The following is a 72089-nucleotide window of genomic DNA, read 5'->3' on the forward strand; positions in this document are numbered from 1 at the left end:
AGCACATCCTCTGTTAGTCCCCCATGTTCCATTGTTACCTATAAGGAGACGTGAAGGGATCAAATTTACCTATAAATATCTCTTCATACTATGATCTCTTTAAAAAAAAAATCAATGGCAGGGCATAGTGGCGCTTACCTTCAAACCTAGCGCTTGGGAAGTAGAACCAGGCAGATCTCTGTGAGCTCAAGGCTAGCCTGGTCTACATATTGAGTTCCAGGTCAGCCAGTGCTACATAGAGAGACACTGACAACAAACAAAAATAAGCAAAAAAACAGAATCCCACCCACCCCCAAAATAGAACAACAACAACAACAAAGTCAATGTATTTATTTTTCAACAAACAGCGGCAGGAGAATCTCACGGTTTCTCTATTGAAAGCCTGCTCTCCTCCTCATTATTCAGAGTTAATGGGAAACTATTCTTTTTCATCCTAGTTAGTTTGACACACACTATATTGCCCTCCATTTACACTTTGTAGTGCATTGCACTTTGTTTCCTAAAAGATACATTTTAAAAAATTCTATGAAAATTCCATACATGTATACAGTGCATGTTGATCATGTCCATCCCTTATTCTTTTAGTTCAACTCTCCTAGGTTTTGCCCTGAATTTTTTTTTTTTGGTAATGCACTGATTTCAATTTACATTTTACCTCATTTTTCCCAATTTAAAAAACATTGTTTTGAAATTAAAATACAATCACACCTTGGCGTGATTCTGTCCTGCGTGTCTGTTCTGAGGATCAGTAGGCAGTTCCCTCTGTCCGACTTCTCTCACACCCAAGTGGGTACCTCCACCTCATGGAAGACTCGATGGACATGGACATGAGTCCTCTCAGGCCTCAGAACTACCTTTTCGGTTGTGAACTAAAAGCTGACAAGGATTATCACTTTAAGATGGATAATGATGAGAATGAGCACTAGTTATCACTAAGAACGGCTAATTTAGGGCCAGGCAAAGACAAATTGCATGTCATAGAGGCAGAAGCAATGAAATATGAAGGCAGTCCAATTAAAGTAACACTGACAACTTTGAAAATGTCTGTACAACCAACAGTTTCTCTTGGGGGCTGAAATTACACCACTTGTGGTCTTAAGGTTGACGTGTGGTTCGGGGCCTGTGCACATTAGTGGACAGCACCTAGTAGCTGTAGAGGAAGATGCAGAGTCAGAAGATGAAGATGAGGAGGATGTAAAACTCTTAAGCATGTCTGGAAAATGATCTGCTCCTGGAGGTGGTAACAAGGTTCTGCAGAAAAAAGTAAAACTTAACGAGGATGAGAGGATGATGAAGATGATGATTATTTTGATGATGAGGAAGCTGAAGAAAAAGTTCCAGTGCAGAAATCTGTATGAGATACCCCAACCAAAACTGCACAAAAATCAAACCAAAATGGAAAAGACTTAAAATCATCAACACCAAGATCAAAGGGTCAAGAGTCTTTCAAAAAACAGGAAAAAACTCCCAAAACACCAAAAGGACCTAGTTCTATAGAAGACATTAAGGCAAAAATGCAAGCAAGTATAGAACAAGGTGGTTCTCTTCACAAAGTGGAAGCCAAGTTCATTAATTATGTGAAGAATTGCTATTCAAGATCTCTGGCAGTGGAGGAGTCTCTTTAAGAAAATGGTTTAAATAGTTTGAAATAATTCTGTCTTACTTAATTTCTGTAACAGTTGATATATCTCACTGTCCTTTTTATAATGCAAAGTGAGAACTTTACCTACTGTGTTTGATAAATGTTGTCCAGGTTCCACTGCCAAGAATGTGTTGTCTAAAATGCCTGTTTAGTTTTCAAGGATGGAACTCCACCCTTTACTTGGTTTTAAGTATGTATGGAATGTTATAATAGGACATAGTAATAGTGGTGGTCAGATGTGGAAATGGTAGGGAGACAAATATACATGTAAAATAAACTCAGTATTTTTTGGCTTTTCGAGACAGGGTTCCTCTGTGTAGCTTTGCACCTTTTCCTGGAACTCACTTGGTAGCCCAGGCTGACCTCGAACTCACAGAGATCCGCCTGGCTCTGCCTCCCGAGTGCTGGGATTAAAGGCATGCGCCACCACCGCCCAGCTAAACTCAGTATTTTAATGAAGTAAAAAAATATAATCACATTATGTAGCTGGAAGTTTTCTGTGTCCCACCTGGTCTGCAGTCACTCAGACCTGAGTAAACACACAGAGGCTTATTTTAATTAAAACTGCTCAGCCATTAGCTCAGGCCTACCACTGACTAGCTTTTACATTTAAACTCAGTCCATTTCTGTTAATCTATATGTTGCCATGTGTTCCATGGCTTTACCTGTGTGCCATTACATGCTACTCCCAGGATGGCAGCCTGTCATCTCCTGACTCAGCCTTCCTCTTAACAGAATTCTCCTTGTCTACTTATCTGGCCTGTACTTTCTGCCTGGCTACTGGCCAATCAGCATTTTTATTAAACCAGTGTACAAAAGCATTATCCCACAGCAACATTATTTCCTTCTTCCCTTTCCTTCCTTCAGCCCTTCCCATATTCCCTCTGCCATTCCTTCTCAAATTCATGCCCTTCTTTTCATTAATTATTATTGGTACATTTATATGAATAAATATACAAATACAACTTGTTCATCATGTTTAGTGTTGTTACTCATGTGTATGTGATTACAGGGTTGAGTAATTGGCATGGGTGGAGCCCCATGAAATTTTCTCTTTCCAAGTTAGCATGTCTATTGGTGTTGTACTTGTTCAGGTCTGTTTTTGGTCAGCCACACTGTTGAGGTATCATAGCTATAGCTTCTCTGTCATTTCTAGGAGACACAATCTCACAGCAGATTTCCTAGTCTTCTGACTTCCAATCCTTCCACCTCTTCTTCTGAGATGTTTTCTGAGCCTTTGGTGCAGGAGTTGTGTTCAAGGAATCAACTAGGAGTCCTACCTAGCTGTCACACCTATGATACATAACGGTGACAAGGATCAGAAAATAGCCCTAAGAGTGCAATAGGGGCATTGATGTGGACTAGAATACTCCGTAGATATCTGTCTGCACATAGTCATAGAATAGAATGATTAGAACTTGGAACAGATGAGTTTTGAGAAATCTTAACTTGCTTTGGGCTGTAACAGTTCTAGCAAAATTTTTGAGTCTATCTTTTGATTGTGACATCATGAAGACACACAAGGATAGTCAGGAAGGTAAATTGCAGCTCACTTTGATCAAATCAATTCCAGTGCTTTTGGTTTCAGTGAAAAAATGTTCAAGAACTAAAGTTAATACACTAAAGTTCTGTGAAATTCATATTTTAGTGTCTATAAATAAAGTCTTATTGGCACACAAACACAAAATTAGATTTAAGTAATTGAAACTGTATTGTGTTTTGGCACACACCTTCAATTTTAGCACTTGGTAGCAAGTACAAGAGGGTTGCTGTGTTTGACAATACCCTGGGATACATAGTGAGTATCAGGCTAGCCTGGGCAATGGAGTGAGATCCTCTGTCAAAAAATAAAACCAAAGGGGAAAAATGAATGCTAGAGACTTTAACAGAATCTATTCAAAAGATTTCAGCAAGATTTACTTACAACTTCAGTGGTTTAGGCATGATTCCAAACACTGAAAATGCAAAGAAGAATTAGACCTATCAGCTTGATTTTTTTTGTGTCTTAATATATCAGAATAACAAAAAAAAAGGCAGCATAGAAACTAGAGTTTATTTATGCTAGAAACGTTTAAGGTGGCAACAGGCAGAAGTTACTTCTCTATTCCATCAGAAGGTCCAAGTCTTTTCCTGAGTCTCCTCATGGCTGACTTCATCTCCTGGTTCCTCAGAGTGTAGATCAAGGGGTTGAGTAGAGGGGAGATGACTGTGAATGTGACAGAGATGGCTTTATCTGTGGGGAGGGCAGTGAATGGCCGGGCATAGACATAGATGCAGGGTACAAAGTGCAGGGTGATTACAGTGATGTGGGAGGTGCAGGTGGAGATGGCTTTCTTCCTGCCCTCTCCTGACTGAGACCTCAGCAACAATAATATGACCATGTATGATACCAGGAGCAAGAAAAACCACAATGTGGTGAGCATCCCATTATTGGAAATCATCAGCAGCTCCAGTACAAAGACGTCTGTGCAGGCAAGTTTGATGACCTGGGGGACATCACAGTAGAAAGTGTCAAGAACATTAGGTCCACAGAATGGAAGAGGGAGCAAGAGAGAAATCTGCACGATGGAGTGGACAAAGCCTCCCATCCAGGAGGCCACTATTAAGCCAATGCAACGGCTCCTGCTCATGATGGTCACATAGTGCAGGGGTTTAGAGATGGCCACATATCGATCTAGAGCCATCACTGACAGGGAAAACACATCCACTCCTCCAATAAGGTGGAAGAAGAACATCTGAGCGAGGCAGCCATTGAAAGAGATGGTCTTTCTGTCTGAGAGAAGGTCCACCAGAACCTTGGGGGCAGTGATGGAGGAAAAGCAGATGTCGGCAATAGACAAATTCCTGAGCAAGAAATACATGGGGGTGTGAAGGCGAGACTCACAGGTCACGGTGACCATGATGAGAAGGTTCCCCAGCAGAGTTGTCACATACACCAGGAGAAGGAAAAGAAACAGCACCACGCTCACTTCTTGATTCTGGGTCAGGCCAAGGAAGATAAGTTCTTTGACTCTGGTGTAGTTTTCCATCTCCATTAAATCACTGCCTCTCTGGGCTGCTTTTTTCAAGCCTTGGGTTGTTTACCTTGTCTTCCCAAACTCCTAGGATACAATTCAGAAGCTCCTCTTTACAAATATTGCACCTGAAATAGATTGTTGTTCACATTCTAAATATTGCAGTTAATTTGATAATCAAATTACCACATAGAAAATCATTCAATATTTTTTTCCATTGACAGTAACAATACATTAAGTATTGAGAGAAAAAATACATTAAGTAGTGACACTTAGATATTTATAACAGAAAAAATTTTACCAATGTTCATTTTAATGCTTTTGATATCAAACTTCCAACAGTCTAAGTAAACCTTTTTTTCTCCTCAGTTTGCTTTAATGAAAACTTTGTAATTCTCTTTATCAGTTATGCTACTTGAGGATCAAAGATTCTGGCTTTCCTCAGAAAAAGTGGAAGGATCACTTTCAAGTTAACTTTCCCAATCTGTTATCATTATTATTATTATTATTAGTTTTATTCTACATTGTACAGGGAGAGTCTTGGGTACCAACATATGGAGATTCTGGAATTCTTCTGAAAGATCATTGGTTTTTACTAAAGGCAGGGTTTATGTGCTTAGTGACAGGCAGTGCTGAGCCCTCTGTGGTGAGGAACTGGAGCAATAGTTTCACCTCTTTCTTATTCTGTCACTAACTAAAGGAATTATGGGATTCTGATTGTGAACTATAAGCTGTCAACAGTATTAGTTTGAAAAATCAGGGAAGAGGAGGAAACTGTATGTGTGTATGCATGTTTGTGGTGTGTGTGTGTGTGTGTTTGGTGTGTTTGTATGCATGTGTACGTGGGGAGGTAGAGGGAGGAAATTCATGTGAGATGCTACAGGACTAAAAAAAGGATGAAGCTTCCTGGGTCTGAACACAGGTTCCCAATTTTAGCCTCTGTCAAAAGCATAGCAATCAACTAGAAACCCACTCCCCGTCCTCTGTTTCTGCTTTTTCTCTCTGGTTGGCATCATCAGCAGATCCATTGGCAGGTTTTGGGAAAAAGCAGTTTGGGACTCATGATGACCGTGAGGGTTATTAATCTCAGGCCTAAGTTGTCTGGAGAATGGTTCTGCACATTCTTGAAGAGGCAGAATTTACTGAGTGCCAGTAGACGAAGAAGAGATGCAGAGACCACAACACTGCACCAGTTGTGCGTCGGGACTCAGCTTTAGATGTAGTTACATCTAGCTCCAAAGCCGTTCTATTTATTGCAACAATCACTCTTTAAGCACTCAGGAAGTTGGAGCTACTTCTTCATCTCAATTTTAGTGTAAAGATACTAGAAAAACATTTTCTGACTGGCTATTTCATTGAAAAGTCACAAAGTTTCCAGATAAACTTGGATACATCATAGACCACTCCACTTTCTCACACATCTGTAGCACTCCAAGGCTGCAGCCAAAACTTACATTCAAAGAATAGAGCCAGACTCCCCCAAATTAGTTTGGATTGTATTCCTGACACCGAGTTTGTTAGGAATTTCAAAAGTATACACTTAATCCATGTGTCCTTCAGTCTTTTTTTCACACATGTTTTTTGGTCCTTTCAGGACAGTTGGGACTGGACTTATGCTAGTTATATTGCACACAAGTGCAGCCGAGGTCTTATTCTGGAGTAATGTTCAGTCTGATGGAAATACAAATATTAAGTGCATCAACAGCCATGGGGACCAACCAATGATGTCCCAGTGTTATGGAAACACAGCAGGGCTCTATTTGGGGATGTTATAGGAAGCTTTAAACTAACAGTGGAGACAAAAACCGCATCACTGTGTGGGTGAATTCCAGTAACCGAGGCAGAGAAATAATACCCGTAGCTGGTGAAATGAGACAGCCACACAGAGGACACAGGGAAATGCAGCGCAGCAGACTGGTGGGGGAGTATGGAGTGAAAGGAGACTTTTGTTAGTGACATCATTCCTTGCCCCATTATACCATCAATAAGTGTCTCATTATTGAATCCCTCAGTTCTCAGACATTGCCACCTCCATGAATGATTGATCTAAGCATACTGCCTACGGTGTATACATTTAGTGAAAGGAGGGTTGTAGAAGCAGGAGGAGACAGGAACAGAATGGAGACACATTGTTCTCCCTTTCCTCCAATTCAACATATTAATCTTTACATTTTGTGTTACAAGGTCATTTGAAAAAATCTGAAGGACCACATTTATCAGAAAACTTTTTGCGTTGATTTTAACATGTAGCAACCATACACTACACAATCAAAAAGCTTTCAATACTTGCCTAGTGACTTGTCTCAGACGCAGGCTAACCTCTGAATTCTTCTTAACACAAAGTCCCCTTCCAGTACTTGACACCTACCTTTGCTGTTTGTCCATAAGACGACTGTCTTTGGTCTGAAACAGTTAATATCCCTGGAAAATATTTAAAGTTAAATTAGTTAAATGCAAGCAATGACAACATCTCTGTTTCAATATGCATATAATCCTGGCCAGCAACTAAATATCTTTATCTATTTCCTTTACCTTAAAACTTCAGATAAAATGATATTATATTAGGTCCAGTGTACAGCTACTGCTAACATTAGTCTTTGAAAGATGTGTTTCTGAAGGTAAAGCCCTTGGCATGATTGGATATCTCAGTGTCCTTACTTTGTTTCCCTTGACAGCAAACTCAGGGAGTTACATCTTCAGGGCCCTTTCACTGTGTTCCTGTCTTATATTGGAATCCTCAGCCTCAGGCTTAATGTAAGCCTGGCAAAGGGAATATCACTGGACAGGAAAGCAGAAGTAACTGACTGTAGCTTTGATCCTGCAATTTCAATGGGAGTCATTAAAATGTTATCAAAAACGCAGGTACACATATCCACACATATTGACATATGTTGGCTGGTGTCCAAATGCTCTAGAAGCAATTTACAAAATCTGCTTGACTTATATCTTTAACATTTTACTCCGGGCCCCTGTGTAATGTTCTGGTCCCTTAGTCTCAGGCTTATTATGAGAGCTAAGCAGACTTGGGCAAGCAAGTAGAAATCAACTGGCTAGCTCCACCACAATGGTGGAGTTTCAGTGGGATTATTAACTTGTTGTCACCCATGTGTAAACACTCATGTGTAAACAGAGACCAGTATGGAAAAAAGCAATGCTTTTAATTCAGGCTAACAAGACAGAAATTGAATGCCCTTATTCTAAAGCTTAAGCAGTTTTGTTAAAACATGCCAGTTCTTGTGTCTAAAATATTTTGAGGGTCACTCTTTATGTCTTTAGAAGTATGAAATATTGCATATTTGAATGTTGATACTTCTTTTTTTAAAATTTCTTTTTATGTACACTGGTGTTTTGCTTACATGCACATCTGTGTGAGGATATCAGACCCCCTGGAACTAAAGTTACAGATGAGCTACATAAGCTTCCACATGTGTGCTGGGAATTGAACCTGGGTCTTCTGGAAGAGCACCGAGTGCTCTTAACCACTGAGCCATCTCTCCACCCACTAACTACCTACATTTTTTCATAGATAAAGTCACGAAGTTCAAATAACAGAACTGGAACTCAAGCAGTTTCATACCACTTTGTTTCCTCATCAAGCAGAGAATAATATGGCTCTTGAGCCTGGATGTCCTCCCCTTCTGGACACCATTGAGGATACTTAGGAAGGCAAACCTGTCAACTCTTTCCCATCATTATGCCATATAAAACCATCTACTCTGGAGAGAGCTAGGTAAGAGCTAAGTTTGTGAGTGGTAATACAGACAGAACTTTCACATAATAGCACTTTGTATTAATGTACTGCTCCACAGAACTGGATGGTAAGATACCCTGGAACACAGTTGAAATGTGAATCTTTGGTTGTTGTTCTTTCGAAGGCTGTGAAGTATGCTTCCCCTCAGTGATCCAAGGGTAAGTGAATCCGTAGTCCTACTTTTCCTGTCTCTGTTATCATGTGGCAACTTAAAAGAAAAGCAGCAGATACGAAGGGAAAAGGACCAATACAGGGTAGAGATAACTGTGACCTTGCACAAAAGCATATTTTAGATAATTACTATTCTCGCAAAGTATGGAAGCTGTCTATTTACTTGTCTTATTGTTGTGCCAAAATCCCTCACAAAGGCAACTTAAAGAAAGAAGGGTTTGTTTTGGCTTAGACCTGCAAGGCACAGTCCATCCTGGGGAAGTCATGGCAACAAACAGTGTGGAGAAAATTGGGGCCTGGACAGCAGCTCAGCAGACAAGAGCACTGGCTCTTCTTCTAGGACCTGTGTTTGATCCCCAGAACCCACGTGGAGGCTCACAACCGTTTGTGACTTCAGTCTCTGGGGATCCAGTGCCCTCTTCTTGCCTCTGTAGGCACTGCACATTCAGAGGATGCCCAGACATAACAGAGAGGCAAACACTCATATATATTAAATAAACAAATACACAAACAAACAAAAAAAAATAGGATAATTTCTGGGCTAGAGAGATGGTTCAGTGTTTAAGAGCACTTAAAATCTTCTGGAGGATTTGAGTTCACTTCCTAGCACCCACATTAGATGGTTCACAGTCACCAGAAACTCAAGCTCCATGAGGATCTGACGTCTCTGGTCTATGCAGGCACTGCACTTATGGCCACACACAAATACACATAATTCAAAGCAATGAATATAAAATTCAAAGAACCTTTATTTAGAGTATAATGTGTTTTTGCCTTAGGTGAATAAAGATTAACTTTTAATACATATAACTGATAAATGAGAATATTGGTGTTCCATTGTCTTGGATATCTTATCCATTTCTTATGATGATTATAGCTCTTCTGATTTTATATTATCATATTACCTTTTAAAAAATAATTTGTTTATGTTTATTTTATGTGCATTGGTGTTTTGCCTGCATGCATGTCTGTGTGAGGATGCCAGATTTCCTGGAAATGGAGTTACAGGCAATTGTGAACTGCCATGTGGATGCTGGGAATTGAACCCTCGTCATCTAGAAGAGTAGCCTGTGCTCTTAACTGCTGAGCCATTCTCCAGCCTCATCATATTGTCTTTTTAAATTTAAATTTTATTTTACTTTATTTACTTGAGACCGGGTCTGATAATGTAGCCCTGGCTATCATGGAATATGCTATGTAATTAAGCAGGCCTGGAACTCATAGAGATCTGACTGCCTCTCCTTCCAGAGTACTGTGATTAAAGATGTGCATCATTGTGTCTGGCTTTCTTTCTTTTTTTTAAAATTAGGAATAATATTTGACAATTTAATAATATACATGTTGTATTATGATTATGATCATCCATTCCCTCTTATCTCCCTCCCACCCCAGTCAACACCACCATAAAGTCCATTTCTCATGTTTATGTCTTTTTGTTTTGTGATCTACTGAGTTTAACCCGGGTCATTTGCATGATCATGGGTGTCAACTATCTATTAGAGCCTGTGGACTCACCAAGGGTGCACATAAACAAAGACAACGACTTCCTCTCCTTCCACCATCCATAAGAGCTAATAGTTTCCCAGGGAGGGGTAATGTTCCGTGACCCCCATCTCACCCAACCCAGTTTATGATTGGCTGTTGACAGGCCCAATCATGCTCTAGACCAGTGCAAGTAGCAGCACTTGCTGCCACTTATGATTGAAATTGGGTGATACCTAGAAGGCAGCATCTTGCAGCCTTTCTTCCCATCATTGGCTTTTGCCTTCTTTCTGCTCCCTCCCTCTTTTGTCATACTCCCTTACCTTAAAGGGTGGGATAAATGACCCATTTAGGGCTGAGACCTCAACTTCCACTTATTCTCAGCACCTTGAGAAGTTGTGTCTCTCTGCATTCACTGCTATTCACTGTAAAGAGACGCTTCTCTGATCATGGTTAGAGTAGCATTTGTCTGTGGATAGAAACATAAATATCTAGAAGGGAGTTCAACAACATGTCAAATTAGCAAAACTACCCCTTAACAAATTAACAAAAACACCCTGCAAAAGAAAACAAATAAACAAACAAATCTCCCCATGGAACCTGCTGTGTGTCACGGTGTCATACAGTCTACCCTTTTGTCCAGGTAGCTTTACTTGCAAATGGTCATTGCAATGAGCCATTGGCCTGGTTCAAGACCTCTGGCTTCTGCTACACTATTCATAGTGGACCCTCTCTGGGACTCCTCTCAGGTATCCTGTCGTTGCTCTGGGTCATAGAGATCCTACAGCTTTGCTTTTGCAGGACTGGCCCCTTCATGAGCTCCAGCAGTTCTTAGATGGGGTAGATGCTGGGGTGGGCCAGCTTAAGGTCCTGGGGTGGTGGCTGAGTTGGGCAGCCTGTTTGTTTTCCTGTGCCTGTTCCACCATGGCCAGCTCTCCCGCTTTGGCCATGCATAGGTTGTTTTGCTTTGTGGTATCTCATGAGTGTCTATGACTCTCTTCATTTCTCATACTTATCTCTCTGTTTCTCAGATTGTACAATTCATGTTTTCTCTCAAAATATTGATTGATTTATTATAGTGGCATACAGCAAGTACTAAGTAATTGTTAACTGAAGCAAAGCTCAGAAAGCCCGATCACCAGCTACGTCTCTAGGATGATTTCACAGAGGCCTTCACCTCTGTTTTAGGACCTTGCTTCATTGAACTTTCGAATTTTATACTCATATCTATTTGATTCTTTAGAGTCAGCATTATTCCACCTTGAAATCATGCCCATCTCCTCAATGAGCTTCAGCCACTTTCTCAAGCTTGTACAATGGAGAAGAGGTGATGTTACATCTTTGTCTGGGTGATCCTGTGGCATTCTCCCTGACCAGCTCTGGGCCAGTTAAAAAGCTGCCTGAATATCTTTCATCAAATAAACCAAGGCAATAAAGTACGATCACTGTGGCTCCAGCATGGTTGGGCTTCTCAGGGATTAAATGTGGGTATGCCTGTCAAATTTCAATAAACTTACTTTCAAGTTTCTTGATTTTTCTTCTGCCTGCTTAACTGTGCAATTGAATCCTCACAGGGAACATCTCATTTCAGTCTTTGGATTCCGTTTTGATATGTTTTGTATTTGTATAATTCATCAGTTGTGAAAAGTTCTCAGCTATTATCTCCTAAAACAATATTTCTTCAATTGTTTTCCTCAGAAACTCTCATTATGCTTAGCATTTATGGTATTCATTCAGTTTCTTCTCCATGCTTATGAATCACCTTTCTGTGTATTCTTCTCGCTCTGTCTATGTGTGACCCCCTCCCAGTCTTCATTCATTATTCTTTTCATTTCTGGATGTTTTGTTTTCTTTTTTATTGTGTCTACCTTTGCTTTCAGTGATATATTGGTTCATATTTGCCCTAGTTAGTTTTCTGTTGCTGTGATAAAAACACTCCGACCAAAAGCAATGTGGAGTAAAGGGTTTATTTGGTGTCCATGTCTCAATCACAGTCCACTGGGAGGAAAGTCAGGGCAGGAACTCAAGGTAGGAACCTGGAGACAAGAACTGAAGTAGAGACCACGGAGGGTTGCTGGTTACTGGCTTGTTCTTCATGGTTTGATCAGTTTGTCTTTTTAAGCAACTCTGGACCATCTGCTCAGTTGTGCAAGGCCACAGTGGGCTGGGTCCTCCCCCATCAATCATTAAGAATATGCTCCACAAGCCTGCATGGGACCGAACTAGGTCCTCTGCATGTGGGACACAGTTGTGTAGCTTGGTTGTTTGAGGGGCCCCTGGCAATGGGATCAGGATCTATTCTGGGTGCATGAGCTGGCTTTTTGGAGCCCATTCCCTGTGGTGGACATCTTGCTCAGCCTTGATGCAGGGGGAGGAGCTTGGTCCAGCCTCAACTGAATGTATCAGGCTTTGTTGACTCCCCATGGGAGGCCTTATCTTTTTGGAGGAGTGGATGGGGTGTGGATGGAGTGGTGGGCAGGAGAGGGGGATGAAGGTGGGAGGAGAGATGGGAGGGGGAACTCTGGATGGTATGTAAAATGGAAAAATAATAAAAAAAAGAATATGCTCCACAGACTTACCTACAGGCCAGTCTTATGCAAGCACTTTCTCAATCAAGGTTCCCTCTTTCCAGATGACCCTAGCTTGTGTCAATCTGATACAAAGTAACTGAAACTGTATTTTACAAAAAAGTCCTTTAATTTTTTCTCTAAACATTTGTTTACACTATTTAATTCATTACTCTAGTGCTTAAAGTTTTTGGTAATAAAATTTATTCTGCCCTGAATAATTGGAGCAGTATTTGATATTAGTTAATGTGAATCCATGTTCAGTTTTTATATATACTCTTTTATCTGATGGGAGTACTCTCAGCATCTTCCTGTGGAGATAATAACATGTTTGCTTTTCAGCTGCTCCCCATGGGCAAACAATGCAATGTCAATAGATGCAATGTACATATTTCTAAATATAAGAGATACTAATTTCCAAAGCCTGCTTCTGATAAGTTAAATAAGGGAATGTGATCTTGTATTATTAGCAGTTATGATAATCACTATCATTAGCTATTAGATACATTTCACTGAATTCTTCACCCCAGTCTTCCCAGATATAATGATACAGAAGGAAGGAGGAAATGCATTTTGCTCTTCGGTACATGATTATATATACTAAGTTGAGGCATCCAGGGCTTTCTGTAGGTACTAACAATACAGGCTGATTGGAACTTGGAATGTTTCTACAAACACTACTTGATTGCATTGTAGTTATACTGTTGTGTGCATGGATTCTAACAATGTTCTTTTGAGTCTAATTGTTGATTTAGACACATGAAACCTGGGCCACAAATGTGAAGTCACAGCACTTTCTGATGCAGCCATTTCTATTTCCTTTGCCTTCCATGAGTACGTGCCTGTTCAAGAAATCAAGTCAAGCTGGACAGTGGTGGCACACGCCTTTAGTCCTAGCACTTGGGAGGCAGAGGCAGGTGGATCCCTGAATTCTTGAGTTTGAGGCCAGCCTAGTCTACAGAGAGAGTTCCCGGTCAACCAGCGCTACACAGAGAAACCCTGTCTCAAAGAAGAACAAAACAAAACAAAACAAAACAAAACAAAACAAAACAAAACAAAACAAAACAAAACAAAACAAGAACAACAAAAAGAAAGAAATCAAGTCAAGTCAATTTTAAACATGAAAATCTAGCTGGGTATAGTGGTTCACAACTCTAATTCCAGCATTTAGGAGATTGAGGCAGGAAGGTTTCTGGGTATTTGAAGCTAGCTGGCCTACATAATGAGTTCTAGAGCAGACAGGACTGCAGAATGAAACTTGTCTCAGAAAACACAACAAAAATCAAAGCAAAACCCAAAATATGGTACAGTGTCCATGTCTCTGTTTTTCCATATTTCACAGATTCCATTGAGATATGCTTGGTGATTCTCTGAGACAATATGTAACACACTGAAAAATATGTGGGAGAATTAGAACTATAAATTTAAGGTCTTTTGGGCTGTTTTAGGCCCCTGTGAGAAGAGAAATGATAAACAAGTATAAAGAATCAATCTTAGTTCATATACAAATGTTTCCAAAAGTGACTACAGGGAGGAGAGGAGCTATTGCTCTTCTCCATCAGAAGGTCCAAGTCTTTTCCTGAGTCTCCTCATGGCTGACTTCATCTCCTGGTTCCTCAGAGTGTAGATTAAGGGGTTGAGCAGAGGGGAGATGACTGTGAACGTGACAGAGATGGCTTTATCTGTGGGGAGGGCAGTGAATGGTCGGGCATAGACATAGATGCAGGGCACAAAGTGCAGGGTGACCACGGTGATGTGGGAGGTGCAGGTGGAGATGGCTTTCTTCCTGCCCTCTCCTGTGTGTGACCTGAGCATCATCAGGATGACTGTGTATGATACCACCAACATCAGAAACCACAGAGTAGCAACCAGGCCGTTATTAGAAATCATCAGCAGCTCCAGTACAAAGACGTCTGTGCAGGCAAGTTTGATGACCTGGGGGACATCACAGTAGAAAGTGTCAAGAACATTAGGTCCACAAAACGGAAGTGTCAGCAAGAGAGAAATCTGCACGATGGAGTGGACAAAGCCTCCCATCCAGGAGGCCACTATTAAGCCAATGCAACGGCTCCTGCTCATGATGGTCACATAGTGCAGGGGTTTAGAGATGGCCACATATCGATCTAGAGCCATCACTGACAGGGAAAACACATCCACTCCTCCAATAAGGTGGAAGAAGAACATCTGAGTGAGGCAGCCATTGAAAGAGATGGTCTTTCTGTCTGAGAGAAGGTCCACCAGAACCTTGGGGGCAGTGATGGAGGAAAAGCAGATGTCGGCAATAGACAAATTCCTGAGCAAGAAATACATGGGGGTGTGAAGGCGAGACTCACAGGTCACGGTGACCATGATGAGAAGGTTCCCCAGCAGAGTTGTCACATACACCAGGAGAAGGAAAAGAAACAGCACCACGCCCACTTCTTGACTCTGGGTCAGGCCAAGGAAGATAAGTTCTTTGACTCTGGTGTAGTTTTCCATCTCCATTAAATCACTGCCTCTCTGAGATGCTTTGTTTTAAGCCTTAGGTTGTTTATCTTGTTTTCCTAAGCTCCTAGGAAGAAATTGAGTTCTTCTGTTTTGCCATAGTGCTTAAAAGTGGTCGAGTGGTCCACATTTTAAATATTGTAATCAATTTGGTGATCAAATCACATTACTACTTGCAAAATGAGTCATTAATTATTTCCCTACAGAGCAACATTAGGAAAGAAAATATAATAGGTAGTGACACTTAAGCATCATATTTTAAAAAGGAAACATCACTGAGGTACAGTTTAGTACTTTATCAGTTATTTCTGCTTTAACAAATTCTATTCAAATGAAAATGGAGGAGGAGTGGATATGTAGAAGGGAGGCGGGGGAGGGAACAGGAGGAGAGGAGAGAGGGGAAACTGTGGTTGGTATGTAAAATAAATGAAAAAATTCAATTAAAAATCACTACCCAATACTGAGATATTTATCTACCATTTTGAACACAGGAAACTATTCCATATAAGCGGATTAAGCACAAGAACACAATTAAAAATGAAAAAATTCTATTTAAGTCTCTTGGTCAATTATCTTTCTTTGGTGGTCACAGGTTGACTTCTTAAGGACATGAAATAGAAGTACAATCATCAGTTCTTGTGTTTAACTGTCCCCACTTGGTTAACATTATTATTAATTTTCTACATTGTCCAGATCACATTTGGACAAAGGACATGTGGAAGTTTTGGATACCTGAAACACAATTTTTGCCCCCTAAAAGGAGATACTTACAGAGGTTGGGGGAAGTACAGACACTGTGTTAGGACAGCGTAGCACTGAATTTACTCCTTCATATTCTGCCGCTGGTTAGCTGAATGATGGGGGTTCTGCATTATCAGCTGTGAACTACATGGACAATATTGATCTGAGCAATCAAGGAGAAGGAGGAAGCTGGGTCAAGGGGAGACTCACATAAAAGGTGAGAGGACTGAAGAAGGATATAGCTTCCTGTGTCTTACGGTGGGTTCCCAATTTCAGCCTCTGCCAAAGGAAAGACACCAACTAGAGATCTGCTTCCCTCTCCTGTTGTGATGCCCATTCTCCTCTCCTGTCTGCATCACCATCATATCCATTTGTAGATTCCTGAGAAAGAGCAGTTGTATAGTTAGGGTTTCTTGACAGTTTACTCATCTCAAAGGCTGAGGTACCTTTTGAATGGCTCTCTTGTGTATTCCTATGAAAAAGGGGATTTTATTTATTTTTAGTCATTGAAGAAAGAAAGATGATTTCCCCAAACTCAATACATTGCTACATTGTGAAACTGAAATTCAGTATGATTTTGTTCATTTCCATTTGATATCTTATAACAGTAATGGAACAAGAATTCATCAGGATTGTGTTATTTCTTCAGCTCAATTTTAGAGTAAAGGTAGTAGAAAAAGTCTCAAATGAGTTATCTGTTTAAACAGTTGTAAAGTTTCCAGGTAAATCTGAAGTCAGCACAAAACTAGCCTAGTGTACTAAACATTCACAAGAGTTCCTATAAGACTGTGCAGCAGGGACCATGTTCAGAAAATGGGAGCCAGACTACCTCAAGTTAGACTCAACTGCATTCCTCTCACTGAGTTGATTAGGAATTTCAGAGGTACACATTTAGTCCTTCAGTCCTTTCTCACACATTTGGTGGTGCTTACAGCACTGTTGGGGTTGGACTTAGAGTCACAACACATTGCAGTGAAGGTTTACTCTAGAGAAATGCTTTGTTTGGTGGAAATACAAATATTTAAGTCTATCCACAGCCGTGGTAACCACGGCAGTGCTCTCTCTGGGGTTGGTATGGAAAGGGTTCCTATAGAAGACAAAGACGGTCACAGTCTGAAAGAATAGCAGAGGTGGAAAAATAACACCAGTCAGTGGTGAAATGACAAAAAAGCAGTGTAGTCTGTGAGGCTACATAGTTTTACATGTTGCCTTATGGTGGCATTTGACAACATCTGACTGAAGAATCTCATTTGACAGAAACTTCTTACACTGGTTTTAATGTGTAGCAGCCACATAGTAAGCAACTGAAAGACTCTTAATGAATTCCAGATGACTTACATATAGTGTGCCACAATTCTACATCCTTTTAAACACACCCGTATTTCCAATACTTGACACCCACCATTGTTGTGCTTGTCAGGGAGATGATCATCCTTGGTCTGAAGTATCTGATATCCCTGGAAAATATTCAAAGTCAACTTTGTTAAACATAATCAATGACAACATCTGAATTTTAGCACGCACAACCTTAGTGCTAGATAGCCAATGTCTTTACCTGTTATCTTTGATCCTAAAACTTCAAGTGAACATCATATACTATTTGGTGCAGAATGCAACATTATTTCTTGAAAAGAGATGCGCTATTGAAGATGATTTCAGTGTCTTTGCTCCATTTTCAGGAGAGAGATGGCAAACTCAAGGATTTTCCTATTTAAGGTTCTTGGACTTGGACAGTGTTCCTGTCTTATGCTCTCCAATGCCTTAACCTCAGGCTTAATGTAAGAATGACAAAGGGAATGTCATTGGACAGGGAAGTAGCAGTAACTGATTTGATGATGTGGTTTCAATGGGATTCATTAAAATGTTATCAAAGCTTGCATGTGTGCACACACACATTGACACATTTTGGCTGGTGTATAAATTCCTTAGAGGCCATAGAAGAGACTATTTGATTTGTATATTCAACATTTTGCACTGGGAACCTGTGTTGTGTCCTGCCTGATCCCTTAGTCTCTGGCCTATTATGAGAGCTAGGTAGAGGGTAACTGTTGGGCATGGATGTGGAATTAAAGTAGCTAGTTTCACTGGTGGTGATGAAATTTCAGTGATAATTATTATATTGTTGCTAACAGATACACTGATGTGTAAGGAAACAGCAACCTACTATAGAAAAAACCCACTACATAGTCCATGTCCAGTTTATCTAATGACAGGAGAGCAAACAAATGCCCTTATTCTCAGCTTATTCTGCTATGTTAAAGCATGCTAAACCATATATTAAAAATATTTCTGGAGTCTTTTTTCACGTTTTCAAAAGCATGAAAAAAGTACATTTGAATATGTATCACTGTACCACAGAAACAAGCTGTGAAGAAGTTAGAAAGACTGGACCTCTAGAGGTCTCATGACCCTTCTTATCAAGCAGGAAACAGTAAAGGCTCCTGGACCTGTTTGTTGCTATTTCCAGGGCCATGAACTCTGTCCCATCACAGTGATCCAGGGTTAATCAAACCCTTAGTTGACTTTTTCCTTTCTTTCCCAGACATCATCTCGTGTATTTAATGAACACAGCTAATACGAAGAAAGGAGTAGGCTCAGCACAGGGAGAAGGGACAAGGGCATCCCTTGTATCCCTTGTCCACGAGACAAGTGGATTTACAAATTAAGCACAATAATACAGTAAGAGGAGCCTTTGGGCCATGCAATACACCTTGCTGAAGAAGAATTTGAGTAGACATGTCAATATATTTTGTTACATAAGAATGGAATTTGAAGATAAAAATAAAATTGGAACAAGAATAAATAAATGAATACAAAGCAGAAACTGCCATTCAACCACGAAAGGAGTTAGCAATGTTATAAGAACTCTGGAGTCTCTAGCCTATATTCAGCATGCAGAAAGGGTAAAACCTAGTTTTCATTCAATAATGTCATTACTGAAGTCTGGGAGTATAAGTCAGTTGGTAAAATACATCTCCAACATATATGATGCCCTGGGTTCAATTTCAAGTACTGCATAAACTGAGCATGGTGGTTCACACCTGTAATACTAGCACTCTAGGTAGAAGCAGAAGGATCAGGAGATTAAGGTCATCCTCCACAGCACTGCGAGATGGAGACCAACCTGAGCTACAGGACTCCTACTCAGCTCAGTATATCATTAATTCCTGCTTTCACATACCTCCAGGCACTAAGAATGAGATAGTGAGACAAATACATATCCCTTTGACATTCTAGTGGGAAGATAAAGGTATTTTAAAATAAATTAAATTAGCTGGGTTTGATGGCACACAACTTTAATCCCAGCACTTGGGAGGCAGAGGCAGGAGGAGCTCTGTGAATTTGAGCCCAGTCTGTTTGACATAGTGAGTTCCAGGCCAGACAGGACTACATAGAGAGATTCTGTCTCAAAAAGTTAAAAAATTAAATTATGGAATTATTTTAGATGATTAAACCATAAGCAAAACAAATCAGAGTTGAAAATACAAAGTAACTTAGTGATGTATTCTTCCTTTAAAAAAACTTTCTTTTTATATATTGTGTCTTTCACATCATGCATCTCTATCCCATTCATTCCTGTCACTTTGTATCTGCCCTTTGCCCTTGCAGTACACCCCCAATAAAATTCAAGAGAAAAAAGAAAAAAAAAAAAGGAAAAAAAAATCTCATCATGGAAGCCTCGAACCAGACCAATGACTCTTTGCAATGAACACTTGTGTTGGAGCCATGCAGCCTAGTCTCAGATCAGCATATGACTACCTGTCCAATGGGTTTCCTCGGGGCAAGGCACCTGTGGACATGGACTCTCACTTGGCAAGGACCAGTAGTCCATGGGACAGTGTAGGAATTTGCAAAATTTATGTAGTTTGCAGGCTCTTTTCTTTCTCATTATATTGGTGATTCTTTGGGCAATTTTTAGTTTCACTTTGTCAGTCACACATGCAACAGCTGTAATTTCTCCTGGAAATTCTGTTCTTTCTAGAATATTTTCCCCTAAGATTCAGCAGGGGCTAATGTTTTTCAAATTTCTTACCTAGAATTACTAACTACAACTCCTAATTCTGGGAACTTTTCTGACTCAATAGAGACAATAAGGTATACACAAGAAAACAACACTTGGAACATTACACATATCTCACAGTTCTGGAAAGGAGACTAAGGCATGCATACATAGAATAGTGAAAAAGCCTCAGGAATATACAGAGTGCCAACTGTTGAGAGTAAGTTTCCTAGACACCAAACATAAAATCAATGATAGGGTCTAGTATGATCCAATGGAAAAAAATGTAAATGATAGATCCATCTTTACCACACACAGGAGCTTATATTGGTGAAAGAATTATGATATAGTGATATAGGCAAAGAGTGCTTTACTGAAGTCTGCCTTTTACAGAGAGGTTGAGACATGGGAACCTTTTGTAGACAAGGGAACTGCATAACAGCATATCTTGCAGACATGAAAGAATTGTTTGGGGTTGAATATTGTTGTCCTTAAAGCATTGTACCCATGTTTATTACTTTTTAACTTTGTAACTGCAAGTTGCTGACAGCTGACTTAAGTGCTGTGAGAGCAGGATGTGTGTGGCTGGATATTTAAGACTAAAAAAATGCTGAACTCTATGTCTAGAATAAGGCTATGTAGGGGGTGGGAACATGTATTTGGGGAAGCATAAAAAGGAACAATGGGGCCTTTCATAATAATTACAATGTATCTTTAAAGTATTATGTATTTCTTAAAGTAAAAAATAGGAGCCAATGATAAAACTGTTCATGAAGCCTGGTAGAAAAAACTCTGTTCAAGTATAAAGACACTTGAGCTGTTCTGGGCACTTGAGTGCAATCTACTTGGTGGTCAGAATTTTTCCTTGTGCCGAGGCCCCTTCTCCATCTCAGGTTCTGAGCCTGAGCTGAGGCTGGGCCCCGGCATACTTGCATACTTTTGATTTCTTTTCAAAGTATTTTTTAAAAAATTATGAATGTGTGCACATAAGTGAGTGCAGGTGCCTGTGGAATCTGGAAGACAGCGTCATACCCATGTGGAGCTCAAGTGATAGGACTCTGTGAGCTATCTAATGTTGGTGCTGAGACCAGAGCTCAGGTCCTCTGCAAGAGTAGTGCCACCCTTCACTGTGCCATCTTGTTAGCCCCAATGATGTATTATCTTTAAAAGGGTAGTGAGAGAGTGATGAGCTTTACAAACATTTATTTATTTAACTACATGTTGTGTGCATGTTCGTGTATGCAGGTAAATGTGACGCTAGAGGCCTCGGATCCCCTTTGGATCCCCATGGGATCTAGGAAACGTACTCAGGTCTCTGCAAATACAATATGTACTCTTTAGTACTCAGCCATCTCTCCAGCTGTGAGAATGAGGAGTTTTTGGAAGAAGGTGGCCACTCTGACAAAAGTGGAATTAATATAGTGAGATTTCGGGGAGGTAGCACAAAACACATTAGCTCATTAGTACAACAGTTTTCATTGAATACATGCAAAGACAATAGAGAATATGCACAATGGAGATTAATATACAATTATTTGTTTTTATTGTCAACTTTAGGAATCAAGCTGAGGGCTTTATACATGCTGGATAAATGCTCTATGGCTGAGCAACACTCCTGTCCTGAAATGTATTTTGTGATTCTCATTTAATTCTATTTCAGAATAAGAAATACAGCTATTACAGAAGATGGGGAAGGAGCCTAGATGGTAGAGTGACTGTCTAGTGAGCATCAGGCTCCAGATTTGGGTTCTTTAGAGATTAAATGCAGTTGTGTTTTGCAAGTTCATATTGTGCAATTTCAGTGACCATGTTTTCAAAAATTTTAATTCTTTCTTCTGCACGCTTAATCGTGCAATTGACTCCTCATGGGGAATTTTTCATTTTAGTTCAGTTTTTGTATTCTGTTTTGATGTATTTTGAATCTGAGCATCTGTATAACTCATCAATTATGGAAATATATCAACTATGATCTCATGAAATGGCGTTTCTGCATTCCTATTATTTTTTCAGGAACTCCTATCATACTTAGCACTTATCACATTCATTCACTTTCTTCTCTGTGTCCATGAATCACATTATAGTATATTGATTGTTCTGTCTCTGTCCATGTGTGATCCCTTTTTAGTTTTCAGTTCATTATAATTTTCACTTCTAAAAGTTTTGTTTCATTCTTACCATAACTCTACTTTCTGCTTCCAGTATTATTTTTACTCAGATTTAAAAAAGCTATGCATAGCTTTCACATTTATGTTATCTTTTTTTTAATCTTATTTCTCTGACACATAATTTCTTGCTAGTAAACCTTGTCCTCACCTGACCTAACTTTGTGGTATGATTTCATCTGAGATAGCATGAATTCACACATACTCTTTGTATATACTTTTATCCATCTTGGGACTACTCTCACATCTTCCTATGGAAATATTGGTATGTTTTGGTTTTAGCTGCTCCCACAAGGAAACAATGCAACATGCAGTATGTGTACAGTATTATCTTCTAGCTCTCAAAAATTATAATTTCCAAAGCTTATCTAATTTTGAGAAATTAATATGGGTTGTGTATTATTATCAGTTATGATCACCTCTAGTACTAATAATTAGATACATTTCAGTGGATCCTTTACTTCAGTCTTCCTGGATACAAGAAGGAGGAATAAGGAAATGACTTTTGCTCTTCTGTATATTACCTGCAGTTCAGTTTTCAGGGTTCTCTGTACTCAATACATAGGCTGTTTGGAAGTTGGGATGAATACATTTCTTCAAACACTACTTAACTGTGTTGTAATTATACTATAGTGTGCATGGGTCTAACAAAATTTTTGAGTCTAACCTTTGACACCCATGATCCATGCACCTGAGAGGTTGAGACAGAACAGTTACTCTGAGTTTGTGGGTAGCTTGGGCCTCAGTGCGTTCCAGGCCACCCTGGGCTACAAATGATACCATGTGTCAAAAAGTCAACACCAACCCTCAAAATAGGAAAAGGTTAAGACTGACTTGGGTTTGGAATCAATTTTTACAAGTCTTTGATTCTTCCATCTCACAAATTCAAGTGAGATTTACTGTAAGTAAATGGGTTGGGTTCTAATTAGACATCGGAACCATAAAGGACAATTATACCTGTTAATTGACAACTTTATTGTATTTTAATATGCCATGGTAAAGGAAGCCACAAAGCAACATACATAAGAAAAACAAAAATATTTATTTATTGTGTTAGATATGTTTTTATTTTTTCAAACACTCAAATCAATTATGTATAAGGTGGATATTAAATGTAAAATAAGCAATTCCAGACTCTTGCCATTTATGTATTTATATATCAAGGTTTTACAAAGGCAGACTGCAAGTCAAGTTCACAGTCAATTTTCAGAGTCATAGGGAATGAATGACAGCAGGAAATATTTAAAAACCATTTAAAACAACTGTGTATTGACTTAAAAAGGAAGGCCAAAATTACCAACAGTGTTTAACTCATAGCAGAACCCCCAAAGTCATAGAATAATTGCCAATAAATGGAGATATATGTGCTAGAGACCTGTAATTTTGAGACAAATGACCCTGTTAACCCCTATATGTCTCAAATCAAACCCTTGATTGGCAACCTTTGATAGGTGACCCGGCATTTCTATTATAGTTCATGTTTATCCCTTGTTTTCTGTCAGTCTCCCTTCATGGGTTATATTCTTCTTGCTTGACTTACTACTAAAGTCCATGCTTACAAATGATTTTATGAGTCAGATCTTTCATAAACATGCCATATTACTATACTTGATTGTGTATAGTGAAGTCCCAATGTAAAAAAAAAAGGGATTCAATTATATTTCCACAATCAGTTATGGAACTATTCTACCTCAGAAAGTATGAGTCTTTTCCTGAGTCTCTTCATGGCTGACTTCATCTCCTGGTTCCTCAGGGTGTAGATCATTGGGTTCAGGACAGGGACAATGCTATTTAGGGTGACTGAAACAGCTCTGTCCATGGGGAGGGCAGTGAAGGGCCGGGCATAGACATAGATGCAGGGCACAAAGTGCAGGGTGACCACGGTGATGTGAGAGGTGCAGGTGGAGATGGCTTTTCTCTTTCCCTCCCCTGTGTGTGACCTCAGCATTGTCAAGATGACTGTGTAGGATACAAGAAGAAGAACAAACCATAGTGTAGTGATCAGGCCATTGTTTGATATCATTAGGAGTTCAAGATCAAAGGTGTCAGTGCAGGCGAGTTTGAGAACCTGTGGGACATCACAGTAGAAACCATCAACAACATTGGGTCCACAGAAAGGGAGTGGGAGCAATAGGTAAATCTGCACAATGGAGTGAACAAAGCCACCCACCCAGGAGGCCGCGATGAGGGCTGTGCACCGCCCCTTACTCATGATGGTCACATAGTGCAGGGGCTTGAAGATGGCCATATAACGATCAAACGCCATCACAGAGAGGGAGAAAATGTCTGCACCACCAAGCAGGTGGAAGAAAAAGATCTGAGTAAAGCAGCCATTGAAGGAGATGGTCTTTCTTCTTGAGAGAAGGTCTACTAGGACCTTTGGAATAGTGATGGAGGAGAAACAGATGTCTAAGACGGAGAGGTTACGAAGCAGGAAGTACATAGGAGTATGGAGGCGGGACTCCCAGGTCACAGTGACCATGATGGTGACATTTGCTAACACAGTTGTTATATAAACCATAGATAAAAAGAAAAACAAGAGTAAACTCAGTTCTTGAGATTGGGTAAGGCCACAAAAAATAAATTCAGTCACCTTGGTGTGATTTCTCAGTGCCATCGAATGACATTTCTTCCTCTGTGTACACCTTTAAAGGAAATTCTGGAATTACTGAAACAATAGAGTAAGGTTTGCATCCTAAAGAGATAGAATGTGCACAGGTATGTACTTAGTCACTGTAGCATGTTCATCAGGAACTTGCTCTGGAACTTGGGAAAAACACTTGAGCTTTCTTGCCTCAGTTCTATCATTAGTACAAGTTGTAGTTTAGACTAGACAATTTGTTTTCATATTATACTTGGTGGGTGCTTGTGGATTGTGTTAAAACTTGCCTCTAGGAACTGAGAACGAGAGCCTTATGTAAGGGCACACGAAACAGGTTCTGGGCTCCAGCCCTATAAATCTAAATATTCCCATTTTACTACATTTTGTTTCTATAGTTTAAAAGATACCAAGGACTTGGTGAGATGGCTCAGCACATAAAGGCACATTCTGCCAAATCTGAAGACCTGAGTTTGTTTCTCAGAACCTACGTGGTGGAAGGAGAGAACAAACTTCTACAAGTTGTCCTCTGACCTCCATACCCTGGCAGTGGCACTCATGTGTGTGCGCTATCTATTTATCCATCCACCCATCTATTCATCCACCCATCTATTCATCCATCCATCCATCCATCCATCCATCCATCCATCCATCCATCCATCCATCCATCCATCCATCCATCCACCCACCCACCCACCCACCCACCGATCTATCTATCTATCTATCTATCTATCTATCTATCTATCTATCTATCTATCTATCTATCTATCTATCTATCTATCTAATCTTAAAGCCACTGGAATAAATTGCCACTCTCCAATAGCATAATAAGGATCCACATGGAGAGATATTATTGTTTTAGAAACTCCCCATATTGCTGCAGGTCTCAGGAATATATCATAAGAACTCAGCTGGTTATGGCAAAGTCACTACCTGGAGGAATCAGGGAATTCCTCCAGAGGAAGCCAAATCCCAAGGAGTTTTTGGTGTTACTTGGCTTGTTATATATCAGCTGTATTCTGTTATGAAAATCATGTGTGCCTTCATAGTTTTTCCAATTGACTTTCCCCTAAGAAGGACTAACAGTGTGGACTGATCACTCTCTGGACATATACATTCCAGGTATTTGGAGAACTGCCTTAGGAAAGGCTTTCTCTGGAATCAGATATCTCCCTTGGCTACTTTCAAGGACTAGCAGTAATAACAGTCCACATGCAAGTCTCCTGATTTAAGATAAATTCCACAAGGAGACACCGCCTAGGTCAGGTGGACGTTAGTAATAGCTTTACACAATTCAGCTCGGACCCTCCTTTTGTTATAGCCTTACCAACTTTATGGACCGCTAACTCCTTACCTAACCACTTCTAGGAATATTTAGATAACCTTCTGCACTGACAGCTATGCTTTGCCAGAACTCCAGTTCAAGCCTCCCTGTAATTATCATTAGCAGCATCCGGTCAGGTCCATTCCCAGATGGAGGAAAGTACTTTATCAGAGATACCTCTGTACTCTCTAAGAACAGACTTAAGCATCCAGGCTACCTGTTTGAGAAGGCCTGGTGGATGTGCCAATTAAGCCTTACTTCCTCCTTTCCCAAATCTTACCTTCAGTGCCAGATCTCCCTTTAACTATCACCAGAGGCATCTAGCTGTACACAGGTTGCCTAGTGACTGAGCACACTTTCCCCCACCCTGCAGAAAAAATGGCAGATAGCTTGGACAGATAGGAGCCACAGGAAAAACGAAGGCAGTTTTATTTTCTCCCATTGAACTAGCAACTTATAGATTCTTAACACTTTCTACCAATCACGTTTAAGATTATAGTTGAGCACATAAGAGCCCTCTTCTTAGATATTACCTGAATTTAGCCTTTAGTTAATTCATTTCCCCATTGGTCACTTCCCTTTGGGGTTGCAAATGATAATTAATGGTTATTGCCTCCCTATGTGATTCTTATCACCCCTCCGTTTGACCCTGGAAGCCTGGTTTTGCACTGCTAAGGGAATACTGCTTGTAAGTGTATATATACTGGAACTTCCAGGGCACTGGAGGAGGGAGAAGAGAAAAAAGAATGGAAGAACTAGATGGGTAAGAACTTGAGAGGAACAAACTGAGATGGAAAAGAAGTAGATTGAAGGGCTAGAAGAGAGTACTAGAGGAATGAGATGGAAGATGAGGAAGAGCCAGATGGGGAAGAACAAGATGAGGTAGAACGAGATGAGGAGAGAGGAGATGGGAGAGGAGATGATATGGGGAGGAGATGATATGGGGAGGAACAAGATGGATGAGAACCTAGAAGGGGCAGAACTAGATGAAGGAATTAAGATAGAACCTAGAGGGGATTGCAGACAAGTGTAGAGAGAAATCAGGCTAAAGATGATCTAAATATGAGAGCAGAATATAAGTTTGTAACTGATACAGAATAATAAAGTATATGGACTAAGGAGTTTCGTGCACATAGATTCATTTCTTCTCATTAAAGATTAATTATCAGCTGGTTGTAGATTCTTCCCGGACCCTGGGAGGGGACTATCGAGGGGCTGGACTCCCATAGTCCTCGATACCATATGTTTAAATACAATGTTTCTTTGCATCATCTGAGGCTCAAGGGGTAGATATTATTATCTCACTTTAGTGATACCAAATTGAGCAAGTAAAAGAAAATAAAGTCTTCAAGGTCATAAAGAAAGCCAATGGCAGGGTAGAAATAAGACAAATTTCTCCTGGCACCTCATTCTCCTGTCAATTTCAAGACACACAAATCTAAAAATAATTTATGTAAGGACCTCCTTACTCACTTTTCCCAAGCACTTCCCAGGGTGAATTTCATCACCCTTTCTCTTCTCCCCATCACAATGGAATTGTGAATTCTTTCACAATGGAAACGGAGTTCTTTCACTTCTTACGTGCTTTGTCACACAAATGATACCCTTTACATTTTAAATTTCATTTATGGAGTCTCACATTTTTTTTTTGGGTAAATGATGGGGTTTAAACAACAACAATAAAAAGATGACAAAGAATGGCAGTAGAGATGGATTTATTAGTGAAGAAAGTAGCTATGGTCTAGACATGTGTATATGAAAAAGGATGGAAATGCCAATTTAGCCAGGCCCTAAGCAGATAGGGCGGTGAGCAAGGCAGATGTACACCCTGTTCCCTGCCACTCCAGGGTCAAAGGAAGCTTGATTGCTGTCGAGTTGCTTGGGTCACACATTAACCAAGCCCCACTTCCATGTTCAGAGTATGAGCGACCCCTGTAATGTATCCTAAATTACACATGCCCTGCTCCCCTTTCTTGTCATATAGCACAGGTCATATACTAAGTAGACCTGATCCCTCATTTGCAGGACCTCCCCATCCTGCAGAAACCTTTACGGTCAGGGTTTGGAGAGATGTCTCAGAGATTAAGAGCATTTGCTGCTCTTGCAGAGGATCCAAGTTCAGTACCTAGTACCCATGCCAGACAGCTCACAACTGCCTGCAACCTTAGCTCCAGGAGATCTGATGTCCTTTTCTGCACCCTGCACTTATGTGACTAGACTGCCTCAACATATATATATTTAACAAAAAGTAAAATCATAAAAAAGAAACCTTTAAGATCAGACACCTTCCTTTGTCTGGCAGAACTGAAGCTCCTACTCAGATCACACTCGGATGCAGTGTGAGTAGATCTGTTTGAAGAACAATTCTCCCTGTTTCTCAACCCCTGCTCCTTCTCCTCCCCAAACCTAACATTACCAGGATGATGTAGACCATTGGTATGGTGGATCCTTCTTTGCCCTTCCAATGAAGAAATATCAAATAATGTCTGTTCATCTTGGGATTTATAATTTCTGGCTTCCACAGGTGGACATAATGACAGCTACCACTTTTCCCTTGGTATCATGTCCATCCTCTTATTATGAAGTTGTGGATGGGGAGAAAAGAGTAGATTCAACTGAGGGGAATTTTACTTCGTTGTATTTTTTTCCAGGTCAGTCAGGACTGAGCAATCTTTTTAGCTTAAAGATCAATTGTAGAAAGATACTATTTCTTATAGACTTAAGTGACAGGCAGAAAGTCACCTAACAAGTGAGTTGTGAAGTCAGTCTTTGGCTTTCAATACCTTAACAATGTGTGAGGAAGCTTACGATGGTAACAAAAGGACAAACATTTACTCAGAGGAGAGAGCTATATTTAGGTTTAGCACCTGAATTTGACTGAATTACCTGGCACCTTCATACAGATATATAGTTTAATGTCAGCAAGGAAGCAGGTTTGAGCAAGCTTTGGAAAGCAATGAGTTTGAAAAATAATGTAGATAAATACCTTCAGTCTACTTGTCTTATCTCTCCAATCATAGGTCCTCAAGCAATAACTTGAGGCAATAACTCTATCAATGAGCTGCAGCTCCAGACCCTAAGAAACTATTTTGCTCATCTTTCTGCCTTGGCCTCAAAGATGCAAGATAGGGATATCTTCCTCTGATGCAGATTACAAAGTAGTTCTTTAATCTTGAGAAAACCATATTATACATGGCTTCTTGGTTGTATTAACTACAGGACAAAGTCCAAGGCTTAAGAACAGGACATCACTGGCTTGGAATTCTGTCTCTTCCTCCTTCTTGTTTATACCTGGAATGAATCCTTAATGTTTCTCCAGTTTTCTTTGTAAACTTGGAAAGCATAACCTTTACGCATGAAGCTATGTAAAGAACAAATATGGTAAAGTTTGTAAAGTCCCTAGCATACAATCGGTTCTCAATTAACTTGGCTCTTTCCTTTCTTCTGAAAGCATCATCTTCTTTGCCTACCACGGAAGGATTGCATACAAAAACATTTACAAAATGTAAAATGCCTCACTATAAAACCTCTTTGAGCCAACTTGTTCTTTTTGTTCGAACAAACTTGTGGGAACTGATCAAGTGAAAAAAACTTGGGTGTTGAATCTGTGTGCTTGGGAATATTGCTGTTTATGGTCTAAGTCAAGGAGACCGAGTCAGCCATTGGAAAAGTATGCATATAAATTTCTGCCTCTAAAATGAATAAGGTTTTAAAAGAGAATTTAGGGTTTTAAAAGGAGGAATTATTTTGTAGAGAAAGGTTTCATGATCCTCAAGGATTATCCTAAGGCCTAAACTGGAACAAAGCCTGTTCTTTCTTTGCAATTAAATTTTTTTCTAGTAAAATCTTCCTTTTCTTTTGCTGTGCTGAGTTCATGTCCATTTTTCCTTTTCCTGAAGGCATTCCTGACTTCCTAATACTTAACACTATGTTTCTATTTACAACTGTCAAACCTTCAACTATTTCTTCAGCATCTCCTGCACAGCCTATAGTAATCCATATTCCAACAGCTCAGTGTCCTTACCTAAATTCTTCAATGTCCAACCATGAACGCATATCATGAAGGCTTGGGTTGCTAGGCCTCAGTGCAGATGATGGAGGCAAACATTGTGTTTGTAGGTGAAGGCCTTATGAAGATTAGCTGTTTCCTGCTTCAGTGTCATCTCTTTAGCCTTCACATTGGAAGGGCAGATCTTGGGAGTCACATTGTTGTGACTTTCTTCTTATCCCAAACTGTCCTTACCTTCAGCACTGTTTTATGAACCCCAAATTTAGTATGAAAATTAGCAAAGGGAATTTGAATGTGAGCATTGAAACAGAATGGACAGTCTTCTGAGTACCATGGTCCCAGTGTGAGTTATTAGAAAGTTTCTAAGTAATTACTTGCAAATCAGTCATGTGCATACATGTAAAAGTGTCCACTTTCTTTGCTCTTCAAATTATTTTTTGTTGAGTTTGTTATTCTGATTATTCTCACGCCCATCCTCTCTAGTCTCCTTTTTGCCCTTCTTTTCTACTAGTCCCTACTACCATAATGGTAGGTTTTTGTTTTGTTTTGTGACTTACTGAGTTTAACCAGGGCTATCTGTATGATCATGAGTGTGGATTTATCCACTGGAAACTGGTGGGCATGAAACTGAAGACAACAACTGCCCTCTTCAAAATCCATCACTAGCCAATATTTAAGAAGGGAGGGTTAGGGTCCCCTGAGCCCTTCCTCAATCCATGATTATTAGTTTGTAGGCCCAGTCTCATGTAGGCCTAGTACAAACAACTGCAGCTCTTACAGGATCATGATGGCTGTGTCATGCCAAGAAGTTAGTATTTCAGAGCCTTTTCCAGATGTGGTGTTTATGTTTTCCCTCTCCTTTTTCCACATTGTCCTATGAGCTTTTGTGAGGGAAGATGGTATAAATGTCCTATTTTGGGCAGAACACTCAACTGTTATTTATTCTCAGGATCTTGAGCAGTCATAATTGTCTGCATTCAGAACAATTCATGGCAAAAAGAAGCTTCTCTATGGCTGTCTGTAATATATATAAAAATAGTTTGGTGCCATTTACCAGAAGTAAATTCCTCTTATAAGGTTATGACACTCTATTCCCATAAAGCCACGGGTTTTCGGCAAGGCATGAATTCTTTCCTGTGGACTGGGGGTTAAATCCACTCAGAGAAAAGTTGGTTATCCCCCATAACAGTCATACCATTATTGTACCACTGGGGCCATCTTTCCTGGTGGGTTAGTGTCACAGTTCATAGAGTTCAAAGCCGAGTAAGGCTGTTGATGACTTTTCCCCTCAGCAGCCCGTGTAGCACCTTTTTAGCAATGTGAAAACTAGACAGTGGGGAGGAACTTTACATCTCAGTTCCAGCATGATTTCTCTATATCTTGCTACAAAGGTGTATGGTGTCTTTAGTAATAGAATATTATAATCTTGTTCTCGTAGACCATGAAGAATGGTAAGACATCTGTACTGTTTTTTTTGAGGGGGGTGTCTCCCTGAGAAACAGCTTCTAAGGAAGTATACCACCTGGCAGTGATTTTTTTTTTATATTACTCATAGCTTCCAGAAGCATCATTATCTAGCCACGAATGCTATTTCCCTTTCCCCTTTTTAAACGAGCGTACTTTAATTGGCTTATGAAGTAGTTAGTTTCCATATGGCTGTCCTAGTTTCGTGTTTGCTGCTGTTATAAAACACCCCAACCAAAGGCAAACTCACAGAGGGAGGGGTCTCCACAGCTAACGGTTTCAGGTCACTGTCCATCCCTGAGGGAAGTCAAGGCAAGAGTGTAGCCGCAGCCATGGAATACGTTGTTTGTTGGCTGGAAGGCTTATCTTCAGATAACTTTCTTATAGAATTCAGGACAGCATGCCTAGGGAATGGTGCTGCCCACAATGGGCTGGACTCTGTCCTACATCAATTAACGAGCAAGACCATTTTCAATAGACATGGACGCAGGCCAATTTGTTTTAGACAGTTTCTCAGTTGAGATTCTCTTCCAAGATATTTCTAAGTTGTATCAAGTTGACAGTTAAAGCTAATCAGGACAGCTGTTTTTCAAATTCTTCCCAAACTGTAGAAGACACAAATCTATGCATTCCCTTGTTCTCTGACTTTTTGAGAAACATTGGTCTATGGGAGCATCTAATGGCAAAGGATCATTCTTCATTCTTCATAGGACAAAGGGACAACTGATTTGGGGGAAAGCAAAATCAGCCTATTTTTTTCAATAATGTATGGCTTTTCAATGAACATTGGTATATGAAAAGATACATAATAAATCTTTGGTAGGGAATTTCTTTGTGGGGGCCATCAAGAAAAATATTTAATGAAGTTCATTAAGGGGATAGGAATTTAAGAATGGTCGAGGATGAGTCAGAGTCCTGAGATTGTTGAGTGCTCAGCCTTAAAAAAGACTTCAATAACGCCCACTTCAAGGCTCAGGGAACACTAAAAAAAGAGCTGGAGGATGGGGAGGAGTACTGTGAAATGCCATCTCCTGGACACTTGGCTGTCCTACCCATGAACCCACAGTATTGTAGTTATCAGCATAAAACCTGTTCAAGACAGGACCCGTGACTATCTCATCCTGGAATATTGTTGCTGGGGTCCAGGGAGGTCATATTCTCAGTGTTGTTGCCACTGTAAGTTTGTCTTGCTCAAATAAACAACTCCCACCTATCCTTATATAAGCAACCCCAATTAAATTCAGTAGGTCATAAAAAAGAAGGCATGAAAATAGGAGACATTCTTTTTTTAAAAATTTTTTAAAATTCATTTTACATACCAACCACAGATCCCCCTCTTTTCCTTCCTCCCGATCCCCCTCACCTTCTCTTCCCCTCTCCCTCATACCCTCCTCTAACAGGGTAAGTTCTCCCATGAGGGGACAGCTAAGCCTGGCACATTCAGTTGAGGTAGGACCAAGCCCCTCCCTGCTTTATCAGGGGTGAGCAAGGTGTCTAACCATAGGTAATGGGGTCCAGAAAGCCAGCTCATGTACTAGGGATAGATCCTGGTCACACTGCCGAGGGCCTCTCAAACAGACCCAGCTACAAAACTGTCAGGAGGCGACATTCTTGAGAAGGGGGTTGCAGGAGTGGGAGGGAAGAGAGGATAATGTGTGTGAGTGATATTATCGAAGTACTCTATCTACATATACGCATATATACATATACTATATATACATATACTTTATGGGTATATGTATACAGTGCTTTGATGTATACACACATATGTGCACGTGCGTGTGTGTGAAAATGTGAAAGAACAGATAAAAGAGAAAGACTAAGAAGCATTGCCCTGTGATCCTAAGTTTTGGCTGCAAGTAGCTTTGTCTTATGGGAGTCAGGGAGGATCACAGATGAACATTATCTACTAGAACCTTCCTGACTTAATCTTCTGCATTGTAACAATTTGATACTTTGTAAGAAAAGTAGTTCAATGTGTTTCAATTTCCTGAGCTTTCTTATTTTTTTTTTTACTTGATCTTGAATGACTGTGGGGAGACACAAGGGTGGAATTTGAGGCAAGCACAGAGGGAGAAAGATTGTCTTTACATATCCACAGTTGAAACCCTTCCTGTGTGGTAGAGATGAATTCTAACACATATTCAATAGTCATTTGCAAATGACCCTACAATGACGTGTTTCCTTTTATCCAATATTGTTATTAAAATAAACCTTGATGGTGGAAGATATTTCTTAGGGTGTTTTTTGTTTTGTTTTGTTTTGAACTACGATGAACTGTCTTAGATAGTCTACTAATACTTAGACAAAAGGTACTGTTTTATTTCCCTTTTAAAAGTCCTACAAGGGTCTGGGGAGATGGCTCCATCAGTAAGATGCTTGCCTCTTCCGCATGTGGACTTTAAGTTCCATCTTCAGAATCCATGTGAGAAAGCTGGGTGAGGTGGGGGTGCAGGCTTGTAACTCCAATGTAGGGGAGACGATGATCCTTGGGGCTCACTGATCCAGCCGCCTGGCTGAGTAGATGAGCTCCAGGCAAGTGAGGGACTCTGCCTCAATAAATAAGATGAATGGCTCCTGAGGAATGACCCCACATATTGTCCTCTGACCACATGCACATATGCACAAGTGCACGCTTGTGCACATGCACACACACATGTATACATGCACACACATGCACATGTACACACGCGCACACACACACACACAGAGCTCTTGGGAAAAACAGAAAGAACAGATAGAGTGAAAAGGGAAGTTGAGGTTGAGATGAAATAACATAACAGATATGCTAAGTGTATGTCTACAAACTGCACATGTAACCCCAAGATTAATTTCAGTGGACAAATCAATTGAATGGAATGAAGAACAGGAAGTATCTGGATTAGACATAGTTTTTTTTCTTTTTCATTTCATTTTCTTTCTTCCTTCCTTCCTTCCTTCCTTCCTTCCTTCCTTCCTTCCTTCCTTCCTTTCTTTCTTTCTTTCTCTCTCTCTCACTCTCTCTCTCTCTTTCTTTTTTCCTTCCTCCCTTCCTCTTTCCTTCCTTCCCTCCTTCCTTCTTTTTTTTTCTTACAGACAGGGTTTCTGTTTAGTTCTGGCTGTCTTGGAACTCACTCTGTAGACCAGGCTGGTCTTGAACTCACAGATTTACCTGCCTCTGCTTCCCAAGTACTGGTATTAAAGGCATGAGCCACCACTGCCTGGCTTTAGACATAGATCTTTACACACACACACACACACACACACACACACACACACACACACACACACCAGATTTAACCCAATTTAAGTAATTCCTTCTCTTTTCACTAATTGATGAAATACATTTATAATACTGTATTCATTATGTAACATCACTTTTAATAATCGACCGATGTGTACATGCTTACTTAGGAATGTAAGGATAGAAACAACAGGGAACATTTGCAGCATGCTGACTTTTGTAACTCCCACCCTCACACCATTGACATACGTCGTTCTCTGACAACTTTGTGGACAGTAGTGCTGTTCTGCATCAGAGGTGGTGAAGCAGGGAAAGGATGGCATGGGAGCAACAGATGACAGCACAGTAGCCCTTTTGGGAATGATTTCAGTTGTTTCTCCTGGACGTCTCCCCTGTCCATAAGTCAGGTAGTGCACATTGTCTGGTCTCATCTCCTCATTTTATTTTCATATTCCCGCTAATGGATTTGCATGTTTCTATCACAGAAGGCATATGGTGACATCTATATCACAGAAGACTAGCAGATGTGGAGAACTGAATTAGCCTTAGACTTCTGGACTCCACCAGATGGCTCACCCCAGCTTATTGCTCTCAGAAGGCCCCAGCCTCCTCTGCAGTCTCTTCATGGCTGACTTCATCTCTTGGTTCCTGAGAGTGTAGATCATGGGGTTTAGCATAGGGGTGATGACAGTGTTATTGATAGATATGGCCGTGTCCATGGGCAGGGTAGTGAAGGGTCGGCAATAGATGTAAACACAGGGCACGAAATGGAGGGTCACCACCATGATGTGGGAGGTGCAGGTGGAGAGGGCCTTGTTTCGTCCCTCCCCAGAATGGGATCTGAGCATAACCAGAATGATGGTGTAGGAACCCAGGAGCAGGAGGAACCACAGTAGGGTCACCAGCCCATTGTTGGAGATCATGAGAAGTTCAAGAGCAAAGGTATCAGTGCAGGCCAGCTTCACCACCTGGGGTACATCGCAGTAAAAGGCATCCAAGGTGTTGGGGCCACAGAAGGGGAGTGGAAGCATTAGAATTATCTGGACAATTGAATGCAAACCACCACCCACCCAGGAGGCTACCACCAAGGCTACCCATACCTCTCTCCTCATAATGGTTACATAGTGCAGGGGTTTAGCAATTGCAAGGTATCTGTCATAGGCCATCACAGAGAGGAAGAAAATATCTGCCCCACCAGCAAAGTGGAAGAAAAAGATCTGTGTCAAACAACCATTGTAGGAGATGGTTTTCCTTTCTGACAAAAGACCCACCAGAAACTTGGGGACTGTGATAGATGAAAAAATAATATCTAGGATGGATTTGTTCCTCAAGAGGAAGTACATAGGAGTGTGAAGACGGGATTCAGAGGTGATGGTGACCACAATGAGGGTATTTCCCAGCACAGTTGTTACATACACAAGAAAGAAGACCACGAACAAAAAGAACTCCAGTTCTTGGAAGTGAGTAAGTGCCAGGAAGACGAATTCCTTCACATTGGTGTGGTTTATCTGGCCCATGACTAGGATAAGCCTCTGTTACATCTACCTAGGGAGAAGATATGTTAGGGTTTGCAGTATGGTAGCATGAGGTTGAAACGTCCTTTGTTACATATTGTTTTGTTATTAGGCTTTTTAAAGTACTCAGATGATCATGACTACGTAAAAAAACTAGACCAGAGTCTTCAATTTTTGGTCTAGAAATTCCTTATCTGATGGTTCCTGGTTTTCAGGGAGAATCATCATAGTCTTAGCCTTTATTCTAGGTAGGGAGAGGTTCATGTGCTGTGGTCATTTGCCCACTAATTTGTCCTCTGCCTTGTAAGGATAACTTCTTCACCTGGAGGCTATTTTGCACAAACACTGGGGACTTTCAAAACCCTGCAATTTCATCTTGACTTTCACCATAAAGTCTGTGGGATCTTCAGAGTGGTTATGGTTTCCTCTGCAGCTTGGACCAGTGCATGACTTGCCTATACCTGCACAGTTGCTGTCACTCAAATTCAAATGATTCTCCTTGACCAGATTTTGGTTAGGCTCCTCTGAGCCTTCTTCCCACCAGCTCTTCAGATGTGGCCTTCCCTGTCCTTTCTTCCCAAACCCAGTTTCAACAAGCAACCTGCTAAGTCCATTTAATGAGATTCCTCCACCCTTGGTGTTCAATCAAATATCCAGAAGATTTGTGACTACACCACTCTGCCAGTTCAATGTCTGGGAATTACTTTGGCTTATCAGCATCCTGATGGGTAGATAAAGCTTACACCATTAGTTAAGTAGCCTGACTAATTCTCATCTCCTGACTTACAGGAAGGAAGAATTGGGCTCTCATAAGTACTTCTCTTTAGCAAGCTGGAAACGTGGATCTTACCTTGGACCCACAGGGCCCCAGGTGGACAGGCCAGCAGTGGATGTTTAGGGCTGTTTAATGACCAGAATGGTTAGTGGTCAGAAGAACTGATCATTAAAGCTTCACAGAACATCAGAGGTGGCTCAGCCCAGTCCTCTTCATTACAGAAATAAAAGACAACTCTGTTCTTTTGGTCAGAACCAGACTATAGATTAGGGAAAGGAATTTTAGCCAGAGTCTTTGATGTGTATTCCAAAGACTTTATACTATTTCTATATGATAGAAGAATAACTTCTATTTCCAAATAAAAAATGAGCCATTAGTGAATAAGATCAGTTTCAATAAGGATATCTGCTTTTCCTAAGCAAATTGTATCTCAGAAAAATTTAAGATAATTCAGACAGCTGAGGCGACAAATTTCACTTTCAGGAGTAGAGGTAGACAGTTGGATTTGAAGCAGTAGAGTCAGTGTGAAGAATACAGCAAAATAAACATGAGAATATAGAGAAAAAAATAAAACATTTTCCATCAAAATAAAAGAATACTAGAGGATCCCATAAACAATCAATTGTTCATGTTTTTCCTTTAAAATTACATCAAAATTGGGTCAACTTAATGTCTTTATTTGAGAAATTCAGATACACATAGAATTAAATAAAAATTCTGTGGGTACCTTAGAACCCTGATGTTCTTATCATAAAAATTCATTTCTATTGCAAAGTTTTGATTTTAATTTTCATATTTTTAGTTAAAACCTTTTTACATCTTCTTTCATTGATAGATGCTTAAGGTACACAATTCCATAGAAATCTTACTTCAATGTGTCAGCACTCAGTAAGGTCCTCCTTGTGACTGATATTCGGAAGTGATTTGTTTCTTTAATCCCCACTCACTTGTTAAACAGCAGCAGTAAATCATGCAGGTGATACAATCTACTTGAAATTGTGTTTTTTTATCAAAGGTATCTATGAGGAAGGAAATCCACCTAATCACGTGGAAGGCAGGATCTGTGAAGCTCCAGGGGAAATGTTTCTGTCATACAGGAAGACTTTAGTGACACTCATCTTAGGAAAATCAGGACTTTGTTATGAACCACGTGTCTTCGTTTTGCTTTTCACAACATGTGTGGCTTAATTATTTACCCAATTTAAAAATATATAGCCATGCTATAGTTTCTTTTTTTACGTTTTATTTTATTGAGTATATCTTGTTACTGTTGCTATAAAATCTGCCAAGTCTTCTGTAGATTGATGGACAACATGTTTACTAAGATAGAGATTTTTTCATTGGTACAGTATAAATCAGGCAGGGTAGGAGTCACATTTGTTATGAAGGGTTGAGAGGAACAAGGCATTAGCTAGGTGAGAAAGCAGTCTTGGGAGATTGGAAAGCCAGTGATGGATAGCATTGGGAGCAGGGTTTCTGAAAGCATAGGAGATAGGGGACCACATAAGTGGCATGTTCCTCTTAAGTTGGCCAGTGGGCTCTCATTAGTATTTTCAAATAATGCAGCATGGAGCAATTAATAAATGATTTTCTTTGCATGCATCTATAATTTCTTTAAGACAAATTCCCAGAAATTGACTTATAAAGTCATATGATATTACGTTTCTAGTTTTGACTGAGCCTTGTTCTAAATGTGCTTGAATGTTTGACTTCATTTACATATGGAAACTTAAAACTGAAATAGAGTGCAACACTTACATATTTCTCACAGAAAAAGAAAAGCATAGACGTCAAATGTTCAAGCAGTGAAAACATTAGGATAAAAGTGAAGTGAAGATTTTAAAAATAGTTTTTGGAGGGGTTGGTGAGATGGCTCAGTGGTTAAAAGCAACTGGATGCTCTTTCAGAGGGTTTGATTGCTAGCATCCATAAGGTGGCTCCCAACCATTTGTAATTCAACTGTCAGGGGATCTGATGCCTTCTTCTGACCTCCACAGGTACCAGGGGCACCAAGGCACACAAGTGGTACACAGACATACATGCAGGCAAAACACTAATATACATAAAGATAAATAAACAAAAATAAATAAATACATAAAATTATGCAAAAATAATGAAAATCACATTAAAGACAATCAGGTTTGATTAAGTGACAGTATGTAACATTCATGGATTCAAAAGCATTATAAATATTAACAATTAAATATAAATGAAGAATGGGAAACTATCTGCAACCCCCCCCAACCAAACTATTAATCTTTATTGTTTTTGAGACAAGGTCTTCCTTATGCACCCCTGGCTAGCCTGAAACCAACCGTGTAGACAAGCTGGCCTTAAACTCCTAGAGATCTGCTTCCCCTGCCTCCCAAATGCTAGGATTAAAGGTGTGCAACACCATGCCTGCCTATTCTTAATATCTTTAATGAAGAAGTCTTATAAATCAAAAGGACAAGACAGATACTTTATAAATGAACCTTGAGTCACATAGAGATGTGTTATCAGCCCACATTTGAAAAGATGATTAATCATACTATTAATGAAAGAAATGTAAATTAAAATTGCAATCAGATAACATTTTTATGTAGAATATTGGTCAATGTTGAAAAGGCCTGTTATTTATGAATATGGGGAAATACCTTCAAATATGTTGAATTCCAGGGACAAAATTTGGAGGAATGGCATCTTGGAAATATGTGTTAAAGTGTGCAAACATTATTAGTATGAAATTCTGCTTTAAGAATTCAAATTAAAGGATGAATAAACCAAGTGCCTAGTGTCATAAGGACAAAGAAGGCTCCTCACAGGGTAGTGTAAAGTAGATGAAATAAGAATTTAAGTTAATGCTTGTTGTAAAAAAGTTGGCCCAATAAGTGCTGTATAATGTACAGTTTAGACTTTGCCAACTTTCAGACTGACAGTGTAGAATTGTGACAAGGTCTTTTAGTGATGGGTTAAAACATTCAATATATTAGCTGATGTAATTTTGGTGAAAAACTACATGCCTAGACATCTGAAAGGATGTAGATCTCAATAGTTGTGGCCATTATCTGTGAGCAATTTTATTTAGTCATTTTTTTTTATAAATTAATTAACTAATTCAGTGACTTATTTATTTATTTGGAGATAGGGTCATGACAGGTAACTCTGGCTGTTGTTGAACTTGTGATCCTCCTGTCTTTACCTCCCAAGCACGTCTATTCCTTTGTGTTCCTGTGAGGATCCTTGAGCTGTCTGCCTGCCTGTGAGTGTACACCATGACTTATACAAATGTAGGTCACCAGTGTCATCACAATGTTGACCTAGCTATGACTCAAGTTCCTCTCCTGCTTGAAGCTATCTTTTAATCTTCTTTTAAGAAAAGGACCATGGGGTTAATGTCCTCTACATTACAGATATTCAATAGATGCTCATACAATGAATTTAACATAAAAAAGCACCTTTTAATTTAAATATGTCTTCAGAAGTACAATGTTTTATGCTAAAATCTTACCTTTCTCTAATGTATATCTTAGTTTTTGAGACAAGGTCTCACCATGTAGCTCTAGTTGGCATAAAACTCCCTATGCAGACAAGGCTGGCCACCTGAGTGCTGGAATCATAGGTGTGTGCTATCACACCTAGCTAAGAGTTTTAAACTTTTAGTTCAAAGTGAGATATTTAAATTACTAACAGATGTCTTACTTTTCAAGGACTAAAGGCTGTACACTACATAAATCATGAGCTTTATCAAGTCTTTAGGATGCTCTCACCTACCTTTGTGTTAGAAAGACAAGGCTGCCAGTTTCTCCATTGTGAAGGCTCTGCCTTGCTTCACCCAAACACAGGCACAACCAGCAGTGTTCCCCCAAACACCAAATTAGAAGCCTAATATAATAGTCAGCATAGGGATTTGTGTCAGATACTTGGGGTAGATGTAATTTCCAGTGGAGAAGGCTTGTGCTTGCAGATGCAATGGGAGTTATTAAAAAGTTACTAAGCAACACATATGTGTGTGCTTGCTCCCTCTATCTCTCTGCACCCCCCACCGCAATGAGAAGACAATGAGGAGGTTATGAAAGTGTATTCGGGGAAGCCTGAACAGTTCTCATAAGCTACTTCTCTGGGCTAGATCACCATTGGGCTTTGTGCAAAGTCTTTTACGCCCTTGTGCAGCCATTTGAAACAGCCAGTTTCATATGACAGATATCACAATTTGGTCATATTATTGATTTTCTCTAAAAGATCAGTGACAATGATCAATCACAATATGCATTTAGTACCTTTTGGGTATCAGATAACCAGCACTGCCTCTACGTTCATGGAGTTTATTGTCTGTAGGGAAATCTGGCATGGATTACACCACAGGTTGTTATAATGGTTGGTGGAATAAAGATAGGGAAAAATGCTGGTCCTGGGAACCTTGAAATGCTTCTCTGACAGATGCTTCCTTAGTGTGTATGCGATATTAGATAATAAAAATTCATATTGTTTATTAAATTACTTTATCAAACATTTAAAATAATCAACATGGGTTTTTAATGGTCCTGAAAAATCCAGGTATTGGCTAGGAACATCATTACAGAGCCCTAACCTGAGATTTGGATTCCTGGCAATCTGGTTGCCTGCCCCATGTGAGTCCCTCCTAGCATGGAGGTCCTTGGAGTCACAAATGGTGCTTCAGTTCAGCATTTGGTGGATGACAGTGGAAGAAGCATAGATATCTCAGCAGGTGTGAAGAATTCTATTCTTATATCTCCTAGAAGGGGAGCCTACATGGAAAGGGTTCTTCTGGTTTATGCTCTTCCTTCACTCAGCCTGCCCTAGGAAGGTTGGCATGAGTTATGAGATGGCATTTTTGGGAGAAAATTGGGTAGAGTAGCTCAGCTCCCCCATCTTTTTGTTTTAGTGGCATCTGTCTCCTTGTAGTAGAAAGCATGCCATCTTTTTAAGGCCACTTGGTAGGCACAGCAATAGTAAGCACAGCACTCCAGGGCTCCTCCTAAGTGGGTTAATCTGTCTGAAGCAGCCACTGGGTCAGATAAAAGTCCTGTCCTCCCTAGAACACAACCAGTAATTTAGCCGATGCTTTTTTTTTTATTTAAAAATTTGTTTATTTTTATTGTGTGTATGCACACATGTGTGCACTTGTATTGCCACAGTGTATGTGTAGAGGACAGAGGACAAATTTTGGGAGTTGGCACTTTCCTTCCGCAGTGGGTTCCAGAGATGGAACTCAAGCCATCATGCATGTGTAGCAAGCACGTTTACCTACAAAGGTATCTAACTCATCCTAATACTTTGTTTTTTCTTTATTTTTAATTAGCATACAGGTAGAAAGTTTTGGATATCAAGCAATGACTGTGTATGACTTGTAGAGGTCAACTTAAATTTTCTTGGTCTTAGATGGGAATTAAATTTGGGAATTCAGGGAACCTTAGACAGGTATTTCTCCTCTCCATTCATTGATTATACTCCTCTCAATGTGCAGTGATAGTTCTCTGTAATAAGTCTTTTTCTGTCCCTCCATTCAGCTCCCAAATAATGACACGGAGACTTCTTATTAATTATGAAAGCTTGGCCTATAGCTTAGGCTTGTTCCTAACTAGCTCTTATAATTTATAAGTTAAATTAACACTCTTATATTAATATATCTTCTATCATGTGGTGTTACCTCTTTTCCATCTTACACCTCCTGTTTCCTCTGTGTGTCTGACTGGTGACTCCACCTTTTTTCCCCCCCAGAGTCCTCTCTGTCCCTGGAATTCCCACCTAGCCTCTTCCTGCCTAGCTATTGGCCATTCAGTTCTTTATTAAACCAATCACAGTGACACATCTTCACAGTGTACAAATATCCCCATCAGTTCTCTTATTTGAACAATGAAATCACATTAAATCTTTGCGTTGTTGCTAAGCCTGCACTTACTAAAAGTCAGTGCATTGGCCTGCACAATGTTCAGGAGAAGAGTAAGCTTTTTTGAAGGTTGAGACTTTCTTTTCTTTTGTGGAACTTGTCCGTTACTGTCTGTGTGAACAGACACTATCCAAAGGTTGGCAAACTGCCTGCTGGCTTCTTCTCTCCTGCCTTCTGGTGTGACTCTCCAAGTCTAGATGTCCTATCTTCTGTAAGTTCTTGTCATCTTGGGGACAGCAGATCTTGGGAAGCTGGTTGTATAGTCAGGAGGCAGATAGGAGGTGCATGGTTCCACAGGGTCCTCAGTTGGCCTGGCTGGCAAAAGGGAGTATGTTGGTGTCTAAAGACACAAAGAAACCAGAGTAGATCTTCCTAGTAGAGGCATCTCTGATGGACACATCTACTTTAAATGTCTTTACTTCCAAAGAGCAGTTATATGTAAATGAAAGCCTGTTCTATATTGCCCTAGGTGATGGAAAATACGAAATACACCTCATGGAGCTGCACATGTTTAGGTAGGGGAAGGACAGAGATTTTGGAGGGCTCACTTTAGACAGAAGAGAGTTAAGTATGGTTATGTTGATTAAGATAGACATGAAGCAGAAGTGGAGTTTGTTCTCAGTGTCAGACTGCTGAAGGAATAACATGGTGAAATCTAGGTAATACTGACTCAACAGATGACAGACATAGAGAGAGATGAGCCACAGTGCAATATCATTGGTCCATTGGACTCAGGTATGTTAGGGTCTTGTACAGCTGAGGCAGCAAGAAGCTGTAGCAAAGGGCAATGCCCTTCAGTATTTGCTTAGAGAATGGCTCAGCAGCCACAAAAGATGCTGTTTAATGGAGTAGATTTTTTTTCATGTTATTTATCCAACCTATCCATAAGAGGTCCCTTCAAATTCTGCCATCTGGTGGGAGCAATTTCTAGAAGACCTGCACCTGTACCAGAGCTCTGTCCTTGTTTCTGGTGTCAGATGAGATATTGTTTCTTCATTGTATATCTTACATACAGTGTGATTTAACCAAAGCATTATAACAAACACTGGATTAAATAACTTTTGTGTTTGATATACATTATCTAATAACAGATGGTTGTTACAATTATTATAAAAATACATTATTATAAATTTTTTTGAGATAGCATCTCACTATATAGTCCTGACTGGCTTGGAACCCCTTATGTAGACCAGACTAGCCTCAGCTCACAGAGACCTTCCTTCTGCTGCCTCCTAAGTGTAGGGATTAAATGAGTGGGCTACCACGTCCAGATGAAAGTTGTTTTTTATGAAGAAACTCCTTTCACCTTTGTCTTGATTGGTGAACTCAATAGGCCAGTGAGTGTGAAGAGCATCTGATGGGAAAGGCCTCATTTTCTTTTTCTGTTTTATTCTTCTCTCATAAAATCATCCTGACCACAGTTTCCCCTCCCTCCAATCCTCCCAAGACTCTTTTCTCCCAAGAGCCACTCCTCTTCTGTTTCTCTTTAGGAAAGTGCAGGCCTCCCAGGGATATCAACTGATTGTGGCATACAATAATACAACAAAACTAGGCACAAACTCTCATATCAAGGCTGGATGAGGCAACCCAGTAGGAGGAAAAGTGTCAGAGGAGCAGGCAAAAGAGTCAGAGATCCCCCTGCCCTTCACTCTTAGGAGTCCCATAAGAGCACCAAGCTAAACAACTATAACATATATGCAGAGGACCTAGCTCAGACCCATGTAGGCTCTGTGATTGCTGCTTCAGTTTCTGTGAGCCTCTAAGAGCCCTGCCTTAGTTGATCCTGTGGACTGTGTTCTCTTGGTGTCCCCAACCCATCTGGCTCCTACAGTCCTTCCTCCCCCTCTTCCGCAGGGTTCCCTGAGCTCCATCTAATGTTTGGCTGTGGGTCTCTGCATCTGCTCCCATCAGTTGCTTGATGAAGCTTCTCTGATGTTAATTGGTTTAGGCTCTGTTCTGTGAGTGTAGCAGAATATCATTAGGAATCATTTCATTGATCTTTCTTTCTCTTTCCTTTCTTTCTTTCTTTCTTTCTTTCTTTCTTTCTTTCTTTCTTTCTTTCTTTCTTTCTTTCTTTCTTTCTTTCTTTCTTTCTCCTTCCTTCCTTCCTTCCTTCCTTCCTTCCTTCTTTCCTTCCTTCCTTCCTTCCTTCCTCTCTTTCTTCCTTCCTTTCTTTCTTTCTTTCTTTCTTTCTTTCTTTCTTTCTTTCTTTCTTTCTTTCTTTCTTTCTTTCTTTCTTTTCTTCCTTCTCTTCTTCTTCTCTTCTTCTTCTTCTTCTTCTTCTTCTTCTTCTTCTTCTTCTTCTTCTTCTTCTTCTTCTTCTTTCTCTCTCTCTCTCTCTCTCTCTCTCTCTCTCTCTCTCTCTCTCTTATTCAGCTTCTGGTTCCTGGCCATTCAGGCAGTGTCAGGCATGAGCTCCCTCTTGTGCTATGGGCCTCTAGTTAGACCAGTCATTGATTAGCCACTCCTGCAAGTGATACACCACCATTGTCCCAACACATCTTGTAGGCAGGACAGATTGTAGGTCAAAAGTTTTGTGGCTGGGTTGGTGTCCCAGTCCTATCACTGGAAGCCTTGCCTGGCTATAGAAGATGGCTGGTCCTGGCTCTGTATCCTCCATTATTAGGAGTTGTTGCCAGGGTCACCCTTGTAGATTCCAGGGAGTTTCCCACTGCATTAGGTTTCCACATAGCCCCCCAAAGGCCACCCAATTCCGCTGTCTCTCCCTGTACTTTCTCAGGGATCATTTTTAAAGTTCATTTTCAAATATGACCACAGAACATCTCCCTTGCCTAAGGCAGAGGGGGAGGTAGTGCCATGGGTCATGCACACCTCCAGTAGAGTGGAGGAGTATGTTTCCACTCACAAGCTAAAAAGCGCTTTCTTTTTCTCTATCACCTTCCACAGAGCATCTTTGATCTCTTTGTTCCTCAAACTGTAAATGAGAGGGTTCAGCATGGGGATCACCATCGAATAGAAGACAGACACTACCTTGTCTCTGCTTAATGAATAGCTGGAACTGGGCCGCAGGTACATGAAAAGTGCTGTCCCAAACAGCATGGTCACTGCCATGAGGTGTGAGGCACACGTGTTGAAAGCTTTCCATCGGCCTTCCACGGAGTGGATCTTCAAGACTGCAGACACTATGTAACTGTAGGAGACCAGGAGGATGATAAACGATGTCCCTCCTACTGTGATCACTACAAGGAAATTCACCACTTGGCTGAGGAATGTGCTGGAGCAAGAAAGTGCCAGGATCGGTGGGAGATCGCAGAAGAAGTGGTTGATGACATTCGGTCCACAAAAGTGGAGCTGAAATATGGAACTGGCTTGAATAAAAGAACTCAGGAAGCCACCAAAATACGCCGCAGCCACCATGCGCATGCAGAGACCCTGGGACATGATGGCAGTGTAGAGCAGGGGGCTAGAGATGGCAGCATATCTGTCATATGCCATTGCTGTCAGCAGGAAGCATTCAGTGAGGCCCAGACCAACAAAGAAGAAGAACTGAGTGGCACATCCCCAGAATGAGATAGTCTTCTGCTCTATAAAGAAATCAGAGAGCATCTTGGGAGCTACAGAAGACGAGTAGCAAATGTCAATGAAGGATAAGTTGCTGAGGAAGAAGTACATGGGTGTGTGCAAACGGGTGTCACCTCTGATCAGAAAGATGAGGGCCAGGTTCCAGGTCAAGGTCACGAGATAGATGCCCAGAAAAGTCAGAAAGAGGAAAATTTGGAGTTCTGGGTGGTCTGAGAATCCCAAGAAGATGAACATGGTCACAGAGCTGTTCCAGGCATTAGTTACAGTCATGTTTCCCATGGACCACAAGGATAAGGGGCAGACCTGGGTTAATAATGACCATCCACATTACAGATGCTATGGACAAGTGGTTACACATGCATGAGGGGCTGGAACTACATGGGGCTAAAAACAAAAGGGGCCGGGGAGATGACCCAGTCAATAAAATGCTTGCCATGTAAGTATGAGTGTCCAAGTAAGATTTCAAGAACTCATGTTAAAAAGCCAGTACAGGGGATTAGGCAGCCAGCCTAGCCTACTTGGCAAATTGCTAGCCAGTAATAGACCTGTCTCAGAAAACAAGGTAGGTGGTGCCTAATAAGTGACAGCAGAGGTTGCCCTCTGGTCTCCACATGCATGTACACTTGTACACATATGAACATGCACACACACCAATGTACATAAAGATGCCTCCCCCCCTACAATTGCACCATTGTCTTAAATGTTTGAATAGTAAACTGTAGCTGAGATGATTCTCACTTATGGATTCAGAATTCCAGGAATCAGTTCATGTCTGCACCATTTACTCATGGTATATTACTTTGGTGATCTATCTAATATCTCTAGTTTCAATTTCTCTATCTTTAAACTAGGTCGCAGTAAGTACTTCATGGATTTGCTTTAAAAACAAATAAGGTGACATGTATAAAATTCCTACACATAGTAAGTGGCCAGACAGTTATTAAGATGTGTGTTCCAGAAGAGCCACTGTGTCCATGCCCTAGGGCTTTGTGTAAGATGAAACAGAATGTTACAGTTTTTGTATCTTTTGTCAAGGCACTGGTGTTGAGAAATGCAACTTTGGTGAAGGATTAGTGTCTTTCTTCTGGGACTGAGTTAGTTCTTACAGGAATGGGTTTGTTTACAGAAAATGGGCTCATTAAAAATAGGTCAATTTCTTTGTTCTCTTCTCTTCTACACACACCTCTCTTCCTTCCTGCTTTCTCCCACCTTGTGATGTAGCATGAAGCCCTCACCAGGTATGGCTGCCTAATTATGGACTTATAACCTCTAGAGCTGTGAGCTAACTGAAATCTTGTTGCTATGTTACCCAGTCTCAGACACTTTGTCATAGCAACAGGAAAAGACCAATATCACACAATATAGGAAGAATGAATATTATACCCACTTACACAGTTGAAGAGGGAGAGTCTGAGAGGCTCAGGTTCACCTATGCCAGAACTTTCCACTTTGTAAATAGCATTAACCTTCAAGAACACAGGAAAATCAAGCACCTAACACAGAATGTTGTGCATAGAAAACAGTCGAGTTTTCTTTCCTGACTTAGCCCTAGAAAACATCTGGAGAAAGCTCTATGATTTATAAATTGCCTGGTTTGAGCTTAGACTGTTGTGAGAGGCCACAGAGATTTCCTAGTGAGATCTGAGCTTGCTTTACCAGCAGGGCTGCATAAGAGGATGATTGGACCATGGACCTGGACCTAGTACCAGGTGTTTGGAAGGGTCTACACTTGGCTGTATCTAGCAAGGGGGAGCTCTTTTGCCTTGCCCCTTGGCATTGTTATAAAAAGCCCCTTTGAATAAAGTTCTGGGCCAGGTCCTCCCAAGGCTATTCTGTGTTTCTCTGTCTTTCCTCTCATCGTCCAGGTATCTCTTTCTACCTAAATATTTCTCACTTCCCCCCTCCTCAAGAGTTCCCTGGACATAAATCTGGGAACAGGTCTCCCACAGACTGCACAGTTGGTTTTGGAGGGAAACATGAAGACGCGGACAAACCTCAGGCAAACTGCAGAGTTGGCGGCACTCTGACTTTTCTCATCAACCTGATCTGAGTCTGTCCTTCGTTCACTCTGTGTGCCTCATGCCTCACCACGCAGGTGCTGGGAGCCCTCAGTTTTGCTGTTCCAGCTCTTTCTTTCATCCGGTGTGCGAGTGATCGATGAAGCGGAAAGAGTCCTATTCAATACAGGGAGACTGTGCAAAAGGAGCCAAGACTTTAACCCAGCAATGCGGATTCAGATAGTAAAGTTCAAAGCATGTGTGGGGTTAGAGGTCCCTACAGTGTTTGGAGAATCTGCTATGTAAAGCCTGTCTTAATTACATGCTGTCCAAATTACTCTTTGAAGTATTTACTAATAATTGGGGCTGTATCCTTCAGAAACTTCATTTCCTCTTTTTCCCCCCCTCTGACATTAATTTTTTTCTGTGTGTAAGCATACATGTGTCACAGCATGCATGTATGTGTGTACCATTGCATGTGTGGAAGTCAAAAGACAAATTGTGGACATCAGTTCTCTCCTTCCATCATCTGTAGGCTCCAGAGATAGAGTTTAGGTCCTCAGACTTGGAGGCAAGTGCCTTTACTCTCTGACTCTATTCCCTCTGAATTCTTTTCTTAACTGCAAAGGCTTAAATATGTTTTCGAAGTCTGTCAAGGAGAAGATAATTTGAACAAAAAAGTTGGTTGCTGTTCTAGAACCAAGTCTTGAGTTCATTGGTATTCTCTCTCTCTCTCTCTCTCTCTCTCTCTCTCTCTCTCTCTCTCTCTCTCTCTCCCTCCCTCCCTCCCTCCCTCCCTCCCTCCCTCCCCCTCTTTTTCTTTTCACCCAACATTGAAGTGTGCAATGTAACAATGAAGACAGACTACTTTTCAAATGTGGAAAAACAGAAAAAGAAAAACAAGTTGCTGTGATCATTATATGAGGCAGAAAATATTTTGAAGGGAAAACCACAGTAACAGAATTAGTTCTCTTTTTCCCTCTTCCAACAACATGGTCATTTAATATCCGGTACAGAATTATGTCAAATACTTCTACACACATCAGTTAATAATGCACTGTGACAGGGAGATTATTTACCTGCTTCACTGATACAGTGAGTGCACAGGATTCAGAGACACATGGCAGGATTTATCGGGAATCTTTAATTTCTATATGCTATCTTGAATTCCAGTTTTGAATTGGATAAGAGAAAGCTCAAACGTGAAAAAAATAAAGGTTTTTCAGAAACAGCCATTCATTTTGTTCTGTTTTTCAGATTTTATGCAAGCATAGAAATGACAGATGAGAGCATTTGGAAACAAATATATATATCCGACATTTTGAAAAGCATAATGCTAAAATATCGATGAGTTACTATTGCCTCTGAAAGATATGAAAGAGCTATAAACTGTGTTTTTCTAATTAAAAGAAACCTAGAGACTGCACATTATATAATTCCAAATACATATTCTGAAAAAGGCAAAGCTATGGGAACATTAACAAGGTCAGAGATTGCTAATGCTCTGGGGAAGGGAAGAATGCAGATGCAGAGCACGAAGCATGCACTGGTCAGGGGGTCATCTGTAGGACACTGCAGTGGTGGATACCTGTCGTCATATGTCTTTGCTAACCTATACCATGTTCAGTCTCAAGCATAAACTCAGAGTATTAATAAACTGCACACTGGATGCCATTGACATGTCAATGCAAGCCCATCAGTGGCAACATTCTATGGAGGACGTTGGTCCTAGAAGATGCAGAGGCCATGTAGAAAAACCTCCAATTCATAGCTGCTGCCAACATAAAACTACTCTAAGAAATAAAGCAAATTTCCTTAAAAAAAGCACAAAAAGAAAACTCTCAAAACAGATTTGGCTGAATCTGAGGACGGGTAGATAATAATGAGTGGTACAAAGAACAAAGCTATACTACAAACCCTGAGTGCTGGCTGTCCGGTCTCTAGGGTGCTCTGTAACTAAGATCAATGTAGTTATGAAGTGAAGAGTTAAGTTAAGAGTGAGCCACGGGTGACCACACTTACCCTCTCCCTCGCTCTGTCTTTCACTGATGCCAGTCTCTAATTATCCTTATTTTGAAAGAGTTTAACCAGACTTCAGTGGCTGCATCATCCAAAATGCTGATGAGTTTGGAGAAGGAATTGAGGCTGGCTTTCAAGGATCACAATATCTGCTTGGTACACAGAAAGAGTGTGGATAGAGAAATGGAGGGGAAGGATACGGCAAGGATGGGGAGAGCTTGAGATCTTTAAGAGGCTCCACCGGAACCAGCTAATATATTCATTTGGGGTCAGTTTTGGAAGTGTTTGGAAACTGGTGTTGGGGGTGAACACGGGAAGGGCTTGTTTTTTCTCTCCTTGGAGAGGGTTCATTACATTTGCCCTAGAGGTTCTTTATGAATGAGAAAGGAATACATTTCTCAAACTTGAAGGCTTTGTACTTAATTGATCTCTGGGGTTACATACAGTAAAACTCATAAATGCTCCAAAGACAATGTTTATTAAATGTCATCTCTACGGCCATGTCCTCCATCCCCCGAAGGGCAATCAACGTATCTTTTGGTACACGATGCAGAAGCTCTGGGTTGCAACAGAACACAGTAACAACATGAACACCTGGCCTAAGAAAGCAAGACTGGCTACACATGAACACGTTTACTGACCCCTTTCTGCTATGTAATATGTATAGCCGGACTGATGGGTGCTTACTGAGCTCTTACTATGTGTTAAACCCTGTATTTCAGGCTTTTTGTGTGCTAATTCATGAATATCCTGTAAATCTCCACAAAGTTCAGAGGAGGAAACAAATTCAAAATGGTTAGTAAGCTGCTGAAACATTAAAAGTGAAAAACTGATCCTATTTATCATTAGATCATTCCATTGACTCAGAATCTCAGCATAATAGTTTAGAATAACTCTGCAGGCCTTTTGGTACTTTGCTTAGAAATTTCTCCTGTTGGAATGTTTGCACACCCATTTTCATTGGGGTTCAACTCTCAATAGCTAAGAAATTGAACCAACCAAGATGCCCATCAATTGATAAATGTGATACGTTTACTCAATGGAGTATTACTTACCTATACAGAAAAATAAAATTATGGAAATTTCAGGTAACTGGATGCAACTAGAAAAAAATTATACTGAAGTCCTTCAGGCCCAGAAGACAAATGCTGTGTGTTTTGTCTCATAGGTGGATCCTAGCTTGGACTCTGTTGTTTTATATGTTTAACCTGGAGCACATGTGAGAGCCTAAAAGCCAGAAGTGGGCCACTGGGGGAAGATTCCTTAAGAGGGGGGAGTGTAGTTAAACATAGGCAAAAGAAAGAGAGCAAATACTGAGAGTGGAAAGGTTCAAGCATAAAAGGATGGAGCATCAGGAAACGAGGTGTTGGTGGAAGGCCTGACCACTAAGTAAACAAAAGAAAAAATGATTCTTATTCAAATGATCATAATTCAAATCTTGATTCTTTAAATGAATTTAATTAAAAATATTTGAGATGATCTAATTGCATATTTTCTCCCTTCCCTCTCCTCTCTGCAAATCCTCCCATATATACCCCACCTTGCTCTCTCTCAAATTCATGGCTTCTTTTTAAATTATTTGTTTTTACATACATATATGTATATATACACATATATATTCCTAAATATAATCTGCTCAGTCTGTTACTTGTCTGTATGCATTTTCAGGGATGACTATTTGGTATTAGATAATCAATTGTTGTGCTCTTCCCTGGGGAAGACTTATTTATCCCATTCTGAGCATTCCTTAGTTGCCTGCAGTTCTTTGTGTAAGGTCGAGGTCTCTTGGTCTTTCCTTTGTCCACTTTGGCATGTCTATTGATGTTATCTTTGTCCAGCTCATGTTTGGGCAGTCATGTGGGTGAGACTTTATGGGGGTAGCTTCTGACAAGCATTTAATTTTTAAAATGCAATTTTCAATGTAAATTTAGATGTTTAAATTGTAGTTAATACAGCTGAGCTTGCTTATTGAGACCCAACAGTGTAAGGCATTGAATGTAATATATAGAGGTTTAGATTTTATTCTGGAGGAGGCGGAGAATAATTTCTTTTTCTGAGCAGATTGCTCTGTGCTATACATCAGCAATGTTACTTTGGGAATTGTCCTAAGATAAACTATATACTGTTTGGGGGAAGAGCCATTTTTAGAAAGGAGACCACATAAGAAACAGCTATAGGAATGACTGCTAGAACTCTGACATGAGGTGTTGAGTGCATGAAGTAGGATGGAGCAGGGAAGGTGGACACAAGAATCATTTGGAAGGTGTGTAAAGCAGTGGGTTGACATTGGAGATTCGCTTGATTCTTTCTCTACTCCATTGACATTTGGCTTTTTAAGGTAAAAAGTCACCTTCTTGCTGTTACATTCAATGAGCACTATCGAGAGACCTACTTTTTAGTAGCCCCGTGCTAAAAACTGGCATACTATTTGTAACAGCCCTTTTTGATTCTTTTGTGCCACAATTCTCTTTCTACTTTTCCTCCTTTCATCTCTTTGGCCTTTTCTTTCTCAGTTTTTTTTTTTTTTTTTTTTAGCCAGGGATATAACTCTGTAGTAAAGTGCCTGCCTAGAATGTGAGAGCCCTGAATTAAATTCCTACTACTGTAAACAAACAAGTTTCTTTGAGTTGACAAAATGGCTCAGTCCATAAAATATTTCCTGTGTGAGCATGAGGACCTGAGCTTGGTTCCCAACACCTGTGTAAAAGGCAGGCATGGCAGGGGTACTTGTAATCCCAGTACTCGGTAGGTAGAGACAGGAGAATCTCTAGAATGTGCTGAAAAGAAAAAATGTCTTTCTATTTCTTGGTCTAGAATTTCTAATATAATGGGTTCTCTGGGTTCACTGAGAGACCTTGTCTCAAAAAATAAGGCGGGAAGTGATTAAAGAAAAAACTCAGTGTTAAACTCTGTCTTCCACAAATACGTGCATACAGGTACATGTGCACCTTCATGCATACATACACACACGTACACAGAGGAAGTTTCTCATACCTTTATCTCAGGAAATACCCTTCTTTCCTTATTGCCTTCAGTGAGTGATCTCATCTTTGGTTGCTTTAGAGGCCACAGACATCTTTATCACCTGTATCTGCAGCCCAGACCCTGGCTCTTCCTCTCAGGATGCACACACAATTCTTTAATCTGCCTTTTTGCTTTAAACTTATGTCACAAGTCAGTAAACTGTGGCCTAGTGTTCAAACCAGGCCCTTCAGTGGCCAGGTGCTAATAATGATTTAAACATAAATGTATTTTAAAAGATTGTGAACATCAAACAAGAAAAAAAAAAGCAGCACAAGACTCAAAAACTTTAAGTATTTCTTGTGCAGACCTTTGCTGAACAAGTTGGCAGATCTTGTTCTATATCATTACCTAAGGGTATGGATAATATTTAATCACACTGATAGCCAGTTTTCATTATTAGTGATAACTGTATTTTACGAGTTTCAGTGACAAATGTTGATCCTTTCCTTCTGGGGGAACACTGATTTCAATATTTGTGCATCTATCAACATGCAGTTTTATTCTGTGTATTTCTATTCAAACATATTATTGAATATATAATGTTCCTTCATTAATATTGAATTTATACCCCAAACTACCATATCAAGTCTGATCAAAACTTATCTGGTACATGTTCTTAACATTTTTATTCCTGAGTATTTTATTCTTTTTGGTGTTATTCTCTTTGAAGCTAAAAAGTATATTGCTTTGGGGCTTGAGAAATGACTCAGCAGTTAACAGCACTTGTTGCTCTTGCAGAGGACCTGGGTTCAGTTCCTAGCACCTATATGGTCGTGCACATCTATCTGTAACCCTAGTTCCATAGGATCTGATGTCCTCTTGTGACCTCTGTGGGCACCAGGAATGCATGTGGTTCACACACATAGATGGCAGACAAAACACTCACACATAAAATAAAATAAGTAAGTCTCAAAAAGTATATTGCTTTATCAGTTCTAATATTTTGTATTTGTGTGTGTGTTCTTTTGGATTTTCTATATGTTAAATGTATTATCTTATTATCTTGGGGTAAAGATAGCTTTCTATTTATAGACCTGGCCTTATGTCAGAATACTTGACGTCTTTCTATTTCTTGGCCTAGAATTTCTAATACAATGGCAAACCATAGTGTCTTCATTTGGGCAGTGGTCCATCCTTCGAGATCAGTTTGGCTAACAGCCCTGGCCCATGTCTTATTGAGCAGGTCTTATAATCCTAGAGGTCTCATATTTGACTCAACCCCAATAGCTTTTGGCAGAGGAATTCTGGCCTGTGGAAACTAAGAATTATTTCTACTTTTGGAGACTGATGAGGAAGACCTGTTGGTCTTCGAATCACCTTCATGTTCATTCCTCCCTTGTCTTGAAGAATAGCATGCATGCACTAAATAGCCCTGTTTTGTTACTGCTGAAGTGGCTGACTGCATTCCTAGTTCATACCTAACTTATTTTACCATTGAAGGATAACTTGGCCATACCCTTACTGTTGTCTTTGAATAGTCTTCAGTTTTTGAAATATGGATAGGCTGATAATTTCCCAAATGTGGTGGTTTGAATAAGAATGTCCCCCATAGGCTCCTATATTTAAATTCTTAGTCATTAGGGAGTGGTGCTATTTGAAAGGATTAAAAGGATAGGACGTGTGTGTGGCCTTGTTGGAGGAAGAGTATCACTTTGAGTGGGCTTTGAGGTTTCAAAAGCCCATGCCAAGTTCAGAGTCTCTTCTCTCTCTCTCTCTCTCTCTCTCTCTCTCTCTCTCTCTCTCTCTCTCTCTCTCTCTCTCTGCCTATGGGTCAGGATGTAGAACTCTCAGCCACTTTTCCAGCACCATGCCTGCCTGCCTTCCTGGGTGCTGCCATGTCTTTTTCTTAAAGCCTGTGTCAGAGCAATTACTTCTGCTCTCTGGGCAGATGTGCCCCTGGGCAAGGCTTGTGGCCAAATGACCTCCTTCTGCTATAACCCCCCACACCCCCTGCATACCTGGTTCCTTCTTGAATGAAGCTGCTGCCATCTGTATAGAGATCTGTATCCCTGGTAGTGATAGGAATGCCTGTTAGGTTAGGTTGCACACCCTGGATGATGTCCAGCATCTCCAGACAGTCATGGAAGGACACCTCAGCATTAAGCATTCCTGATGTGAATCTTAATCCCTCCACTGGCTTCTGAACTGATGAGTATTGCTTGACTCAAATGGGCATTGCCCCAGATGTTAGTTGCACTATGAAGGGTGGCACATGTTTTGCCAAGCCAAGAGGACTGTCCTCTGACCAAACTATAGGAATTTCCTGGATCAGAAACTTTTTCCATTCCCCTTCCAGGGGATGGGTTGCATTTTGAAGGAGCAGATATTCCTCACTCCATTGGGCAGGTTATACTTAAAGCCTTAGCAGGACCTCCCAATAGCAAACTAAGAATGTCTCCTGGGAACAATATTGTTGCCTAGATCTTGCTCAAGAGGTCTCACCTCAGTAAAGGGTAGCGACATTCAGGAATAACAATAAAAGAATAAATCACAGGTCCTCGCTCTACGTTAACAGTCCAGTCAGTGGTCTATTTGTACTCTTTGGCATCCCCTTTTGGTTCCTGTACTTGCATTGTTTGGTTGGTGAGGGGTCCCAGGAGCTCTTGTAATACCTAATGAAGTAGCCTCTGTGTCCACCGGAAATTTTACAGGTTGGCCCCCTATGGTGAAGGTTATTATAGGCTCCTGGGGGCCCAGTTTGAAGGAGCCCAGGCCTCGTTAATCCTTCCTAGCTAGGATTGGCTTGGGTTTAGGGAGAGGCTACCTGTGTTTAAGCATTAAGCATGATGGTAGCTGTGAGCTTGTGTTACATAACCTTATTATGTGAGGTACCCTTCTTTTACACCTAGCATGATGAGTTTTTTAAATCATGAAATGATACATTTTGCCAGTTAAAATTTCTGTATCTATTAATATGGTTATATTGTTTTTATTCTTCATTCTATTATTGTGGTGTATCAGATTTACTTCTCTATTTATGTTCCAGAGATGAATTCTATTTGATCACAGTGAATAATTACTGAAGATGCTGTTGAATTTAGTTTGTTTACACTTCACTGAAGATGATGTAGTTTTTATTATGACTCACTAGAGACATGCAAAAATTTTCCTTGCTTGGTGCTTACGTCATTAAAAAAAGTTCCTTATAATGGAGGTCCTATTTACGGCAAGTCTTGGAGCACCAAACAGCTGCTGCATGTGACCATTATCATATTAATTGTGGTTTACTATGACAGGTGGTTTGAGTATTTCTAGTGCAGGGACCAAATTGACTTTATTATGAAATGATAAGTCATAAATTTGAGGTTTTAAACTCCCAGTCACTTTCCAATCATACAACTATCTCTATGGAGTTGCTAAAAAATATTTTATTTCTTGTACATTAGTAAGACTTAAAATCAGAACAAAATTTAATTGTGTACATCATGGAGCTTCTTAAGTGAAATTTATAATATGCCTTTGTGTGTGTGTGTGTGTGTGTGTGTGTTTGTGTGTGTGTAGGTCAGAGGCTGATATCTGGTGTCTTCCTCACTCACTCTTTAGCTTGTATTTTGAAATAAGATCTATCATTGAACATGGAGTTCCCTAATTCAACTGTACTGACTGGCTAGCAACTACCTAGGATAAGCTTGACTCTAGCTCCCAAGTTCTGCCATATCTGACTTTTTAAATGTGGGTGGGTGCTGGGAATTTAGAACTTAGGTCCTCATAGTTGTATGGCAAGTACTTTGTCAGCTGACCCATCACCCCAGTCTTTGGTATGCTTGGGAAACAGAACATGATACTTAGAACGGAGCCATTTGGTTAGACTCAAATGAATTTGGTAACTTGGAATCCTCAAATAATTATGGTTCTATGTAGCCATGGAAACAGTGCCTGTCTGAAGAAGACATGTGCTTGATAAATATTTCTTAAGTTCATATGAATTTATTGCTTTGCAAAATGATACCTACCATTTGAAGATCCACCAGTTCAGTCCCCATTGCTGCCAACTCATATCCCTATGCTTCAGGAGGATGATAGCAATGCATGAGTTTGAGGAAGATAAATTGTTTCTTTTAAGCACGAACGATATTGCTAGATAGTTTTGGAAGCATGTTGGAGACCATATGGACAACATACTGTAAAATTGTTCTCAGGCAGGATATTCTATAGAATTAGATTAGGTAACACATATATTCTGGATTTTGAAGTAACTGTCTCAGTGTAATCATCTGGGACTAAATGTAACACTGTTTCCTGGATCACATAGTGACCTATATTCAATAGGCCAAGGTAACTGATCTTTTTTTTTTTTTTTTTTTTTTTGGTTTTTCAAGACAGGGTTTCTCTGTGTAGCTTTGCACCTTTCTTGGAACTCACTTGGTAGCCCAGGCTGGCCTCGAACTCACAGAGATCCGACTGGCTCTGCCTCCCGAGTGCTGGGATTAAAGGCGTGCACCACCACCACCCGGCAGGTGACTGATCTTTGCTGGCACATTTTAGAGCAAATAATCCAGTGTTTCATGGAAACAGGAATACTAACTTGAGTTTATTATGAGGGGTCTGCATGAACTATCTTAGAGGCAAAGGAAAAAGTCCTCTAATTAAACAAGGATAGCTAAGGGAGGAAGAATTAGAGTCCTTGAAGAGCAGGATGAGGGGGACAGTGGTAGATGTTGTCACTGAGGGGATGCCCTGATCTTGAGATGAAGGTCACTGTCAATGTGAAGCTCCCAGGGACAGAGGGAACAAAGTCAACCCATTAGGTAGCAGAAAACACAATCTGAGCCTCCTTCTTTTCACTCAGCACCATGCATTTGTCATTTACCCATGTTGCTACTGCCTATCATTGGCTCACTCATTTTTTATTGCTGTGTAGTTTTCAGTTGTATGAATACAACACAATTTGTTTAGTAATTCTGTCACGGAGAGACCCTTGTATGGTGTGCTGAGCATAGGGCATGTAAAGTGTTTGAGGGTGGTCAGTCACTGCTAGGTGCTGGGGTCTTATGTCAGGCCCCCAAAGTGGGTGAGCTATTTTAGAAATTATTATTATCATTTGCAGTGGTGGGTGTGTAATCAGGACCTTGTGGATACTAGGCCAGGGTTCTACCACTTTCAACATGGACTCTTAAAGCTGTGTGCAATTTAGCTACACTTCCAATAGGTGGCAGCAACATCCCATAGGGGACTAACCTTGCAGGGTTCTGTGTAGTTTGATGATAAAATGATCTTAGATTTAATTGGGTTGTCAAGCATGTTCCCTTTAGCTATTTAGCTTCATCATACAAATCTGAAACCATAGATGATCAATAGAGTAATTTTCCTACAGTACAATAGGAAATCGAATTCAGATCCTGTGATTTCTAACCAAGCTACCCCATATATATATATATTTAAAAGACCTCTAAAACTTTTAAATGAACCTTTATCTTAGACTTATTAGAGAGGTATGATGCAAGACTTTGGACCTATGTTGGGTTGAAGTTTTTTCTAGTTTTCATGGAAGAAATACAAGCTGAAATAACGTTTCAAATTCAATATGAGAATCAAGATGTTTTTCTTCTAAGTATCTCCTTATTGCTCTCTGGGCTTTGTTTCAAATATGCTCATTAAAACAACAATGCTAACACGCTATACAAACATAAAACCAAATTACACTTTAAGAGAATCTACCAGAGAATTCAATCTAATATGCACAGTATGCTAGTGAGATAAATTTAAGTTCAATTTTATATTATTGTCTTCTACTTTGATTTATAATTCTGTGGCATTTATTTGTCTACATGTATTATTTGATCTTGTGTTTTTTAACATGGCAAAACTAAATAAGATTAAATTAACCATAAATATGAGAACTCTCTAGAAAGACAAGACCAACATGATGTGTTTGTATAGATTGTTAGATAGGTAGGTAGATGGTACACTGAGAGACAGAGGATTTCCTAAGGGAATCCTTCATGTGATTATGGGGACCAATTAGCTCCATGAAAGGCTGTCCAAAGGTTGGAGATCAGGTAGGCTGTCTTGTGACTCAGTTTCAGTCTGAAGGTCCCAGTACCAGGCAGATGAATGATGTAACTCAGTATGAGGGCAGGGCCTGAGAACCTAGGATCCCACTGATGTGAATTGCAGAGTCCAAGGGATGGAACACCTGGAGCTAGGGTGCTTAAGAACAGGAGAAGACTGATACCAGCTCCAGACAGAGGGGGATATTTGTGTTTCTTCCACTTCTGTTCATCGGGACCCACAGCTGACTGCATGGTGCCTACTCTCCATCTTACTCAGTTCACAAATGCCTACTGAATGGTATTAAGGACATACACTTGATAAGCTACACATATGCCCTTTAATTCATTCAAAATGGTACCTAAAATTAACAATGATATCATTTTATACATTAAAATATTTTGCCTTTACATTTTTATTTTATGTGTATCAGTGTTTTGCCTGCATGTGTGTACATGCACCACACGCATGCCTGGTGTCCATGGGTCCAGAATAGGGCATCAAATTCCATGGAACTGGAATTAGGGATGATTATGAACCACTATGTGAGAACTGGGAGCTGAACCTGGGTCCACTGCAAGAGCAGCCAGTGCTCTTACCCACTGAGCCATCTCTCCAGCTCCACATTTTATGCATTTTATGATGTAGTTGTTAGGTATAATATTAATTGCAATGCTTGTTAATACTAATGTGCACATTGGTATTAGACACATTGTTTTGCAGATTCACTTTGAAAAAGTATAAACTGGCTGCAATCAAATTTGGCTATTTAAAAGATAGAAGTATAGTTTGTGGTTTTAATCTAAGTACATTTGAGAGTGTCCTTTATTCTCCAATGTCTATAAAATAGGTTGCCAAATATATGGCATGGCCTCAGCCTCCATTTTCCTGCTTGGGATACTGAGGCAGGAGTATCTCTTGGATCCAGGACTTGTAGACCAGTCTGGGATTAAAAGCATGCACCACTGTTTTTGGCTGATCTCTCTTTATTCTTTAGATTCTCTGTCTTGCTTTTTATCATTGTCATAGTAACCAGAGTTGGTATTGTAGACAAAGTGTACTGCCATCCTTTCTTATTAGCAGCTTCTAGTCCTTGGACAATGCATTGGTCACAATTATAGGGTTTATTTTTTTTCCTTTTATTTTATTTTACAATACCATTCAGTTCTACATATCAGCCACGGATTCCCTTGTTCTCCCCCCTCCTGCCCTCCTTGCCTTCTCCCCAGCTCACCCCCCATTCCCACCTCCTCCAGGGCAAAGCCTCTGGTGATGGGATGGCCAAACACCCTAATAGTCGTGCCAGAAACCCCATCCAAGGACTGAGGAATCTGGATGCAGAGATCTATGGCTAGGCCCCGGGTGGAGCTCCGGGAGTCTAATTAGCAAGAAAGAGGAGGGTTTATATGAGCGAGAATTGTTGGAACCAAGGTTGCATAAAGCACAGGGACAAATAGCCAAACGAATGGAACACATGAACTATGAACCAAAGGCTGAGGGGCCCCCAACTGGATCAAGCCCCCTGAATAGGTGAGACAGTTGATTGGCTTGATATGTTTGGGAGGCATCTAGGCAGTGGTACCGGGTCCTGTGCTCATTGCATGAGTTGGCTGTTTGAGGCTTTGCCCTAGAGTTTATTTTTTTTAACTACTCAGATCTTTATCCAATATGAGCATTCTTCCCTAGTGAGTCGGCTCCACTCTCTCCCCTTCAGAGTCTCTTGCAGAAGGCTGGTTTACTTCCAGTCCTACATATGAATGTTCCTTGTGACCAAGAGCTTCTTTGCCTTTCATGCTCACATTTTGATCATAGTGCTTTTAGTTACTCAGTTTTCTTCCCCAAGTTAAGCCTATTACCTTGTGTAGCAGGAATCTCAGAATCGTATTCCTGCACATAGAAGCCACATTTTCATACACGTGTTTATTTAGTTTCTGTAAAGTTTATTTGACTTTTCTTTTTCTCCAGTTTTTTATACTTTGAAAATCGTACACATGTCTGCAATATATCTGGATCATATACCCCTTTTATTCTCTCCAGGACTCTCTGTCACATCTCCTTCCCAATTTCCTGTCGTCCTTTTAAATTTATTTATTTATTAAAGTGGTATGGAAATCTGGGGCAGATTTATTAACGGATGAAATCAATACAATACACTCACGAATACAAAATAAAGCTCAGACGCTGCCACTGATTCAGCTGCCGCCCCCTTGTCTTTCCCAAGGAAGAGATGGGGAAGTTCCGGAGGTCATCTAGCTGCAGCTTCAGCAAGCCCTCCTCCACACCCCAGAGAGAGGTGGAGCTTCTTTTCCCCACTCTTATCAATCACATATCTCCAGAGAAGACCACACCCATTGGGCAAAGCCGCTCCAATACAATTGGCTATCGGACCAAATTCCCACAACTATTTATTTAAACCCATGGGGTCCAACCAGTGCTTCCCATATGCATATGGATGTGGAGTCATTGTCTTAATTCTTGTTTTGCTTTTCAGACTAAGTTTGCTAACTTGATTTCCATAAAATAGAGTAACACATTTCTTCTGTAAGTTTTATTCCTAAAGAAAACATTTCAAGAGAAAGAAGATCAAAAAAGAAAACCTGTGTTTCACAATAGGAGGATTTTGGAGCCCCAGAGGACTTGACTGACATGCCCACAGGGAACCATGCAGGCAGCGACAATACTGGGAGCAACACCCAGACATAAGAGAAAACGAATTGTTTTCATGACAATGAAAATGAATCACAAGGAAAAGTGAGGTAGGAATCTCTGTGATGTCTTTGCATGTCAGAAGTCCACAGAGGATGGGAAAGGGCTCTGGTTGATGGAAGTAATCTTATATAGCAATGTTTCCTTGGGCCAATTCCTCAGCTGCCTGGGTAGCCTCACTTGCTTTTTTTCTTTAGTTTTTTTTTTCTGAGATAGAGCCTCACCATGTAGCTCTGGCTGGCCGGGAATTCGCTATGTCGACAGGTTGGCCTGAAACAGAGATCTGCCTGCCTCTGCCTCCCCAGTGCTGGGATTAAAGGCCTGAGCCACCACACCAGGGTCCCATCTCTCTTTTCTTAGCTAATTTTTTCCTTATATTTGTTTACCTTCACTCCAGTTTGCTGAGCAAACTGTTTGACTTGCCGACTTTCAAGGTGGAAATTCTCCTGAAATTCTCCTAATGCCAGAAGTCATTGAAATAACACAGCCACAAACTGATTACTCTATCAGTAAAAAAATACCTCAGGGTTTGGGGTTGCATGGAACAGCTCCTGCAGCTCTATCAATCATCAGTAGGCTTTTTTTCCTGGTGAACAAAGATTCTAAATTTAAAATCTTTATCAAAAACGTCTGTTGTTTGGTCAAGCATATATTTATCAGCAATGAAAGCTATCTCTCTGAATTGAGAATACAGATAGCACTTTTGTGCTCAGTTATCAGGGAGGCTTATTAATAAATATTCATTGCAGCGCAAAACTGGAGAGAAGCAAAAGCAGAAAAGCATTTGTTAGGTCACACTTCCCAGACTAGTGTGTTTATTAGTGGGCAAGTAAACAGACTCACATTAGAATGTTTTGGACCCCAGAAGAAGTATTTTAGAGCTGTCTGAAACAGGACAAGTCACAAGCCTCTCCTCTAAAGAGGGCCTGTGAGTGGAATATAGAATTAGCTTCAGAAAAACCACTGCAATCCAGGGTGTGTCTCTCATTTTTTTCAACCTTCCCAAATCTTTCCCAGATGGACTGGAGCTAATCAAGTTCAGAATAGATGTTTGCATGAGCCTCGATGCCTATTTTAGCTGCCAGCAGAGAACAAAACTGCAGAAATGTGCACTTGGACCAGGGCTACAACTCTCCATCTGTTGAGGGAAACACGCAGACAGACAAATTACAGATGAGGCTATTTGGAGAGAAAGAAATCAAAGCTAAGTAGAAAATATATGTTAGGGCCTGGCGGGACCAGACAGAGGCCTAGGGAAGGTTGAGGTCCTAGGACATGCCACTTGCCTGCTTCTCTCTACAAGTATTCCCCTTTGTCTGTCCCCAAATATCCATCCTCCTTGATATCAATGTATTATTTATAGGTTGGTGAATGGGCATTTCCCCTCTGTTTGGTTAAAGAAACTTTTCTCTCTACAGTGTCTCTGATATGCATTTTATCTATCTATTTTAAGCCAGTTCATGGTTTGATATGTAGAATTTGGTAGACACCTGGTTACTGTTCCTATGATTTACCAATTACCCCTAATTCTTTATAACTATAGATAATTACACAAACTGATTGGATGTGGCCAATCCATGCTTCCTGGGAGGCTGAGGATAGTTATGAATGTGGTCCAACACAAAATCATTATAGTTACTCAAAATACTATGCGATTTCTTTGCTACTAGTTTTTGTGACTTGAGTGCTTGTTTCTCCAGTGTGAACCTTGTAGATGACCATGTCAAGTTGCCATGTCAAAAGGCTGGACACATCTGCAAGCATGTGCTGCACTGCACAGGCTTTTGTGAGATGTTTAATCCCCACCCTAAGACCAATTACTTTCTATTTTTAGTCTTAAAAGTGAACAAATGGGCCTATGACATAGCTCAGCACAAAAAGGGACTTACTGCAAAATCTGGTTACTTGTGTCCTATGTGGGTAGAATTAGAGAACTGACTACTAAAAGTTTTCCTTTGCCCTCCACATGCACACTTTCACTTAGCACACACACACACACACACACACACACACACACACACACTCACACACACACAATTTTTAAGTACAGAAATGTGGACAAATGTAGTGCTCACCTCTTCTGTGATCACTCACACAAAGGAGTAATCATTTGTGCTTTACTGATCTGTCTTCGTACAGCTGATTTGGATCCCCCTGATGTAAAACTGAGCAGGGGGAGCCCTCCTGCTTGCACATCGACACTCTCTACACCCACATGCGTGATCTATGCACAACCTCCCTGAGCTCCTGCTGTCTCATCTTTGCAGACATGAACCAACTCTTTATATCAGAGCTTCACCTCTTCCATCCCCCTTCCAGTACTGGCAAGGATCGTATGTAGCATGGCTGCCTCGCTGGCCCCTCTTCCCACAAGCACAGGAATAGCCACAGCAGTCACTCACAATCATGGCTTGGAACCTTTACAAGCTGCCTGTGGAAGCATCTCTCTTCAGAGCTGCCAGGCCAGATGGCTGGCTGGCATTGTCTAACTGGAAGACAGGCAGACCACAGACTTTTATGGACCACATTCTAGAAGCAAAAAAGCAGCCAAGTTCTGAAATAAAACTATGAGGTTGGACTTTGCTTCAGTGCCTGCACACAGAGGAAAATCAGCTTGCATAAAGTATCGTTTGGTATTATATGGCAGAGTAGAGTTTGTCCTAATAAAACTTCTGTCTTACAAATAAGCAATCTGGATGCTTTTTACTTTATGAAATCTTTAAGAAGAAAACTTGATCCACATGATGCAGAAAAAAGAAAGCCGTACACTGACTCCCAGTTCCTTTCTGATAACTGAGCTGAGGAAGTGGCTTGCAGGGCACATCTGACCCCTGACCTTGACCCTCAGCCTGCAATGCAATCATCAGTGAGAGTCCCTCTGGGCTGAGCTGCTGCTTGGAGGAGTGTTGTGAGCCTAAGCAAGAAGATGTGGCTTCTGAGAAGGCCTGCACCTCTGGCCTGCTCTCCTGTCACCTCATGTATCCTGTGACAGATGCCACTGACAGCTGGATGTGTTGTTTTTGAGCCTGCTTGTCACCTATTTCCCTTATAGTTTCTGCTACAAGACAAAGCCAGTGTCCTTTCTGCATTTAACAGTTTTGGGGTTGGTGGATTTAACCGGAAGTTTCTACAGTCCTACCAGACTCCGAGGTCCAGACAAATCTCTCCCACCTGCAGTCCCACAGCCCTTATAAAATAATCACTCAGAGGCTTATATTAATTACAAACTGTATGGCCTATGGCTTTCACTTCTTACTAGCTAGCTCTTTCATCTCAAATTAACCCATTCCTATTAATCTATATGTTGCCACATGGCTGTGGCATTACCTATCTGCTGACATCTTGTTGATCCTTTGGTGGTGGCCTGGCATCTCTCTTGATTCTGCCCTTCTTCTCTCTATCTCTACTTGGATATCCCACCTGGCTGTAAGCTTTCTTGCCATAGGATAAAACAGCTTTATTTATTTATCCAATGGGAGCCCCATATATTCACAGCATACAGAAAGACATCCCACAGCAGCTCTGGAATTATTGCTCTGTATCACAGATGTCATCTTTGGTGGTTTTCCTACAGAAGGACATGCATGAGATTTCTACTTCTGCTAGCTAAGTGCCTTTATCCTGGTTTTGAAAGTGTTCTGTGGCTTGACTCACATGGTAGGCATGAGCTCTTCCTCTGAGTCACTCTTCAGTTTGGCCTTCTTCTCCTTCTTCTTCTTTTTTTTTTTTTTTTGTTTTTTGAGACAGGGTTTCTCTGTGTAGCTTTGCACCTTTCCTAGAACTCGCTCTGTAGCCCAGGCTGGCCTTGAACTCACAGAGATCCGCCTGCCTCTGCCTCCTGAGTGCTGGGATTAAAGGTGTGAGCCACCACCACCAGGCTTGGCCTTCTTAATGCATCTGTTTTACTTTGGCTTACTTTGATTTAATTGGTTTGTTTTCATTAAGACCACTTTACATTTACAGATAATCACTGCGTATTTATGACATTCCATGTGGTGTTTGATTCAATGTGGAATGAGGGCACCAGGGTGATGACCATATCTTCCATTACCTACTTCTTCCTTTGGCATTCTGGATGTGCTGTGTTTTGGAGGAGTCTTCCCAAAGCACATGTCTCTTTAAAAATTTTGTGTGTGTGTGTGTGTGTGTGTGATTGAAAACAGATTCTTCTCTCATACAGTACATCCCAACCACAGTTTCTACTCCTCCCAGCTACCCCTTTCCTCCCCTCCCCCCAGACTAATTCCTTCTCTGTTTCCTCTTCAGAAAAGAGCTGGCCTCCAAGAGATGACAGTCAAACAGGACAAAACAAGATACAAGACAAGGAAAGACCTGTCATTGAGCTGGACAAGGCAACCAATAGGAGGAAAAGAGTCCCAAGAGCAGACAAAAAAAGTCAGAGATACACCCGCTCCCACTGTTAGGAGTCTCACAGAGACACCAAGCTAACAACCACGACATACACACAGAGGACCTGGTGCAGACCCATGCAGGTCCCTTGCTTACCACTTCCATCTCTGTGAGCCCACGTGAGCCCTGCTTGTATCTTAACAGCCGGATTCCCAGAATGAGACATTTGGGAGGTGGTAGATCCTTTGACAGGTTGGAGCCTAATCAGGGGTCACTAGTCGTATATTATGAAAGTGCCTGTGGAGCCCATGTCTCAGTCTCTCTTCCTTCTGCTGTTGTGGGGCCTCCACCAGAGAACACTGCCTGCCGGGTCATGGCTTTAAGCCAATAGAAAGTCTTTATTAGTCAGCTGGTGACTATACTGGGTGTTTGAGATTTCAGTGTGGCATTTCTCAGGGTAAGCTTTAAGTGCAAAACCCATATTCTGGGCTGACACACGTCAGTTAACAAGAACAGTAAGCTAGAAACAGAACTACAAAAGCCCAAAAGCAAGATTAGCAAATTTAGAGACTTTCAGAGAACTAGACTTTGATGGATTAGGTCTTTGTTTATATTTTGTCAGGTGGTCCTGCCTATGTGCTGGATTTTATGGTCTGAATGGTATTTCCATCAATGAAGTCAGTTGTGCTAAGGTTTGAGGCCATTACCTGGCTCTGGAGGTGAGAGGTTTACTCCAGTGTGCTCCCCATCATTGGCACCAGTGATCTTGTCACAGCAAAAAGTAATGAGACTGTCCAGTCTTGGACTTCAACTTCCAGAACTGTGCCTAAATAACCTGTCTTTATAAGTTAATTGCCTCAGGAATCCCATTGTAGCAATAAATAGCTGACGAATATGGCATGTTTACTTAAAGGCAAGTGACTGCACTCTATTTTCCAAAGGTGGTTTTCCTCAGAGTTCCTGATGATATGCCGAACAGGATGGGGTGCAGCCTTTCTTTAGTAAGCATTTCTGTGACGCTGTCAACCTGTCCATTTGGAGGGAGATGATTTCACAGTGCTCTCTTGGTCACCTTTCTTCAGTTACTGAGAACTGACCTCAGCGTTCTGGCACTAGAATAGTGCTTCATTTGTCAAATGTGTGAATTAATCTTAGTATTTTAATTTTAATGTTATGGATTTGACTCAATGTTTAAATTGTCCACTATTTATGCTTAGAAAATTTCCAGGCCTACCTAAACAAACAAAAACAACAACAAAACCCCCAATATCAACAACAAAAAACCTAAAAGAATGACTCTCATAGGAAGAAAGTTTTTGGTAGAGATCTCAGGTAAATATGATTATCATAACTATTTAATAATTTACACATGCTATTGCAACAACATATAAATTCATTTTTTTTGTTTTAAAAGGGTAGTTTATAAAAGTGCCATAATGAAATTCATTATTAGGTATGTTAATTTTAAAGAGCTAATGAAAGAATTGTTCTCAAAAGTGAAATTCATAAAAAATGTGCATTGGTAGGCCTTGTTTGTTCAGGTCAATTGAAGTGTATCAGAATAAGTATTTAGTGTTTTTTTTCCTCCTGTATTTGATACAGAATTCCTCAGGTTCTTGGTCTCCTCTAACAGATTGCAATTTAAATTTTTTAAAGCTTTAATTATAATTTTGGAGTGAGAACAAATGTGATACTTTTACGATGTAAATGTTCGTGCATTTATGTATTTTACCATCCAAGAATATCACTTCATAGTGGAAATGCTAAGATAACAGTGTAAGTTAGTTAATTTTGTGAGAGAAGTATTAAATAGAAAATCAGGGTGAAATAAATGTGACTAGACATATGTAAACAAACAACTTCTAAATCAAGAGTAAAAAAACGAAAATTAAAAAAAGGTTCTACTTAATGGTTAGCAATAAAATATGTTAAAATAATTTAAAAGTTATTTTATCTGAAGTTTTTGGAAACACTACATGAACAATGGTATGTTAATCATTTATTTATGTTGAAAACAGGAAATGGCTTTAAAAATTGGAAAATACTGTTAATTTTGTGTTAAACATTTGAGTTGAATCCATATAGAATTCTTTCCTAAAGCTCACCTACAAATAATACTAAAATTTGTTTTTATTGTTAAATAAAACCACTGATATGTGGGCCAGTGGGCTTAGAAGATAAAGGAGCTTGAAGCCAAGTCACATGACTTGAGTTCAAAACTCCAGGATCCATCTGGTGGAAGAAGAAAACCAATTCCTGCAAGCTGTCTTCTGATCTTCACATAGGGGCTGTGGTATGTATACACACACACACACACACACACACACACACACACACACACACACACACACACACACACAAATGTGGTTTGACCTGGTGCTTGGTTGTGGATCTCTGCATCTGCTTCCATCAGTTACTGATGGAAGGATAGTCACCAATCTGATTACAGCTCTGGGAGTCCAGTCAAAGAGAGGGAAGAGGGATTATCTGAGCAAGGGGGTTCAAGATTATGATGAGGAAATCTACAGAGACAAGTGAACCAAGCTCAAAGGAACTCACGAATTTAGGCTGACATCTGTGGAACCTGAATGGGACCAGACTAGATCCTCTGCATATGGGAGACAGTTGTGTAGCTGGGTCTGTTTGAGGGACCCCTGGCAGTGTGACCAGGATCTATCCCTGGTGAATGAGCCGACTTTCGGGATCCCATTAATTATGGTTGGACATCTTGCTCACCCTTGATAAAGCAGAGTGGGGCTTGGTCCTGCCTCAACTGAATGTACCAGGCTTAATTCTCCCTCTATGGGAGAACTTACCTTGTTGGAGGAGGAGATGAGGGGTGGGTCGGTGGTGGGGGCGCGGAAGGTGGAGGGGGTGGGGAGCGGGAGGAGGGATGAGAGGGTATCTGTGGTTGGTATGTAAAATGAAAAAAAAAATGTGATTTGAATGTGGAATGTCCCTAATCGTCCATGTGATTAAACTCTTGTTTCCCAGCAGATGGCGCTGTTTTAAGAGGGTCTGCCATCTTCAGAAGGTGGAGACAGCTGAGGGAAGGGGATACCATTGTAGCCTGCTTCTCCTTCCCTCTCAGCCAATCTCCCACCGCCCTGTATGAGAGCCATCTGCCATCTTGCTGTCTCCACCATAATGGTTTATTCACTTAAATTGTTCCTTCAGCAAATTATTTCTGTTTTCTGTTCTGTCATAGCTGCAAGAAAAGTAGTTTACACAGGTGGGTAGGAAAAGTCAGAGGGAAGTGCGTTGGTTTTCATTGAACAACCCTAGAAATTAAGGTACGAGGAACCTGCACAGGGTGGGGCAGGACTGAAAACTGACCCTTCAGCTGAAAATGCAATGCAAAACAACTAGGTTTCTAGGCAGTCTTCTCCCCATTTTGTGTTCAGGCAGCCTTTCCCACAGTGTAACATCACTCCAGCAAAAGACAGAAACCTATAATCAAGGGAACTGGACCAGGTTCTGTGGGCCCAGGACCATGAGCTCACTCGCTTTCTCTCCCTCCATATATACATGAATTCTAAGTCAGCCTGAGCCATGTAGTGAAACCCCATGTCAAAGAAATAAAAGTAAAAAGGAATTAATAACTACAATATCAAAGTAAAACACCAGATCCATATATATGAAAGCTGAAACAGAGGGATAAGATCATATCTACACAGTGAGGTGCTGGGGCCCCCATTCATCGTACACCTATTCTGTACTCTATCCCATTAGCTCTTGGAACATTGCCTATTAGACTGGAATCTCCTGGGAGACAGGAGGCTTCTATGCAGAGCCAAGTCTCCCTGAGACAAAATAACAAGTGAGGCCTACAGCAGGACTCCACAGACCAACTACAAGTCCTTGCAGAACTAATAACGGAAGCCTCGTCAACCACATCCATGACCATGCATGTCAAGCTTCATGCTTTTGTCTTTAAAAGATAGACTTTATTTTACAAAAGCAAGTCCAGTTCCATATCAAAGTTGAGCAAGAAGTAAAGAGAGTCCTCACACGCCCCCTACCCTTATACACATGAAGCCTTCCTCATTTAATAACACCCCATTACAGTGATGTTTTTGTTACAATTGATAAACCCTCACAGGAACATTATCACCCAACCTATAACTAGTTTTTATTTGTATTCTGCTTGTGGTCCTGTTCATTGTGAGTTTTGTTAAGTATATGATAACAGGCAACCAACATTACAGTGTCTTATAGTCCTAAATAATTCTCTGTGCTCTGTTCATCTCTCCCTGGTATATGAATGACTACTGGAAAATATTGGTATTTTAAATGTCTCCATAATTTTGCCTTTTCTGGAGTGTCATAGAGTTAGTAGTGTATTGTTTGTTCAGATTTTTTTTTGGTTTTTACTTAGCAATATCCATCTAGGATTCTTCTGGATCTAATATTTTCCTTTGGTATTGCAGTTATTAATTCCTTTTTACTTTTATTTCTTTGACATGGGCTTCACTACATGGCTCAGGCTGACTTAGAACTCATTATGTAGACCAGGATGCCCTTGAGTTTACAGCAATCCTCTTGCCTCAGCCTCCTGAATATTATATTACAGATCTGAGACACTGCGACTGGCTTATTTTTCTTTCCTAATTGAAACTTCCTAATGAATATTCAATGTAGGTAACAATCTGTCTACAGTGTGAATATCTTTACTATAGATTACAAAGCTTTCATATTTAGAACTTTTTGTAAGATAGTTTTTAGCAATATAATGCCCAGATTTCTGGTGTAGCTTTTAATAGTAGGAATGCCTAAAGTGTTATCAACATAATTTACATCTGCTTATTGATGTGTGCCCCTGAGCACTTGTCCAGGCATGCTTGTGGAGGTCAGAGGCTTATGGGCTCCATAGGCTGAACTCAGGTCACCAGCCATGTTGGAAAGTACTTTTACCTGCTGAGTCCTCTCACTAATATGAGTATTAATATAATTTTTATTTTATAGAAATTATTAAAGATAACAACAGATGTATGTGCATATGTTAATGGAACCAGAGCTCCTTTCTATAAGCATTGAAATGACTGGTCTGTTAGGAATGTATGCAGTTGATTTTTATTACACGGATAGTTAAATTAAAAAAAGCATGTAATTCTTGCCTGGCTTTCATAACCATCTTCTGAGGAGAAACGGGAAGGGAGAGATTTCTTTCCTGTTCTCAATCATCATTTGAATGGGATTGATTTTTTTTAAATTTATTTTACAATACTATTCAGTTTTACATAATAGTCACAGATTCCCTTGTTCTCTCCCTTCCTGCCCCCCTCCCCTTCCCCTCAGCCCACCCCCTATTCCCACCTCCTCCAGATCAAGGTCTCCCCCGAGGACTGGGATCGACCTGATAGACTCAGTCCAGGCAGGTCCAGTCCCCTCCTCCCAGATTGAGCCAAGTGTCCTTGCATAAGTCCCAGGTTTCAAACAGCTAACTCATGCAACGAGCCCAGGACCTGGTACCACTGCCTAGATGCCTCCCAAATAGATCAAGCCAATCGACTGTCTCACCTATTCAGAGGGCCTGATCCAGTTGGGGGCCCCTCAGCCTTTGGTTCAGAGTTCATGTGTTTCCATTCATTTGGTTATTTGTCCCTGTGCTTTATCCAACCTTGGTTTCAACAATTCTCCCTCCTGT

At 40.5% G+C, this 72089-nt stretch overlaps 5 protein-coding genes and 1 pseudogene across 5 annotated transcripts; 1 reads left to right on the top strand and 5 right to left on the bottom strand.

The window, feature by feature from the left end:
- The first annotated feature begins 803 nt into the window (after window positions 1–803).
- LOC102925666 (nucleophosmin pseudogene) lies at window positions 804–1516 on the top strand (annotated as a pseudogene).
- Window positions 1517–3735: 2219 nt separating this feature from the next.
- LOC107400013 (olfactory receptor 4D10) lies at window positions 3736–4677 on the bottom strand. Its single transcript, XM_076567189.1, has one exon. The coding sequence runs from the start codon at window positions 4675–4677 to the stop codon at window positions 3736–3738; it is 942 nt and encodes a 313-aa protein (XP_076423304.1).
- A 7335-nt stretch (window positions 4678–12012) lies between these two features.
- Window positions 12013–17604, bottom strand: LOC102925979 (olfactory receptor 4D10-like). The gene is made up of 3 exons (XM_076567196.1): window positions 17408–17604; window positions 17255–17309; window positions 12013–16233 (listed from the first exon to the last, which is right to left on the bottom strand). The coding sequence occupies exon 3, from the start codon at window positions 15109–15111 to the stop codon at window positions 14170–14172; it is 942 nt and encodes a 313-aa protein (XP_076423311.1). The 5' UTR covers window positions 15112–16233; window positions 17255–17309; window positions 17408–17604; the 3' UTR covers window positions 12013–14169.
- Window positions 17605–23039: 5435 nt separating this feature from the next.
- Window positions 23040–30167, bottom strand: LOC102918151 (olfactory receptor 4D11-like). Its single transcript, XM_006996737.2, has 2 exons — window positions 29962–30167; window positions 23040–24659 (listed from the first exon to the last, which is right to left on the bottom strand). Exons 1-2 carry the CDS (start codon window positions 29991–29993, stop codon window positions 23696–23698), a joined length of 996 nt encoding a protein of 331 aa, XP_006996799.2. The 5' UTR covers window positions 29994–30167; the 3' UTR covers window positions 23040–23695.
- A 5038-nt stretch (window positions 30168–35205) lies between these two features.
- On the bottom strand, window positions 35206–36150 carry Or4d6 (olfactory receptor family 4 subfamily D member 6). Its single transcript, XM_006996738.1, has one exon. It carries the CDS (start codon window positions 36148–36150, stop codon window positions 35206–35208), a length of 945 nt encoding a protein of 314 aa, XP_006996800.1.
- A 9524-nt stretch (window positions 36151–45674) lies between these two features.
- LOC102918763 (olfactory receptor 5A1) lies at window positions 45675–46625 on the bottom strand. Its single transcript, XM_006996739.2, has one exon. It carries the CDS (start codon window positions 46623–46625, stop codon window positions 45675–45677), a length of 951 nt encoding a protein of 316 aa, XP_006996801.2.
- Between the last annotated feature and the right edge of the window lie 25464 nt (window positions 46626–72089).

Source organism: Peromyscus maniculatus, chromosome 1 (assembly GCF_049852395.1).
Source record: "Peromyscus maniculatus bairdii isolate BWxNUB_F1_BW_parent chromosome 1, HU_Pman_BW_mat_3.1, whole genome shotgun sequence".
NCBI classification, from domain to species: domain Eukaryota; kingdom Metazoa; phylum Chordata; class Mammalia; order Rodentia; family Cricetidae; genus Peromyscus; species Peromyscus maniculatus.

Bases quoted from the DNA above. Each gene is read 5' to 3' on its own strand.
- LOC107400013 (XM_076567189.1), bottom strand. From the start codon at position 4,677: ATGGAGATGGAAAACTACACCAGAGTCAAAGAACTTATCTTCCTTGGC.
- LOC102925979 (XM_076567196.1), bottom strand. From the start codon at position 15,111: ATGGAGATGGAAAACTACACCAGAGTCAAAGAACTTATCTTCCTTGGC.
- LOC102918151 (XM_006996737.2), bottom strand. From the start codon at position 29,993: ATGCGTTCATGGTTGGACATTGAAGAATTTAG. The intron at 24,660-29,961 runs GTAAGGACACTG...TTTCCTTTAAAG, and splicing joins TTGGACATTGAAGAATTTAG to GTGTACACAGAGGAAGAAAT.
- Or4d6 (XM_006996738.1), bottom strand. From the start codon at position 36,150: ATGGGCCAGATAAACCACACCAATGTGAAGGAATTCGTCTTCCTGGCA.
- LOC102918763 (XM_006996739.2), bottom strand. From the start codon at position 46,625: ATGACTGTAACTAATGCCTGGAACAGCTCTGTGACCATGTTCATCTTC.